The sequence below is a fragment of the Seriola dumerili genome, unplaced genomic scaffold, assembly GCF_002260705.1.
Source record: "Seriola dumerili isolate Sdu_G_001 unplaced genomic scaffold, Sdu_1.0 BDQW01000230.1, whole genome shotgun sequence".
In the NCBI taxonomy this organism is placed as follows: Eukaryota; Metazoa; Chordata; class Actinopteri; order Carangiformes; family Carangidae; genus Seriola; species Seriola dumerili.
This window is the reverse complement of record NW_019174485.1, coordinates 3,807,324-3,879,412: the sequence shown is the minus strand read 5'-3', so window position 1 is coordinate 3,879,412 and position 72,089 is coordinate 3,807,324. Positions and strand designations below refer to the sequence as shown.

Sequence of the window (72,089 nt, the reverse complement as noted above, 5' to 3'; positions counted from 1 at the left end):
TTACTCCCCAAGGTAGATTTTGATGCTGAAGTATTGTTAATTATATTTTGTATGAATGTCATCTTTAGCCCAAAATTAAAAAAATATGTTTTCTAATCAACAGTTGTTAAACACGGAGATGTCTAGTAGGTACGCTACTGTGACATAGAGGAACTCCTGAACACTCAATATGACAATATTAAATATGTATAGATTTACACATATACAAGAGGGAAACATCTTTTTAAACTGTCTTACATTATCAGTCAGTGAAATAGATGTACATCATTAGCCAAAGTGGAGCCAAGTGTATCAATTCACTATAAAACCTGGTAAATGCATTACACTTTGAACTCAGAAAATAACAAGAGATGAACGACATCACGTGGCTTCATAATAGATAGACTTTGTAAACACATTTGTCTTTTAGGTCATATATCTATACTGTAGATTATCCAATCTGTAGATGTTATTGTATCTATCAAAATAGAAATTGCTGTAAATTGCCTTAAAAGTGTAACTTAAAATAATGTTATTTCTTGTTTTGTAAGAGTAAATGTCACTCTGGATTATCTTATTCTGTAACATTTGTCTTACTTACTACTTCAGCAGTTACAGATTAATTAGATGTAGTTTTGAATCTGTTTCTGCCACCTGCTGGAATGACAAACAAAAGGTTTTGGAGGATGGTGAAAGGTGTTTCTCAGACTGTGGAAGGTAATGCATGAAAATCACCTAAACTGGGTTTTCACACAAAGGACAATTATTAAAAGCCGGTTTCAGTTCCAGCAGATTCTACATGTCTTTTGTCACCGAGCAGCTCTCAGGAGCCATGTGAGCATTAGACGACATGAGCTAATGCCAAGCTGGCCTCAGCTATTAGGGCAGAAGCTGCGCTGCTCAGCAATCACATGGTCAGTACAGACAGGTGTCCACTGCTCCTTTTTCCTCCTTTACATCTTTAACATATTATTTTTCTTCATAAAAATTATAACATATTGTGTATAAAACTGTACAACTCCGGAGAAAAGACATTTCTGAAATTATATCCGTTTGATGAGTCTAAGTAGAGTCTAATATAAACTTAGAGCTAAATCCACAAACATCACCTAGTCTGCAGCCAGAGGATCTTCATGCAGCTGAAGCTATAAACACCTCCTCAAACAAATCTGGACTGAACAAACATGAAACAAGTCAATAGGAATGCCAGCACGTTGAAAACAAAAAGAAACCCCTGGCTTTAGCCTTGCTTCAGCTGCCATAACAGCAGCAGGTGTCTTGTCAGTTGCACGCTAAAGGGATTATCTGCTCAAACTCTGAGGCCTCCATCATGAAAACGTGTCAACAACAAAACCCTCCACCTCTCTCCCTGGTGTTTGTGGCTGTCTGTGTTTGCTTTTCAAGTTTCCCCACTGAGTTTGTCGGATATATCTATAATATGAATTAGGAAGCGTACAAAAAGAGAAGGAAGAGTTAGCTCAGCTGCGTGCTACAATTCTTTGTGTAAGCTATCTCTGTATTACGTTTAGGCCTATTTAAGGAAAATGACAAGTCACGCAAGCGAACAGACAAAATAGTGCTAATGCAGCTCAGTACTAAGGTTTAAAATTATGTCACCTTTCATGTAAAGACCTTCAGTTTTAGATTATATACAGTATTGAAAGTTAGTTAAATATAAAAATACCTCAAGTTTGTTTATTAAAATACTGATCAGTCATTTTAAAATTAACATGAAGTTTCAAACTTTTCTAATTTCTAATTTGCATATACTATAATCTGCTACCTTTAACCAATTCTGTGGGTCTTTCTCTCTTGTTTGGAGCAAACTTCTCCATACACTCAACACACACACACACACACACACACACACACACACACACATATATATATATACATACATACATATATTATAATTTTTATATATATATATATATATATATATACATAAACATTTACATAACTAGAAGGGCACTCAGAGAGCACAGACCTCCACAAAGGCCAATGTCAAACAACATAAACCAGACTTCAGAGAAAGAAAATTCAAATTCATAGTAAATGATCCAGATCTGCTCCAGGCCCCATCCCTCCACCAAGTTTAGTGCGAATCAGTTCAGTACTTGTTGCATAATCCTGCTGATGAATAAACAAATGGGTGAAAACGTAACCTCCTTGGCGGAGGTAAAAAAAACTCCCATAACGTAACTGTGATCGTTTGTCCAAACCTCCTCAATCAATTCATGATAATTTTGGTCTTTGGTCTTTGGTTTTCTCTGTGCAAACAAGAATAAAATAACATTACTCCGTGTTACATTTAGGCCTGTTTAAGGAAAAAGACACAATATCTACCCAATATCTACCCATGAAACTTTATTCCCATCTGTTTTCTTGAACATCTCCAAATCCCTGACTCCCACACTAAACCACCCCCCCTGCTGACATCACCACTTCTGTATTTTTCACAAACCCACACCACAGTCTCTGTCTGTTTCAGGCGGTGGACTGTGCGTGTTTGTATGTGTTTCTCTATGTGGTGACACCACTGTGCTGTATATGTCCTCTGAAGAAATGGCTGGGGTTGAGATTAGTGTGAGTCCTCCTCTGTGTGTAGGATCCTAGTTTTCATGTTGGAACAGGACCCATAAACCTCTGGCTCTGGTTCGCTCCCTCCAACTGTGAGGTGGAGGAATGTGTGTGCTTTTCTTCTTCAGTGGATGCTTTGGCACTAAAATAAATTGGTCTTTTTTGTTAAAAAGACAAAAAATTGATAAAGATGTTTTCTACACTTTTTATTGTCATATTGTGGGTTGAACAAGGCTCATGTCATCTTTCATACCTGTCCTTACCAATTGTGCTGTCAACATACTGATATGTTAAAATATACTTGGTCTAAAAAAAAAAAAGATATGAAAACATAAAAAATGCCTGTAAACCTGTGTTGTATGTCATATCTAACTCAGACTCTACCTGTTCTCTCCTCCTGGTTTAAAGTTTTCACTAAGTGATTTTACATTTTCATTTCAGATCTGCTCTGAGGCCCTCTGGGTCTGTAGGAGTTTACTGAGCTGCATTGTAGCTGCATAACTTTATTAATTCACTTGTCCCATCCCACCCCTGCCAATGTAGTGATGCAATCCAATCCAACAGCAACACTCAAAAACTGGTGTCGAATAAACGTGTCAAATGACACAAAGAGAGAACATTATAAAAAACAGCTGCAGTTATTGCAGGCCCTAATGTGTTGGATTGCATATAGCACACACGTTTGTGTTACTGTATCCACGCCCTGCGTTTATACAGTAATGTAAGAAACCTATACTGTATATATATTATGTTTTCTTTCTCTGTGTTTTTCCTTGAAGGTAAATGCTCCAGGAGATGATGAGAACAAGCTGATGGTAAGTTTGTTTTGTGTGTGTGTGTGTGTGTGTGTGTGTGTGTGTGTGTGTGTGTGTGTGTGTGTGTGTGTGTGTATGTAGAGTTATTATGCAGTGTCTGGTACTGGTCATTATGTAAGAGAGCATTTTATGTGTCTGGCTATGTTTACATTATACCGAATGCATGAGATAGAAAAGGTGTTGTACTGCATGTACCACAGAGATTTAAACTGCGATTAAACAGAGATGTGACAGTTTGAATTTGAGCAGCTGCTCATTGGGGTGTTTTTTTTTTCTCCAACTTGTTTTTCTTGTCGGAGTTTCATAAATGAATAAAAATGATGAATAATGTGAAGATGTTGTGTTTGCATTTTTACAGGCAAAACCCAGGCTGCAGAGAGAAGGCAGCTGTGCTTCTCTACACAACTCACTCATGAGAAACAGCATCTTCCAGCTCATGATCCACACACTGGACCCCCTGAGTGATGAAGGTATCGGTATGAAAAACACACAGGAAACACACAAATGCACTCAAATGCAACAAGATCTCAGAAACAAGATATCATTTTTAAATCTTGCAGTAGTATGAATTATGTAATCATTATATTCCTCTACATATAATTAACCTTTATGACAGCATGGGAATTACATGTCTGTATGTGTCTGTTTTAGGACGTTTCAAAGAGAAGGCGTCAATCCTTCACAAAATGGCCAAGCAGAAGTGTAAAGAAGATGCTGCCAATGCTGCCAATGCTTCCAACGGTATAGGTGAGTAACAGTGATGAATTGTATTATATGGGAGCCCATTTGTGTCACTCAAAAATCTGATAAATCAAGTTTCAAATCAATTAGCAAATCGTTAATCACTTTAAGAACTGTGGCTATTGATAGGTGAATGGTTGAAACAGTGCACAGATGAATCAACAGTGTGTTTATCACAAATGAATGAATGGACAATAGACAAGTTAATTTAATGTAGAATTGTGAAACAAAGGTGGAGTTACACCTTTAATGTTACAGTTGTCCTGATTATTTTAAAATGTCTATACGGCGGTTGGTTATTCTCCAGATGTTATAGTGTGAAAAGTAGTGAATGTTGGCTGAAGTTATTACTTAAATCCTTCCACTTTTATCTCATTATATATGTCATGATCACATAAATACACATTTGTGATATCTTTAATGAAGTATGAGACCATTTGTTTAGTTTACAATCAGAAGTGAGCTGATTGCTAAAGGGGGTGTTTCTGTGAAGTCAGATACAAGATATTAATTTATCATCAAATTACACATTTTTATTTATTCATTTTATTAGTAAATGTATCTTCCCTTTTTTACATGCATCCAATTCTCTTGAATTTTCTGAGTTATATCTGACATTTGTCAATTGATTTATCAACTGACTGACTGATTTGGCAATTGAACTGTCATTTAATCAGTTTTCTTAAGAGGCATTAATATAATTCCATATAATATTACACAACCTTCAAGAAATGCAAATCTCACTGAGTTTCATTTTTACTTTCAGTGTTGTTAGACCACCAGTTTTATTTCAAATTTAACACTATTATAAAAGACTACCTTATACCCATTTTCCCTTTCTCTCCTCTTTTTCTTTCCTCAAGCTGATAAAAACATCCCCAACAGTACGAATGTTGCAGTGGAAGTCACGCCACCCATGAACGGTGTCATAGGAGGAGACGAGGTATGGCTTTTGTCTTTCTTTGTTCTTCCAAGTTCACATTCAAGGCTCTTTGAAACCATCTATTTTCATAGATCCTCAACAAAGAACACAAAAACACTATAAACAAACATACCACCTGACTTCATTGTACAATAAAAAAAAAAGGCTATATATTTATATGTATATGTTCAATATAATTTATCAACTCTTCCTCAGGGTGATGAAGAGGAGGATGAAGACCAGCCTCTGAGCTTGGCCTGGCCCGACACCACCAGGAAGAGGCTCACCTACCTCATCATCCTGCCCATAGTCTTTCCACTTTGGCTCACACTACCTGACGTCAGGAGAGAGGTGCCAACACACACGCACACGCGCGCACACAAAAAAACACATCGCCAGACAGTGAAAATTAAAAATGCTATGCGTTTACAAAGTGCTCATGGATCACTTCTTCACCATAAATTTACGATATTAGATATTCACATTAATAGAGAAGCTTGTGTTTCTCAACATGTTAAAAAAAGGTTTGTTTTACTGCTGTTTTCACAATCATTACTGATGCTAACAAATGAGAAAACTTAGATTCAACATTTCTCTTATTTAGTTTCTTTACTGCAAAACCTCCTTAATCAGTGTTTTGAATAACTGTATATGTAAAAAATATTTAGCATCCTATAGGTGATAAGTCAGATATATCAGGTTTTTAGCCAGGCCGAGGCCAGAGATTGTTTTATTGATTTATTGAGTGTGTGTGTGTGTTTTTTTTTTTTTTTTTATTCATTATAGACCGCAAAAAGGTTCTTCCCCATCACTTTCATTGGTGCCATTTGTTGGATTGCTTTCTTCTCTTACCTGATGGTGTGGTGGGCTCACCAGGTACAAAACACACACACACACACGCATGCACGCACACTCATGAAACACAATTCCAAAGATGCCTGTGAAATCTGTCCTTCAAAGTCATATTTCTTTACATCTCTGTCATTGTCATTTTCACACGCACATACTCTGCTCTCTATTCTGTTCTATTTTATTCTATTCTTATCAGAGTGCAGCAGTCAGGGTGTTGAATGTGTGACCATGGAAGCTAATCCCGACTAATCTGCCTTGATCCACCGCCAGATCAACCTGTAATGTTCTATTTTAACAGTGCAAACGCAAAGACAGGCCTGCAGCAGGAGGTCATACTGCATGTGCAAGGTCACAGAGTAATGCACCTGCTTTTTTTCTGGAAATATTTAAAGTCTTGTCACAAAATGATTCACAGGATGACTGTTATGTGCACTCAGCGACTCTATCAAATGTAAACTGCACCATTGAAGAGTAACTACTCTAAGTCTAATAATGCTGCTTGTGCCACCAACTAGTGGTGACTATGTGCCTTCCCCATAGAGTGTGCAGCTGTGATACAGAGAGGTACTATACTACTATGCTATGTCAGAGCACTCATCACAGTGGTCAAGTGTGGTCACAAGTAGAACACACCACACCTGACCACACTCAGCGGTGATGGTTGGTGTTTGTACCTTTCAACCCATGGCTGTAAAGTGGTGGATATATCAAAACAAATCTGAAGCAAAAGCAGCAACAAGACAACAAGATTGTTCTGAGCGCCGTGTAAGATGGTGGCTTTTCTGCCTTTATGAAGTTTGTGTGGCTGCAACATGAAGACACATATTCCTCCTTTCAGGTTGGAGAAACTTTCTGGATCACAGAGGAGATCATGGGTCTGACCATATTAGCAGCTGGCACTTCAATCCCTGACCTCATCACCAGTGTGATTGTAGCACGAAAAGGCCTTGGTGACATGGCCGTGTCCAGCTCTGTGGGATCCAACATCTTTGATATCACTGTGGGGTGAGTCCAGCAAACAACAAGGAAAATATCATTCGTAATAGCTGTGTGTTATCCCTCATAATCCAGCAAAGAGAAAACCCATATGACTCTTCTCTGCTGTGCTCTCTGCTCCCTCCAGTCTGCCATTCCCCTGGCTCCTCTTCAACATCATCAATGACTTCAAGCCGGTCGAGGTGAGCAGCAATGGCTTGTTCTGCGCCATCGTCCTCCTCTTCCTCATGCTCCTCTTCGTCATCATCTCCATTGCGGCTTGCAAGTGGAGAATGAGCAAGTTCCTGGGCCTTCTCATGTTCTTGCTCTACTTCGTGTTCCTCATTGTCAGTGTCATGCTGGAGGACAAAGTCATCAGCTGCCCTGTCACCGTCTGAGAGAGAGCGGCTCCTACTGATTCTCAGAAAGCTCAAATGAAACATGAATGTGCTCATACGCATAATGATTTACTATAGGATTGAAAAAACATGCACATACGGACACACACTCTTATCTGTCTCACACATGCACACAGTAGAAGACTGCAGACACACAGACACACAGACACATACATCCACACACTCAGTGTCAAGCTGCACACACAAATGAAGCAAACACACAAATATACACAGGTTGTTACAGGTGCAGACTGGTGCAACACAGCCTTCCAGCAGTGGCAGACAAGCCAGTCCGTCATTAATGGACTTATGCCACCCAATAGGAGAGACTCCTCTCACTTTGTACCATGTGGCTACGTTCAGTAGCAGCTATTGGTTAAAACCAGCTGAAAGCAACTGATGGTCAAGTGAATTGAACGCCACCCAGGATGGAAATGTTAATCGAAGAGCATCATTTATTTATTTTTTTCAACTTAAGGATTGTGCTGCAGTATAAGAAGTACCTCTACTACTCTTGCAAGCAGCCATGTTAAGCATATGAACTGAATTTGGGGGTTCAAAGAGACTTTTTTTTTTTTGTGGAGCTCTGGAGAGATGTGCATCCCGTATGTCACGGGGAGGGGAAACCTGGGAAACACATAAGTGTGAAAGCTGCTTAATAAACCTTTAACAATGTCCACTCCAACAACTGCATGGCTTTGCAATGACATCAAAAGAGAAATACTCAGTGTTGATGATTCAAGTGTGTTTTCAAATACAGTGCATTGCATTTCAGGACATATTTGGCAGAAATTGTTACTTTAATTCCAATTCATGAATATCTATAATAGAACACATTAAATGCTAAATAGTTACAATAGAGTGTAGACAGATAGCATGGACCAAGATTAAACTGGCTAAGGTTTTATCATGCTCAGTATTTCTGCTTATATCAGTGTATCCCAATTATATTTTCATATTATAAGCTTGTGAGTGTGACTTTTTCTGTTCTGTCTTTTTCTGTCTGCCTTTACATGCACCACTCTAGAGAGAGAGAGATTATAATATAAACTGGATGGTTTTGGTGCATGGAAGTGCACCTAGTGGTGAAGAGGTCAGTGTCACATTTGCATCCCAGCAGATGATGCAGTCGGGACAACAAGTGGTGAACTAAAGATTAGCGTTTGGTTTTTTTTTAAATTATGTATTACTAAAAAGGTGTGTTCAATATCAACAGGTATCACCAGGCTTCTGTAAGGTTTTGATGTAAAAGAACTCATGTACTGTCATGTACTAGCAATATTTTTGTCTTGGATTTTCCACTGCTGTAGGCATTTTGTACTTTGTATCAGATCAAAAAGGCCTAACGTGGGGCCATCATCGCCATGTTCACATACCACTTTCTTCTGTTCACTATGTGATATGCAGTGGGAAATCTTAGACTAAGATTGGTATGAGAAACATCAGGTAGGCCAATATTTTTATTCTAAAATAAAACACTGTTGAAGAGACTCATTTGAAGAGTTTCAGTTTGTGACATTTGAGTATTTTGGCACAAACTTTGTTGTCCTCTAATTCCTTTCTATTAGAGTTACAGCTGTGTCTGCTAGTGAAATAACACTGAGCATATTCATCACTAGGGTCCTGCTGTAGTAGAAAATGATCAATTAGTGTACAATATTTCAATTCAAATGTTCCAGAAAAAAGTGTATGTTTCCATCAACTAATCTAATGATATATATTGAAGAGGTTGCAAAAGATTAAACAATCAAAGAATACCACAATAAAGAAGTCTCTGTGACTCAAAAAATCTTGCATTTTCTCTCTTTCTGATTTGGGGGTATTTAAGTGATTGTTTTTCTTTACCTTTTATAAATGGGGTTTCCATTTAGTTTTTTTTTGTTGTTTATTTGTTTGCTTGTTTTATTCTTCTTCTTGCTTTGTCTTTTATGAGCAAAGTCTATAAACTGCCTATAAAAACAGGTGGAAGGAAACATACTTGTGATGTGAAGCAGATATAGTCGTGACCCAACAACAAATCAGTGCCAGCGTTGTCCATCCTTTATACATCAGTTGCACCACCTGTTGCATGCTGAACTGCCTGACTGCCCTCATACAAGCTACAACACACAACAGTCCAGAAACATTTATTTAACCATGCCTGGAATATCTCAAAAAGACTAAATAGTCTGATTCAGTCCTAAAATATTTGTTAGAAATGTTGAGAACAGCTTCCCTCTGTAGATAGAGGAAAAAATGCTATGCGATTATTGGCTGACATCACTGTTTTAAAGGAAGTGTTAGTAAATACTTATAATAATTTATAATTTTCCCTGTCGGCTGCTTTCTATGTCAAATACATGAAGTGAAACCAAATGAGGGGGATCACTTATTCTGCCAGCAGCATTTAATAACGTGCTCCATCAGTCTTGGAGAAAAGCTCAGTAAAGCTCCTGTCAACTCTCTGAATAATCTGCTGTTTCTCCCTATATTAGTGCAGGAGTTAGGAATTGTTAAAATGTTAAATGGTTCCAGTGCAACAACAACTTAAGAGATAAATGAATGTAAAAGCTGGTGTCCTGCTGGAAATCTTTTTTTGTATTCTGTAAGCTGGGAAAGGTTAGCACACAGAATAGGAGCACTCCATTTTACTCAGGTATACGTTTGCATTAAATTTGTGTTTTCTTTTCAGTATAGACATTTTTCCTTTTCAGATAACTGGATCCGATTAAGCTTCCTTCATAAAAAATATCAGTTCTACACCACCTTTAAAAATCACACTTTTGTGTCACTATGTTAACCCGACCACTTTTTTATCTTTTTGTTTTCATAAAATTTTTTTTTTTTGTCCAAATGATCCTGAAAAGAAATTGTCCCTAAAATTGATCCCAAATATTCCCAAGTATTAAAAATGTGTGTTTTATATGTGTATAAAACATTTGTAAACTGTAAAGCAAGACTGTACATAGTAATAGAAGTCAGCACATAGTTTACAAACCTCAACACAAGGTATAATCTTCGAGTCCTGCTTAATATTTAGCCCGTCTATGCAGTATCATTTATTGCTTTGATGGCTCATTCGAATGTGAGAAACGTGTGTATGAATGAATGCATTTAGAAATATCTATAACTATTAATCCTCAACCAGTTTCAATACCATGACAAATGGTAAAATGCTTTTGTATTTCCTGTGTACGTTATGCAAGTATGAAACCATATTCATGTACTACTTGAATCATGTATTATACTGTAAAAACATATATCATTCAACTGTGTATAAAGTGTTATATGATCAAATAAATGGAAACTCAAATTTTCACCACTGGTGTTTTAATGATGGTCAGAAACAGACTGATTTAATACTACAGAATATTTGCAAATGATCAGGGCTTGTATGAAAGCTTTTGAGATTCACATAGAGGCTGTATGTTGACAGTTACAATGGCTAAGGCAGTATTATTATATTACTAGAATATATTGCATTTGTAGACTAAGTCTAATTGCAAAGGTCATACAAGATTATAAATGTAATGAGCCACTTAAAAAGTCAGTTCGCCTTAACTCTCAGGCTTCCTCACAACAGCGATAAGATTTGCAGCGTCATCTATCAGGATGTGATCTGCTTTACTTTGACACAAGCCTCTTACAGCAGCATGCGTGGCTCTCTGCCATGATCAGTGTGATGCAACAGGGATTCACTGGACACCAGAGGACAACCACCAGGACATACTCACCTGTCTGCTTTCTGTCTGCATTTCTGCCCAGGATACCTACTCACGAAACTGTAAATGTCTGACAAGCATGAGGGTAGAGACAAATGTCACACAAACCATTCTGTCACTAGAAGTGTTTTATGGCAGCCATTTTCTTCATATGAAACTGTCACAGCTGTGGAGAAGTCCTCTACTATCTAGTAATTACAACAACCAATTACAGAATCTAAGAAACAGAGAATATATTCTGTCATTAATATTTATTATTTTGGGTAACTATTCTATTACTGTTACAGGGCACAGTTAATAGATTACAGTGTAACCACTGAGTAATTATGTTGCACATTTCAAACTGTAATCTAAGGCCCTAGTGAAAAATTAAATAATCTATCATTTATTTATTAGATCATTTATAGGCCAATAACACTGACACTTTTGTCTTTTTAGCTAAATGTTTAATTAATCGAGAAGACCAGTCCAGCTGACTGTCTATTTCTTTTGAGGCACAAAAAATGTCAAAAATGTGATAGTATAGTAAGGCATAGAAATGTCATACTATGACGAGACGTCAAAAGTCATAGTATAGTAAGGCATAAAAATGTTAAGAAACATCATAGTATAATAAGGCATAAAAATGTCACACTATGACAAGTATTCAAAATTCATAGTATAGTAAGGCAGAAAAATGTCAAAAAATGTCATAGTATAGTAAGGCATAAAAATGGTAAGAAACATCATAGTATAATAAGGCATAAAAATGTCAAAAAATGTCATAGTATAGTAAGGCATAAAAATGTTATACTATGACAAGTCGTCAAAAGTCATACTGTAGTAAGGCATAGAAATGTGAAAAAATGTCATAATATGGTAAGGCATAAAAGTGTCATACTATGACAAGACGTCAACAGTCATATTATAGTAAGGCATAAAAATGTCAAAACATGTCATAGTATAGTTAGGCATAAAAATGTAAAAAAATGTCATAGTATCGTAAGGCATGAAAATGAAAAAAAATGTCATAGTATAGTAAGGCATAAAAATGTCATACTATGACAAGACGTCAAAAGTCATAGTATAGTAAGGAATAAAAATGTCAAAAAATGTCATAGTATAGTAAGGCATAAAAATGTCAAAAAATGTCATAGTATAGTAAGGAATAAAAATGTCACACTATGACAAGACATCAAAAGTCATAGTATAGTAAGGCATAAAAATATCAAAAAATGTCATGGTACAGTAAAGCATAAAAATGTATAAAAATGTCATAGTATAGTCAGGCATAAAAATGTCAAAAAATGTCATAGTATAGTAAGGCATAAAAATGTCAAAAAATGTCATAGTATAGTAAGGCATAAAAATGTCATACTATGACAAGATGTCAAAAGTCATAGTATAGTAAGGAATAAAAATGGCGAAAAATGTCATAGTATAGTAAGGCATAAAAATGTCAATCAATGTCATAGTATAGTAAGGAATAAAAATGTCATACTATGACAAGACGTCAAAAGTCATAGTATAGTAAGGCATAAAAATGTTATACTATGACAAATCGTCAAAAGTCATAATATAGTAAGGCATAAAAATGTCAAAAAATGTCATAGTACAGTAAAGCATAAAAATGTAAAAAAATGTCATAGTATAGTAAGGCATAAAAATGTCAAAAAATGTAATAGTATAGTAAGGCATAAAAATGTTATACTATGACAAGTCGTCAAAAGTCATACTATAGTAAGGCATAAAAATGTTAAGAAACATCATAGTATAATAAGGCATAAAAATGTCACACTATGACAAGTATTCAAAATTCATAGTATAGTAAGGCAGAAAAATGTCAAAAAATGTCATAGTATATAGTAAGGCAGAAAAAATGTCAAAAAATTTGATATTACAGTAAGTCCTACAGATGTAATATTATGACAAGTCGTCAAAAGTCATAGTATAGTAAGGCATAAAAATGTCAAAAAATGCCATAGTATAGTAAGGCATAAAAATGTCAAAAAATATCATAGTACAATAAGGCATAAAAATGTTATAGTATAGTTAGGCATAAAAATGTTAAAACACATTATTGTATAGTAAGACATGAAAATGTCATACTATGACAAGTCTTCAAAATTCATAGTATATTAAGGCATAAAAATGTCAAAAAATGTCATCGTATAGTAAGGCATAAAAATGTGATACTATGACAAGTCATCAAAACTCATAGTATAATAAGACATAAAAATGTCAAAAAATGTCATAGCATAATAAGGGACAAAAAATGTAAAAAAAATGTCATAGTATAGTAAAGAATAAAAATGTCAAAAAATGCCATAGTATAGTAAGGCATAAAAATGTCATACTATAGTAAGGAAAAAAAATGTCAAAAAATGTCATAGTATAGTAAGGCATAAAAAATGTCAAAAAATTTCATAGTATAGTAAGTCATAAAAATGTCATATTATGACAAGTCGTCAAAAGTCATAGTATAGTAAGGAATAAAAATGTCAAAAAATGTCATAGTATAGTAAGGCATAAAAATGTCAAAAAATGTCATAGTATAGTAAGGCATAAAAATGTCATACTATGACAAGATGTCAAAAGTCATAGTATAGTAAGGAATAAAAATGGCGAAAAATGTCATAGTATAGTAAGGCATAAAAATGTCAATCAATGTCATAGTATAGTAAGGAATAAAAATGTCATACTATGACAAGACGTCAAAAGTCATAGTATAGTAAGGCATAAAAATGTTATACTATGACAAATCGTCAAAAGTCATAATATAGTAAGGCATAAAAATGTCAAAAAATTTCATAGTATAGTAAGTCATAAAAATGTCATATTACGACAAGTCTTCAAAAGTCGTAGTATATTAAGGCATAAAATGTTAAAAAACGTCATAGTAGAGGAAGGCATAAAAATGTCAAACTATGACAAGACGTCAAAAGTCATAGTATAGTAAGGCATAAAAATGTAAAAAAAATGTCATAGTATAGTAAGGCATAAAAAATGCCAAAAAATTTCATAGTATAGTAAGTCATAAAAATGTCATATTATGACAAGTCGTCAAAAGTCATAGTATAGTAAGGCATAAAAATGTCAAAAATGTCATAGTACAATGAGGCATAAAAATGTTATAGTATAGTTAGGCATAGAAATGTGATACTATGACAATCGTCAAAGTCATACTATAGTAAGGCATGAAAATTTAAAAAAATGTCATAGCATAGTAAGGCATAAAGATGTGGTACTATGACAAGTCGTCAAAATTCATAGTACAGTAAGGCATAAAAATGTGGTACTATCAGAAGTCGTCAAAATTCATATTATAGTAAGGCACAAAAAATGTCAAAAAATGTCAAAGTATAGTAAGGCATAAAAATGTCATAGTATAGTAAGGAATAAAAATGTCACACTATAGCAAGTCATTAAAGTCATAGTATAGTAGGGCATAAAAATGTCAAAAAATGTCATAGTATAGTAAGTCATAAAAATGTCATATTATAAAAAGTCGTCAAAATTCATAGTATAGTAAGGCACAAAAAATGTTAAAAAATGTCATAGTCCAGTAAGGAATAATAATGTCAAAAAATGTCATAGTATAGTAAGGCATAAAATGTCGTACTATGACAAGACATCAAAAGTCATAGGATAGTAAGGCAAAAAAATGACAAAAAATATCATAGTATAGTAAGGAATAAAAATGTCAAAAAATGTCATAGTATAGTAAGGAATAAAAATGGCGGAAAATGTCAAAGTATAGTAAGGCATAAAAATTTAAAAAAATGTCATAGTATAGTAAAGCATAAAAATGTCATATTATAACAAGTCGTCAAAAGTCATAGTATAGTAAGGCATAAAAATGTCAAAAAATGTCATAGTATAGTAAGGAATAAAAATGGCGGAAAATGTCAAAGTATAGTAAGGCATAAAAATTTAAAAAAATGTCATAGTATAGTAAAGCATAAAAATGTCCTATTATAACAAGTCGTCAAAAGTCATAGTATAGTAAGGCATAAAAATGTCAAAATATGTCATATTACAATAAGGTATAAAAATGTCAAAAAATGTCATAGTACAATAAGGTATAAAAATGTCATAGTATAGTAAGGAATAAAAATGTAAAAAAAAATGTCATAGTATAGTAAGGCATAAAAATGTCAAAAAATGTCATAGTATAGTAAGGAATAAAAATGGCGGAAAATGTCAAAGTATAGTAAGGCATAAAAATTTAAAAAAATGTCATAGTATAGTAAAGCATAAAAATGTCATATTATAACAAGTCGTCAAAAGTCATAGTATAGTAAGGCATAAAAATGTCAAAATATGTCATATTACAATAAGGTATAAAAATGTCAAAATATGTCATAGTACAATAAGGTATAAAAATGTCATAGTATAGTAAGGCATAAAAAATGTCAAAAAATTTCATAGTGTAATAAGGCATAAAAATGGTATACTATGACAAGTCGTCAAAATTTATACTATAGTAAGGCATAAAAAAGGTCAAAAACTGTCATAGTACAGTAAGGAATAATAATGTCAAAAAATGTCATAGTATAGTAAGGAATAAAAATGACAAAAAATGTCATAGTATAGTAAGGCATAATGTCAAAAAATGTCATAGAATAGTAAGGCATAAAAATGTGGTACTATGACAAGTCGTCAAAATTCATAGTATAGTAAGGCACAAAAAATGTTAAAAAATGTCATAGTACAGTAAGGAATAATAATGTCAAAAATGTCATAGTATAGTAAGGCATAAAAATGTCAAAAAATGTCATAGTATATTAAGGAATAAAAATGTCAAAAAATGTCATAGTATAGTAAGCATAAAAATGTCAAAAAATGTCATATTATAGTAGGGAATAAAAATGTCAGAAAATGTCATAGTATAGTAAGGAATAAAAATGTAAAAAAATGTTATAGTATAGTAAGGCATAAAATGGAAAAAAAAAATGTCATAGTATAGTAAAGCATAAAAATGTCATATTATACCAAGTCGTCAAAAGTCATAGTATAGTAAGGCATAAAAATGTCAAAAAATGTCATAGTATAGTAAGGCATAAAAATGTCAAAAAATGTCATAGTATAGTAAGGCATAAAAATGTCAAAAAATGTCATAGTATAGTAAGGCATAAAAATGTCAAAAAATGTCATAGTATAGTAAGGCATAAAAATGTCAAAAAATGTCATAGTATAGTAAGGCATAAAAATGTCAAAAAATGTCATAGTATAGTAAGGCATAAAAATGTCAAAAAATGTCATAGTATAGTAAGGCATAAAAATGTCAAAAAATGTCATAGTATAGTAAGGCATAAAAATGTCAAAAAATGTCATAGTATAGTAAGGCATAAAAATGTCAAAAAATGTCATAGTATAGTAAGGCATAAAAATGTCAAAAAATGTCATAGTATAGTAAGGCATAAAAATGTCAAAAAATGTCATAGTATAGTAAGGCATAAAAATGTCAAAAAATGTCATAGTATAGTAAGGCATAAAAATGTCAAAAAATGTCATAGTATAGTAAGGCATAAAAATGTCAAAAAATGTCATAGTATAGTAAGGCATAAAAATGTCAAAAAATGTCATAGTATAGTAAGGCATAAAAATGTCAAAAAATGTCATAGTATAGTAAGGCATAAAAATGTCAAAAAATGTCATAGTATAGTAAGGCATAAAAATGTCAAAAAATGTCATAGTATAGTAAGGCATAAAAATGTCAAAAAATGTCATAGTATAGTAAGGCATAAAAATGTCAAAAAATGTCATAGTATAGTAAGGCATAAAAATGTCAAAAAATGTCATAGTATAGTAAGGCATAAAAATGTCAAAAAATGTCATAGTATAGTAAGGCATAAAAATGTCAAAAAATGTCATAGTATAGTAAGGCATAAAAATGTCAAAAAATGTCATAGTATAGTAAGGCATAAAAATGTCAAAAAATGTCATAGTATAGTAAGGCATAAAAATGTCAAAAAATGTCATAGTATAGTAAGGCATAAAAATGTCAAAAAATGTCATAGTATAGTAAGGCATAAAAATGTCAAAAAATGTCATAGTATAGTAAGGCATAAAAATGTCAAAAAATGTCATAGTATAGTAAGGCATAAAAATGTCAAAAAATGTCATAGTATAGTAAGGCATAAAAATGTCAAAAAATGTCATAGTATAGTAAGGCATAAAAATGTCAAAAAATGTCATAGTATAGTAAGGCATAAAAATGTCAAAAAATGTCATAGTATAGTAAGGCATAAAAATGTCAAAAAATGTCATAGTATAGTAAGGCATAAAAATGTCAAAAAATGTCATAGTAAAGTAAGGCATAAAAATGTCACACTATGACAAGTAGTCAAAAGTCATACTATAGTCAGGCATAAAAATGTCAAAAAATGTCATAGTATAATAAGGCATAAAAATGTCAAAAAATTTCATAGTATAGTAAAGAACAAAAATGTCAAAAAATTTCATAGTTTAGTAAGGCATTAAAATGTCAAAAAATTTCATAGTATAGTAAGGCATAAAAATGTCAAAAAATGTCATAGTATGGTGAGGCATAAAAATGTTATACTATGACAAGTTGTCAAAAGTCATACTATAGTAAGGCATAAAACTGTTAAAAAACGTCATAGTATAGTAAGGCATAAAAATGTCACACTATGACAAGTCATCAAAAGTCATACTATATTAAGGAATAAAAATGTCGAAAAACGTCATAGTATAGTAAAGCATAAAAATGTCATATTATAACAAGTCGTCAAAGGTCATAGTATAGTAAGGCATAAAAATGTCAAAATATGTCATAGTACAATAAGGTATAAAAATGTCATAGTATAGTAAGGCAAAAAAATGTCAAAAAATTTCATAGTATAATAAGGCATAAAAATGTTATACTATGACAAGTCGCCAAAAGTTATACTATAGTAAGGCATAAAAAAGGTCAAAAATGTCATAGCACAGTAAGGAATAATAATGTCAAAAAATGGCATAGTATAGTAAGGCATAAAAATGTTAAAAAACGTCATAGTACAGTAAGGAATAATAATGTCAAAAAATGTCATAGTATAGTAAGACATAAAAAATGACAAAAAATTTCATAGTATAATAAGTCATTAAAATATCGTACTATGACAAGACATCAAAAGTCATAGTATAGTAAGGCATAAAAATGTCAAAAAATGGCATAGTATAGTAAGGAATAAAAATGTCAAAAAATGTCATAGTGTAGTAAGGNAAAATGTCATAGCACAGTAAGGAATAATAATGTCAAAAAATGGCATAGTATAGTAAGGAATAAAAATGACAAAAAATGTCATAGTATAGTAAGGCATAAAAATGTCAAAAAATGGCATAGTATAGTAAGGAATAAAAATGTCAAAAAATGTCATAGTATAGTAAGGCATAAAAATGTAAAAAAATGTCATAGTATAGTAAGGCATAAAGATGTCAAAAAATGTCATAGTATAGTAAGGAATAAAAATGTCAAAAAATGTCATAGTATAGTAAGGCATAAAAATGTCAAAAAAACGTCATAGTATAGTAAAGCCTAAAAATTTTATACTATCACAATTCGACAAAAGTCATACTATAGTTGAGCGTCGAGTGGCGCAGTGGGTTGAGCAGGCGCCCCACATGTAGAGACCACAGTCGGACCTGGTTCGAATCCCGTATCGGACAGCCCTTTGCTGCATTTTGTTCCCCTTCTGTCTGCATCCCCATTTCCTGTCTCTCTCTACTGTGCTATCTAATAAAGGCATAAAAATAAAAGAAAAATATACTTTAAAAAAAAAAAAATGTCATAGTATAGTTAGGTATAAAAATGTCAAAAAATGTCATAATATTGCAAGTCGTCAAACGTCATAGTATAGTAAGGCCTAGAGATGTCATACTATGACAAGTCGTTAAAAGTCATAGTATAATAGGGCATAAAAATGTCAAAAAATATCTTAGATTAGTATGACATAAAAATCTCATACTATGACAAGACATCAAAAGTCATACCATAGTAAGGCAAAAAAAAGTCAAAAAATATGATATTGCAAGTCGTCAAAAATCATTGTATAGTAAGGCATAAAAATGACAAAAAATGTCAAAGTATATAAAGGCATAAAAATGTCATACCATGACAAGACATCAAAAGTCATAGTATAGTAAGGCATAAAAATGTCAAAAAATGTCATAATATTGCAACTCGTCAAAAGTCATAGTATAGTAAGGCATAAAAATGTCAAAAAAATGTCATAGTATAGTAAGACATAAAAATGTCATACTATGACAAGACATCAAAAATCATTATATAGTAAGGCAAAAAAATGTCAAAAAATGTCATAATATTGCAAGTCGTCAAAAGTCATAGTATAGTAAGGCATAAAAATGACAAAAAATGTCATAGTATAGTAAGGTATAAAAATGTCAAAAAATGTCATAATATTGCAAGTCGTCAAACGTCATAGTATAGTAAGGCCTAGAGATGTCATACTATGACAAGTCGTTAAAAGTCATAGTATAATAGGGCATAAAAATGTCAACAAAACGTGATAGTTTAGTAAGGCACAACAATGTCATACTGTGATAAGTTGTCTAAAGTCATAGTACAGAAGGGTATAAAAATGTTAAAAAATGTCATAGTATAGTATGACATCAAAATGTCATACTATGACAAGACATCAAATGTCATACTATAGTAAGGCAAAAAAATGTCAAAAAATGTCATAATATTTGAAGTCGTCAAAAGTCAAAGTATAGTAAGGCATAGAAATGACAAAAAATGTCATAGTATAGTAAGGCATAAAAATTAAAAAAAAAAACGTCATAGTATAGTGAGGCATAAAACTGTCATACCATGACAAGACATCAAAAGTCATAGTATAGTAAGGCATAAAAATGTCAAAAAATGTCATAATATTGCAAGTCGTCAAAAATCATTGTATAGTAAGGCATAAAAATGACAAAAAATGTCATAGTATATTAAGGCATAAAAATGTCAAAAAAAGTCATAGTATAGTATGGCATAAAAATGTCATACTATGATAAGTCGTCAATAGGCATAAATTTGTCAAAAAATGTCATAGTATAGTAAGGCTAAAATGTAAAAAAAGGTCATAGTATAGTAAGTCATAAAAATGTAATACTGTGACAAAGTCGTCAAAAGTCATAGTATACTAAGGCATAGAGACGTCAAAAAAAATGTGATAGTATAATAAGGCATAACAATGTCATACTATGACAAGTCGTCAAAAGTCAAAGTATAGTAAGGCATATAAATGTTAAAAATTTCACAGTATAATAAGGCATAAAAATGTCAAAAAATGTCATAGTATAGTAAGGCATAAAGATGTCAAAAAACGTCATAGTATAGTAAGCCATAGAAATGTGATACTATGACAAAGTCGTCAACAATCATTGTATAGTAAGGCATAAAAATATCAAAAAAACGTGATAGTATAATAAGGCATAACAATGTCATACTATGTCATACTATGACAAGTCGACAAAAGTCATGTTATAGTTGGGTGTCGAGTGGCGCAGTGGGTTGAGCAGGCGCCCCACATGTAGAGACTACAGTCCTTGCCACATCGGACCCGGTTCGAATCCCGTATGTCATAGTATAGTATGACATCAAAATGTCATACTATGACAAGACATCAAAAGTCATACTATAGTAAGGCATAGAGATGTCAAAAAATGTCATAGTATAGTAAGGCATAAAAATGTAAAAAAATGTCATCGTATAGTATGGCATGAAAATGTCAAAAAATGTCANTGTCATAGTATAGTAAGGCTAAAATGTCAAAAAACGTCATAGTATAGTAAGTCATAAAAGTGTAATACTATGACAAAGTCGTCAAAAGTCATAGCATAGTAAGGCATAGAGATGTCATACTATGACAAGTTGTCAAAAATCATAGTATAATAGGGCATAAAAATGTCAAAAAAACGTCATAGTATAATAAGGCATAACAATGTCGTACTATGACAAGTCGTCAAAAGTCATAGTATAGTAAGGCATAAAAATTTCAAAAAATTGACATGGTATAAAAAAGGCATAAAAATGACAAAAAATGTCATAGTATAGTATGACATAAAAATGTCATACTATGACACGACATCAAAAATCATACTATAGTAAGGCATAAAAATTTAAAAAAAATGTCATAGTATAGTAAGGCATAAAAACATCACAGTATAGTAAGGCATAAAAACATCACAGTATAGTAAGGCATAAAAACATCACAGTATAGTAAGGCATAAAAACATCACAGTATAGTAAGGCATAAAAACATCACAGTATAGTAAGGCATAAAAACATCACAGTATAGTAAGGCATAAAAACATCACAGTATAGTAAGGCATAAAAACATCACAGTATAGTAAGGCATAAAAACATCACAGTATAGTAAGGCATAAAAACATCACAGTATAGTAAGGCATAAAAACATCACAGTATAGTAAGGCATAAAAACATCACAGTATAGTAAGGCATAAAAACATCACAGTATAGTAAGGCATAAAAACATCACAGTATAGTAAGGCATAAAAACATCACAGTATAGTAAGGCATAAAAACATCACAGTATAGTAAGGCATAAAAACATCACAGTATAGTAAGGCATAAAAACATCACAGTATAGTAAGGCATAAAAACATCACAGTATAGTAAGGCATAAAAACATCACAGTATAGTAAGGCATAAAAACATCACAGTATAGTAAGGCATAAAAACATCACAGTATAGTAAGGCATAAAAACATCACAGTATAGTAAGGCATAAAAACATCACAGTATAGTAAGGCATAAAAACATCACAGTATAGTAAGGCATAAAAACATCACAGTATAGTAAGGCATAAAAACATCACAGTATAGTAAGGCATAAAAACATCACAGTATAGTAAGGCATAAAAACATCACAGTATAGTAAGGCATAAAAACATCACAGTATAGTAAGGCATAAAAACATCACAGTATAGTAAGGCATAAAAACATCACAGTATAGTAAGGCATAAAAACATCACAGTATAGTAAGGCATAAAAACATCACAGTATAGTAAGGCATAAAAACATCACAGTATAGTAAGGCATAAAAACATCACAGTATAGTAAGGCATAAAAACATCACAGTATAGTAAGGCATAAAAACATCACAGTATAGTAAGGCATAAAAACATCACAGTATAGTAAGGCATAAAAACATCACAGTATAGTAAGGCATAAAAACATCACAGTATAGTAAGGCATAAAAACATCACAGTATAGTAAGGCATAAAAACATCACAGTATAGTAAGGCATAAAAACATCACAGTATAGTAAGGCATAAAAACATCACAGTATAGTAAGGCATAAAAACATCACAGTATAGTAAGGCATAAAAACATCACAGTATAGTAAGGCATAAAAACATCACAGTATAGTAAGGCATAAAAACATCACAGTATAGTAAGGCATAAAAACATCACAGTATAGTAAGGCATAAAAACATCACAGTATAGTAAGGCATAAAAACATCACAGTATAGTAAGGCATAAAAACATCACAGTATAGTAAGGCATAAAAACATCACAGTATAGTAAGGCATAAAAACATCACAGTATAGTAAGGCATAAAAACATCACAGTATAGTAAGGCATAAAAACATCACAGTATAGTAAGGCATAAAAACATCACAGTATAGTAAGGCATAAAAACATCACAGTATAGTAAGGCATAAAAACATCACAGTATAGTAAGGCATAAAAACATCACAGTATAGTAAGGCATAAAAACATCACAGTATAGTAAGGCATAAAAACATCACAGTATAGTAAGGCATAAAAACATCACAGTATAGTAAGGCATAAAAACATCACAGTATAGTAAGGCATAAAAACATCACAGTATAGTAAGGCATAAAAACATCACAGTATAGTAAGGCATAAAAACATCACAGTATAGTAAGGCATAAAAACATCACAGTATAGTAAGGCATAAAAACATCACAGTATAGTAAGGCATAAAAACATCACAGTATAGTAAGGCATAAAAACATCACAGTATAGTAAGGCATAAAAACATCACAGTATAGTAAGGCATAAAAACATCACAGTATAGTAAGGCATAAAAACATCACAGTATAGTAAGGCATAAAAACATCACAGTATAGTAAGGCATAAAAACATCACAGTATAGTAAGGCATAAAAACATCACAGTATAGTAAGGCATAAAAACATCACAGTATAGTAAGGCATAAAAACATCACAGTATAGTAAGGCATAAAAACATCACAGTATAGTAAGGCATAAAAACATCACAGTATAGTAAGGCATAAAAACATCACAGTATAGTAAGGCATAAAAACATCACAGTATAGTAAGGCATAAAAACATCACAGTATAGTAAGGCATAAAAACATCACAGTATAGTAAGGCATAAAAACATCACAGTATAGTAAGGCATAAAAACATCACAGTATAGTAAGGCATAAAAACATCACAGTATAGTAAGGCATAAAAACATCACAGTATAGTAAGGCATAAAAACATCACAGTATAGTAAGGCATAAAAATGTCAAAAAATGTCATAGTATAGTATGACATAAAAATGTCATACTATGACAAGTCTTCAAAAGTCATTGTATAGTAAGGCATAAAAATGTCAAATAATGTCATAGTATAATAAGGCATAAAAGTGTCAAAAAATGTCATAGTATAGTAAGTCATAAAGATGTCAAAAAACGTCATAGCATAGTAAGCCATAGAAATGTGATACTATGACAAAGTCATCAACAATCATTGTATAGTAAGGCATAAAAATATCAAAAAAACGTGATAGTATAATAAGGCATAACAATATCGTACTATGACAAGTCGTCAAAAGTCATAGTATAGTAAGGCATAAAACTGTAAAAAAATTTCATAGTATAGTAAGGCATAAAAATGTCATACTATGACAAGTCGTCAAAAGTCAAAGTATAGTAAGGTATATAAATGTTAAAAATGTCACAGTATAGTAAGTCCTAAAAATGTCAAAAATGTCAGAGTATAATAAGGAATAAAGATGTCAAAAAACGTGATACTATGACAAAGACGTCAAAAGTCATAGTATAGTAAGGCATAAAAATGTCAAAAAAACGTCATAGTATAGTAAGTCCTAAAAATGTCATATTATGACAAGTCGTCAAAAGTCATATTATAGTAAGGTAAAAAAACGTCAATAAATGTCATAATATTGCAAGTCGTCAAAAAATGTCATAGTATAGTATCACATAAAAATGTCAAAAAAACGTCATAGTATAGTAAAGCATAAAAATGTTACACTATAACAAGTCGACAAAAGTCATAGCAGAGTAAGGCATAAAAATGTCAAAAAAACGTTATAGTATAGTAAGGCATAAAAATGTTATACTATCACAATTCGACAAAAGTCATGTTATAGTTGGGCGTCGAGTGGCGCAGTGGGTTGAGCAGGCGCCCCACATGTAGAGACTACAGTCCTTGCCACAGTCGGACCCGGTTCGAATCCCGTATCGGACAGCCCTTTACTGCATTTTGTTGCCCTTCTGTCTGCATCCCCATTTCCTGTCTCTCTCTACTGTGCTATCTAATAAACGCATAAAAATCCCAAAAAAATATACTTTAAAAAAAGAAAAAGGCAAAAAAATCATATCATGACAAGTCGTCAATAGGCATATAATTGTCAAAAAATGTCATAGTATAGTAAGGCTAAAATGTCAAAAAACGTCATAGTATAGTAAGTCATAAAAATGTAATACTATGACAAGTCGTCAAAAGTCATACCATAGTAAGGCAAAAAAACGTCAAAAAATCTCATAATATTGGAAGTCATTAAAAGTCATAGTATAGTAAGGCATAAAAATGACAAAAAATATCATAGTATAGTAAGGCATAAAAATGTCAAAAAAACGTCATAGTATAGTAAGGCACAACAATGTCGTACTATGACAAGTCGTCAAAAGTCATAGTATAGTAAGGCATAAAAATGACAAAAAATGTCACAGTATAGTAAGCCAAAAAATGTCATACTATGACATGACTTCAAAAGTCATTCTATAGTAAGGCAAAAAAATGTAAAAAAATGTGATAATATTGCAAGTCGTCAAAAGTCATAGTCTAGTAAGGCACAAAAATGTCAAAAAAAACGACATAGTATAGTGAGGCATAAAAATGTCATACTATAACAATTCGACAAAAGTCATGTTATAGTTGGGTGTCGAGTGGCGCAGTGGGTTGAGCAGGCGCCCCACATGTAGAGACTACAGTCCTTGCCACATCGGACCCGGTTCGAATCCCGTATCGGACAGCCCTTTACTGCATTTTGTTCCCCTTCTGTCTGCATCCCCATTTCCTTTCTTTCTCTACTGTGCTATCTAATAAAGGCATAAAAATAAAGAAAATATATACTTTAAAAAAAAAAAAGGCAAAAAAATCATATCATGACAAGTCGTCAATAGGCATATAATTGTCAAAAAATGTCATAGTATAGTAAGGTTAAAATGTCAAAAAACGTCATAGAATAGTAAGTCATAAAAATGTAATACTATGACAAGTCGTCAAAAGTCATACCATAGTAAGGCAAAAAAACGTCAAAAAATGTCATAATATTGGAAGTCATTAAAAGTCATAGTATAGTAAGGCATAAAAATGTCAAAAAAACGTCATAGTATAGTAAAGCCTAAAAATTTTATACTATCACAATTCGACAAAAGTCATACTATAGTTGAGCGTCGAGTGGCGCAGTGGGTTGAGCAGGCGCCCCACATGTAGAGACCACAGTCGGACCCGGTTCGAATCCCGTATCGGACAGCCCTTTGCTGCATTTTGTTCCCCTTCTGTCTGCATCCCCATTTCCTGTCTCTCTCTACTGTGCTATCTAATAAAGGCATAAAAATAAAAGAAAAATATACTTTAAAAAAAAAAAAATGTCATAGTATAGTTAGGTATAAAAATGTCAAAAAATGTCATAATATTGCAAGTCGTCAAACGTCATAGTATAGTAAGGCCTAGAGATGTCATACTATGACAAGTCGTTAAAAGTCATAGTATAATAGGGCATAAAAATGTCAAAAAATATCTTAGATTAGTATGACATAAAAATCTCATACTATGACAAGACATCAAAAGTCATACCATAGTAAGGCAAAAAAAAGTCAAAAAATATGATATTGCAAGTTGTCAAAAATCATTGTATAGTAAGGCATAAAAATGACAAAAAATGTCATAGTATATTAAGGCATAAAAATGTCATACCATGACAAGACATCAAAAGTCATAGTATAGTAAGGCATAAAAATGTCAAAAAATGTCATAATATTGCAACTCGTCAAAAGTCATAGTATAGTAAGGCATAAAAATGTCAAAAAAATGTCATAGTATAGTAAGACATAAAAATGTCATACTATGACAAGACATCAAAAATCATTATATAGTAAGGCAAAAAAATGTCAAAAAATGTCATAATATTGCAAGTCGTCAAACGTCATAGTATAGTAAGGCCTAGAGATGTCATACTATGACAAGTCGTTAAAAGTCATAGTATAATAGGGCATAAAAATGTCAACAAAACGTGATAGTTTAGTAAGGCACAACAATGTCATACTGTTATAAGTTGTCTAAAGTCATAGTATCCTAAGGCATAGAGATGTAAAAAAAAACGTGATAGTATAATAAGGCATAACAATGTCGTACTATGACAAGTCTTCAAAAGTCATACTATAGTAAGGCAAAAAAACGTCAAAAAATGTCATAATATTGGAAGTCATCAAAAGTCATAGTATAGTAAGGCATAAAAATGACAAAAAATGTCATAGTATAGTAAGGTATAAAAATGTCAAAAAATGTCATAATATTGCAAGTCGTCAAACGTCATAGTATAGTAAGGCCTAGAGATGTCATACTATGACAAGTCGTTAAAAGTCATAGTATAATAGGGCATAAAAATGTCAACAAAACGTGATAGTTTAGTAAGGCACAACAATGTCATACTGTTATAAGTTGTCTAAAGTCATAGTACAGAAGGGTATAAAAATGTTAAAAAATGTCATAGTATAGTATGACATCAAAATGTCATACTATGACAAGACATCAAATGTCATACTATAGTAAGGCAAAAAAATGTCAAAAAATGTCATAATATTTGAAGTCGTCAAAAGTCAAAGTATAGTAAGGCATAGAAATGACAAAAAATGTCATAGTATAGTAAGGCATAAAAATTAAAAAAAAAAACGTCATAGTATAGTGAGGCATAAAACTGTCATACCATGACAAGACATCAAAAGTCATAGTATAGTAAGGCATAAAAATGTCAAAAAATGTCATAATATTGCAAGTCGTCAAAAATCATTGTGTAGTAAGGCATAAAAATGACAAAAAATGTCATAGTATATTAAGGCATAAAAATGTCAAAAAAAGTCATAGTATAGTATGGCATAAAAATGTCATACTATGATAAGTCGTCAATAGGCATAAATTTGTCAAAAAATGTCATAGTATAGTAAGGCTAAAATGTCAAAAAAGGTCATAGTATAGTAAGTCATAAAAATGTAATACTGTGACAAAGTCGTCAAAAGTCATAGTATACTAAGGCATAGAGACGTCAAAAAAAATGTGATAGTATAATAAGGCATAACAATGTCATACTATGACAAGTCGTCAAAAGTCAAAGTATAGTAAGGCATATAAATGTTAAAAATTTCACAGTATAATAAGGCATAAAAATGTCAAAAAATGTCATAGTATAGTAAGGCATGAAGATGTCAAAAAACGTCATAGTATAGTAAGCCATAGAAATGTGATACTATGACAAAGTCGTCAACAATCATTGTATAGTAAGGCATAAAAATATCAAAAAAACGTGATAGTATAATAAGGCATAACAATGTCATACTATGTCATACTATGACAAGTCGACAAAAGTCATGTTATAGTTGGGTGTCGAGTGGCGCAGTGGGTTGAGCAGGCGCCCCACATGTAGAGACTACAGTCCTTGCCACATCGGACCCGGTTCGAATCCCGTATGTCATAGTATAGTATGACATCAAAATGTCATACTATGACAAGACATCAAAAGTCATACTATAGTAAGGCATAGAGATGTCAAAAAATGTCATAGTATAGTAAGGCATAAAAATGTAAAAAAATGTCATCGTATAGTATGGCATGAAAATGTCAAAAAATGTCAGAGTATAGTGAGGCATAAAAATGTTTAAAAATGTCATAGTATAGTAAGGCATAAACATTCACAATATAGTTATGCATAAAATTGTCATAGCATAAAGACAACAACATCATAGTACACTGTTTCCCATAAAGTTGGAATAATTTTGTTTTTAGACAAAATCCTCTCTTTATTCCTATTTAAATGCATCAGTAATCACTTTTGACCAGGTGCAATGATTACATTATGTGTCCCAATTACCCAGGTGAAATGAAATAAATCACATTGTCACAATCGTTTCATGGAAAGAGGTAAAAAATATTTTATTCGAACTTTATGAGCAACAGTGTATAATAAAGCATAAAAACGTTATAGTGTAGTAAGGCATAAAACACATCATATTATAATAGCGCATAAAAAAAATGTCATAGTATATTAAGGTAAAAAAAATGTTTAAAAATGTCATAGTATAGTAAGGTATAAAAACATCACCTTATATTAAGGCAGAAAAAGTTATAGTATAGTTAGGCATAAAAACTGTTATGAAAACGTCATGGTATAGTAAGTCATAAAAAAGTCATAAAAACGGCATAGTATAGTAAGTCATAAGAACATCATAGTATGGTAAGGCATAAAAAATCTCATTAAAATGTCATAGTATCGTAAGATAAAAACGTCAGTATAATTAAAAAAAGTCACATTATAGTAAGACTTAAAAAGTTATAGTATAGTAATTCATAAAAACGTCATAGTACAGTAAGTCATAAGAACATCATAGTATGGTAAGGCATAAAAAACGTAATTAAAACATCTTAATGTAGTAAAGCATAAAAAACGTCATAAAAATGTCATAGTATAGTAAGGCATAACAATTCACAATATAGTAAGACATGAAATTGTCATAGTATAAAGACAAAAACATCATAATATAATAAAGCATAAAAACGCCATAGTGTAGTAAGGCATAAAACATGTCATACTTTAACAGCACATAAGAAAACGTCATAAAACCGTCATAGAATAGTAAAACAAATAAAACATAATAGTATGTTAAGGCATAAAATGTCATAATGTAATAAGACATAAAAAAGTCACAGTATAGTGAGGCATAAAATGTCATACTATAGTAAGGAATAAAAACATCACAGTATGGGTATAAAAAAGTCATAGTATAGTAAGGCATAAAAATGACAAAAGATGTCATAGTATAGTAAGGTATAATAATGTCATAAGTCCTCAAATGTCATAGTATAACAAGGCATAAAAATGTCAAAAAATGTCAAAAAATTAATAAAGACATCATAATATAGTAAGGCATAAAAACGTCATACTGTAGTAAGACATAAAAAGTCATATCATGTGCAAGTGAAGTTTTCAGTTTTGGCCTAGGCGGCTTCTCATACTGTAGGCTAGACATGGAAAAACATTGATTGACAATTGGATAGTTACCAATTCTTCTCTACTGTGATGTCTTCTTATTTACTTCTCTAGGCCTATCTGACAGTTTTAGCCTCCAAATAAACAAATTAATTAGCTAATATTAATACTACTGAACAGTATCTATTTTTTCCGCTGCTTGAGCAGAACCCCTTGAGAGCCCAAACAATGTAATTATGAAGGTCTGGCAGACTGTTGTGGTGTCTATGAGTGCTAGAATGCTAGCGGCCCTAGTGTTAAAATATATATATATAAGATCTCCTGGGGCATTCTGGGGCATTTCAAGCGCTCTTGGGGGCCCCCTGGTAGCCATGGGCCGGCCTTGAGAATATGATAAAAAAAACTAATTGAAATGACCCTGAAAGACAACTGAATCATCAAAAGGAGCCATTGTTGGAAAACACAGCAAATATTTAAAACAAAAAGAATCTTTCATTATTTCATTATTTCTTTTCAAAAATTGTTATACCAGCCACTGCCAAGTTCAAACTGAGCTGCTCAAAAATGCAAATGCAGCAAAACAACATGATTGACAGTGTTATGAACACAGTGTATGGTCTATCAAATTTTCAAAATAAAATAAAATTCATTCCACAGATGAAAAGCTGCTTCAAATTAAGAGTACTTCATAAAAATGTAGAGGAGTCAAAAAGTATAATATTTGTCTTCAAGTGGGGTGGAGTAAAAGTAATCCCCCCCCCCAAAAAAAAAATTCAAGTAAAATACAGTTACTTGAAAAATATAGGCTACTTAAGTATAGTACTTAATTAAATGTACTTATATGTCCTAGATTAGTTAAAGAATAACTACAGTATGAGATCTTTGTAAGATCGCGAATTGATACCCCCTTATTCCATAGCTTTACACCTTGTTTCCCAATACCTATATATGAATAAGTATGTATTGGTACACCGCCTTATACTGACATTAGTTTGGTGTTATTAACCAGAACATAAATGTAGCACTAGCGAGTAGCCTCATAAGGCCGCAAGGGGGCGGCAATACACCTACAAGTTTAAGATAAAAGGAAGAAGAAGTCGCAGCCGGAAGCGTGCAGCTGTCACTTTTGTAACAACAATCTGGCGCTGCGCTTTGTATGGACCATAACAACGATCGGTTTGTAGAGTGGCGTCATTCATTTCCATGCGGTGACAACATGAATCGCTCAGAGTCAGAAGGGGTGGACGCTGCTGGTCCCGACCCAGAGCAGAGTCCTAAACCCGAGCTTTCTGCAGCGATGCGGGCTAAAATCGAGAGGAACCGGCAGCGCGCGTTGATGCTCCGGCAAGCTCGACTCGCGAGCCGCCCTTTGTCTGCTGTGGAGGGCGCAACCTCGGCCAAAGTCTCCAAGACCATCGACTCCGGAGCCGGGTTTTTCATCGACGAGGAGGAGGACGGAGAGGAAGAGCAGAAAGCCAGGAAGGTGGTGCATCAGCCAGGTGTGTGTGTGTGCATGCATATAATATTTACTTGTGTGTTGAGTAACACCTCTCTCTCTCTCTCTCTCTCTCACACACACATTCTCATACTCTCTCTCACACTCTCTCATTCATTCATTCCAGCTCCGGTGATTGAGCCAGACTACTTGGTGTGTGATGAATGTGAAAAACCCTTTATGGACTCCTACCTCAGCAACAGCTTTGACCTGTCTGTGTGTGACAAGTGCAGGTACACACACAATGAGCATGTTAGTTTTTCTCTAATGTTTTTCATGATCGCATTATTTCATTTGTACAGTCATTGTTACATACTTTTTTTTTTTTTTTTAACTTTCTCTGTGTTTTTAACCTCCCCACCACAGCAGTTTGTCTCTGCAGTAATGGATTATGTTTTATTCTTATATTTGTGCAAAGTAAAGACTAACGGATCACTTTAAGTCTTTGCCATTTTAAAGCAACTACAATTTGAATATTTGGTTTACATCATAGATGGGCTACATGTCATGTAATCTTCTGCTTATTTAGGCTTAAATTTAAAAATTTAAAATTCTGAAAGTTGCACATATCCAGGCACACAGTGGCATTTTCTGTTTTCCTGTCCTTTCTCCTTGAATCTCTTGATCGGATAGACTAACAGTTTAAGCATCTTTCTCTTCAGAGACAATGAGGAGAAGCACAAGCTGATCTCCAGAACTGAGGCCATGCAGCACTACCTGCTGAAGAACTGTGACCTGGATAAGCGAGAGCCTCCGCTCAGGTTTATACTGAAGAAAAACCCTCACAACCCACGCTGGGGAGATATGAAGCTCTACCTCAAACTACAGGTGGCGTGCGTGCGTGTGTGTGTGTGGGGTATTGGGGTTCCTATGACTGACGCCTGAAGAATGCAGGTGTTCATTATGATCTCAAAAATAATGTAGCATATTACAACTGCACTAAATAGGTGCACACTAACTTATACCACACTGTGCTAAATTACAAACAGTAACTGTTGCACATTTTGCAAATTAACACTAAAATGCAAACATTGCATTTCAAAACTTCTGACTGACTTTCGTCCCAAGAGTTTGTAGGTCGAGGTTACTGTCCTTTCATTGTCCTTTTTTGTCCTTCATATCACCGCAACATATCTTCAGATTTTGAGTTGTTGCTTGGACAAAACAAGATATTGAAGATGTAATCTTGGGCTCTAGGAAATTTTCCAACATTTTATCAAGACTAAATAATCAATAAGTTAACCAAAAATCGTTGTATTCCTAAACTAAAGCCAGAACCTTTTTGGTCAAAGGCCAAATAACCCTGATTGTTCTATAAGGTTTTTCTTGCCCCAGCTATGCATTCATGAGTCTGCTTCACGTGTTTGTGTGTGTGTGCACTCCAGGTGGAGAAGAGATGTATGGAGGTGTGGGGTTCGGAGGAGGCTCTCGAGGAGGCCAGGGAGACGAGGGAAGAGAATAGAGAGGTGCAGAAACAAAAACGCTTCAACAAGAAGGTCAAAGGTTGGTTTCCTTTTTAGACAAAACTCCCAAATGCCAAGTCAGTTACAGTAACACTGTGTGGAGTTTAAACATCAACATTTGTGTGTGTCTGTGTCAGAGCTGCGCAGGGCGGTGAGGAGTAGCATGTGGACCAAAGACACCAGCGTTCACCAACATCAGTATGGACCGGAGGAGGTGGTAGATCCAGAGGAGGACCTCTACAAGAAAACCTGCACCACCTGCGGACATGAACTCAACTATGAGAAAATGTAGACACACACACACAATGTTACAGTTGACAAGGAGAAGATGTTTGGTGCTTCTGTGGAGACCCTTGCCTCTCACAAACTCTCCACTACTATTTTTTTGTTATTATATAAATATATATAAAACACTCCATCTTGATCATTTACTGGGGGCCAAAATCACTCTGTGTGACACAGAGACTTTTTAGGTCAGTAGTAATAGTATTTTAAATGGCTGTCCCTCACCTCAGCGTAAACGTTGATTCTGTATTGCGGTAGATTATATGCCTGTTGCCTCTTTTCCTGTTAGGAATTCCCTTCTATGTTGGGCAAATGAAGGGAGGCATGATATTGAAATCTGAACGAAACAGTGAATTGTGGGGCAATTTTCTCTTTATTATTGAAACAGATATTAGCATTAAGATTAAAACTCTTCACTCACTTCTCATCACTGTTTGTGGCCTTATTCACTCTGACTGTATTAGGTTATAAAGGATATGGTGGTTTAATTGGCCGTTATTAGGGACCATCTCACCATGCATTCTATAACATCAACTTCTAAATTATAATATAAGACATTCAGCTATCATCTGTCATTGGACAAAGATCTAGTGGTGCATAGATCTCAGTCTGGGCTGAAGCGTGTGATTTCAGACTAATAAATATTGGTTTCTGTGAATAAATGTTTGATACCATTTGTTATCAAGTAAAGACACAGGATGTCATTGTCCAGATATTCACTTGGTGATGATAAAGGAACAGTGTTGTGGGTTTTCTCAGGGGTTATTTAGATCATCTATTCAAGACTGAGATTGAAAATAAACATGTTTATATCTTTGTAAAAAAAAAAAAAAAATTTCATGGAAAAAGTTCACACAGCTGTGATGTAGGTTTGTCACTTTTCATTTGTTAGAAATGCTCATTAATAAATTATGAAAAATATATTAAGGAAAATAAACTTTTTTTGTCTGTGGAAAGTCTTCAAATGTTTTATGGCAAATAAAGCTCACATTAAAAAACAATATTTGCACATGCTTTGCACTCTTATGCTTAGTTTATTGTAAATAAAAATATTCTTAAATTCTTAATTCTTAAATTGTCTTGGCCAGATTTGCAGTTGTACAAGTTGCACATTTAAGTCACTTCAACTACCATTCAGTGACAGATGTGATGATATCAAAAGTTCAAGACAATGGCGTCCGACAGCAGGAAGTGGAGGGCGTGGAACTGAAACGAGAGTCGTACATTTCCATGTTCTGCATGGCTTTATGGGCACAAAGTTTTGTGTATGTGGTGTCCAGACCTTCCCTGGTGCTCCCTGGCAGGTGGTGGGGTGGTCTTGTGATATTCTGAACCTTTTCAAGATCATCAGAGGTTAAAGATGGCTCCATTGTAGCCTCCAGTGGAGATGTCTCAACATCCAACTGTAGAAAAACAACATGTACTTTATACAGTTGGGAAACAGAACTTAAGTGAAATCTAATTTTCTTAGACAATCCACAATAAAGCTGGCCACATTGTTTCAAGTGGTTTTTAATGAAAGGGCAAATTCATGTTGAATCTACACAGTATAGTAAACGTTGATATAAAAATGCAGCTATGTTATCTATTCAAACCGGGATGTAGGGAGGCATCAGCATAAGTCATTTTCAAATACCATTCAAGCTACAGAAGTTTTTACAAGCTAGGGGAATATATCAACATCAGTGGATAGTATTGCATATGTTTCTGTAAGCTTAATGTTTTTGCATCTAGAGGCCTTATACAGAGGCAGCAGACAGTAAATAGACATGTTATCCTTCAACATGATTGGCAGGGTCTGAAAGAAAAAAAAAAAAAAAAAAGTCAATTCTGGCTTCTGCTTATTTACGGTAGACAAATCACATTAGTCAGGCCATAAATCCATTAGCAGAAATTTTCTACAATAGAATCTGAATTAAAAAAAAAAAAAAAAAAAAAAAAAAAAAAAATTCACTCAGATTTGATACAGTAGCTGTAAAAAAAATTGCTTATGGCCTAATCATCCACTCAATATATTTATAATGCACAAACAAAAAATGTTACCAACTAAAGGTGAGATGAAATAACTGATCTTACCAGATAGTGGTGCAGCAGGTGCTATAACTGTCAGAGTCAGTGAAGTGTTCAGTCTGGACAACAGATGTCTTAAAGCGAGGGTGAGCGAGAGCAAAGGGTGGCATGGAGGGTGTGTTTTTATTTTATATATTTAAAAAAAAAAAAAAAAAAAAAAAAAGCATGCATCAAGAATGTCCCCAGATTTTCTTTTTGTAGCCTGCTAATTTTTGCTATTTTATCAGTTCTGAAAGAAAGAAGTTGCAAGGTTAAAAGGGCCAGTTACCACAAATGAATAAAACACTGAACATGGGATCTATCCATGTTTTGGTCTAACTTGTTGAAAGCCTGGGGCAAGAAAAACTTAACACAGAAAGTCAACATGGAAACTGCTGACAGTGTTGTGGTGCCAGTGTCTAAAAAGGGTTTCCAGAAATCCCTGATCACATTTCTTATAACTGTACAAATAAAAACAATCCACTTTTTTAAAAAATAAATAAATAAATAAATGACAAACCACATCCTCCAAACAGTCAGTGACTCAGTGTCACTTGACAAAGACAACCTTCATGAGGTAGAACAACTATTAGACTACATTTTAGCTTGGTGTACCTAATTAGCAATTTTGTTAGTTTTAGCAGCTACAGATGCCACCATTATCTACAAGCCGCAGACCTTATGGTTTAAATATTTCCAGACTGACAAAAGACCAGATGAATTTTCAATGCTGGCAAAAAAAGGTTCAAAGACTAACAAATGCTGACGACGATATCAATTTCTGAATATGGCTGTCAACTCAGGAACATGTTTTACCATTTCCAACTCCCCTTCCCTTAGAAACTGAACTGCAGCTAGTCAGGACTTTGCTATAGTTTAATTTACATACAGTTCCACCTCAACATACAGTCTTACATTTTAGTCTTGTAGCCAGGAGGCCTATTGTTGGTTTATTTACCAGCTTGAGACAGATACACCTCTAATATGGAATGTAATGTCTTAGATTTATTTATTTTCCCCACATGAATTAAAAAACACAATACACAAGTTGAGTTTAAAATTCAAAGGTTCTCTGAACATCAGAGCACTGAAATTCAAATGCATCGTCAGTAGTGGCAACCTTGACTCCCTCAATGTCATCCTAGAAGGACAAGAAAAAAGAAAAAAAAAAAAAAAAAAGGGAAATTTCAAAAATTACAAATAGACATTACTTCTAAAACCCTTCTGCCAAGAGTGCCACAAGGATTACTTCACCTTCAGACACAAATTATCTTAATGCAGCAAAGAACTTAGATATGCGATTTGCCATGTATCAGCCACTTACATCACCAAAGTATTTCTCTATGAGGTTATGTGCAGCCTGGTACACCATTTCATTGTCATGGTTCTGCAGCATCTCAATGCGGTCCAGCCCTCCCAGCTCTTCAACCAACAGGCTAAGTTTCTCCGTCTCACCGAGCTTGTCTGCTGCCTGAGGAGTCACACAGCAACTGAAACCATCTGATATCTGGTCATTTCAGAGTTCTAGTTGAGGTTTTAGACTATTCGGATGCAAGTGTTAACTCTGAGGCCCACCCCCTCCTCACCATGAACATGTTGTTGATGCCATCCAGGATGACCAGAATGACTTTAGCATCTTTGACCTGCAGAAGGTTGATTAGTGCCTCCAGGGCTCCACTCTGCACGATATGGACCACCTGCTCCACAGTGGCCCCACTGGTGAAGTTAGTCACTGCCCATACTGCTTCCCTTTGAGTCTTAAAGTCTCCCTGATGGGGGAAGAAAAATGTATATATAGAATTGTTCACCTGCTTGCTTAACATTTGAAACCGACCAGTGAAAACTATGATGTTTTTCCTTTCAGAAAAGGATTAAGTGTTCCTTATCCCTAAATATCTAAAAATTTAAAGACCCACTGTTTTTCTTGGCTGTTGCAAGTTTGTTTAAGATGATTGTCACAGGAGTGCAACAATGTGTAAGATGTCACCATGTAGACAAGCAGAAAAACCCCACATGGTCTTTATGTTCTAGTGCACTCTTTGTATAGACACTGGCCTCCAGACAGCCATTTCCAGTCACTTAACTTTCTACAATTTAATCAATTAGGAATTTGAATCAATTTTGTCAGTTCAGTCAGTCATTTGAGGCAGCTGAGGGGCATTGCATCTCTGTAGTGCTGTCACAAACAAGTACAATGATTTTAAAAATTTCTTGCTTAGAAAGATTAAGTAGCTGGTTAAATTTCAAGTCATAAAGCCCCTGAATAAAGTTTCAACTTAGTTGAAGAAATTGGATTCATGATAGAAGTACAGACACCATTAACATTAAGGGGCTCTGTTCCATTTTGTTCTAGTAAGTAAAACAAAGAGCCAACATGTACAATACCAGGACCCTGAAACTGAAACAGCTAAATGAGCTCAGCCATCATCAAGTTTGATTTACACCTGTGACATGCGTCTGTGGAAAGCCCTTTACATATTTGTTATACAAGTAGTTTCACATGCCAACTAATCCCAGTTCATGATGTACTCACATTTCTAAGCTGTTCTACCAGAGGAGGGACCAGTCCGCAGGTGATGAGCTGTTGGATTTGCTTACATGGTCCTGCAGCAATATTGGACAATGCCCAAGCTGCCTCCTTCTGCACACTTGCCTTTGGGTGCCTCATAAGTTGAGGTAGGACATTCAGAATTCCAGCATCAATTGCCATCTGGGTCTGCAGGTCAGAGCCACTCACTATGTTCCCGATGGAGCGGAGGGCTGGGGTCTGGAGGTAAAGTTGAAAGAAAGAGAAAAAAAAAAAAAAAAAAAAAAAAAAAAAAAAAAAAAAAAAAAAAAAGTCAGAAGTGATTTAGATTCATACCTGCCAACACATTTCAAGGTGGGGGGGGATTTTTCTGTGAGATTGTTTTCTCATGAAGTTTCTGCAAATTATGGGAGTTTCCCCCCAGAAAAACCTTGAAATACAGGAGAGTCCCAGGAAAAATGAGCATTGGCAGGTACACTTGGATTACCTCACTGGTACAGGTTGCTACAGGACAGTTGATCGTTACTGTTTGAGAACACACTACCATGACAATGAGCTCCTCATGGCTCATGAGCTCCACCAGCCGGGGGACAACACCAGTTTTTACTACAACATCAATACGATCATTGTCGCCATCCGAGAGGTAGGAAATGGCCCAGCATGCATCAGACAAGATGTCCTTATCACTGAGATGGAGCAACTGGATCAGAGAGGGAAGCACCTGAAGGACAAGTGCAGCACATTAGTCATCTCACTGGTATTGTGGGCACTTTTCTGGACTGGAGAACAGCAAGAACCAAGCTGGGATGGGTAGGGGGTCACTTACCTGTAGGACTGCAGACAAGGGTGGAAACGGGTTCTTATTTCGGCACAAGTTGGACAGAGTCCATGTTAGGTTACGCAGGTAGCCAACCTGGGGAGATAAATCATGAGTAACAGGACTATAGAGTAGCATAAGTTAAACTACTACCACATAGCTGATAAAATGTTTCACTTCACTAAGGGATACATCACTGATCACACAAAGTCAGTTTACAGGCGTTGAGGACTCATGCACATGTGAAAGTTAAACCTTTGGTGGCTTCAGAGGAAGCCATATGAAATCTGATGAATTGCCTCATGTTGTCATTTCAGTCAAGAGCAGTTTGGACTGAGGACTCATGTTGGAAAATAAAATCTGGAGGTGTGGACCTTAGAAACCTGTAGCCCACTCATCTTGACTTGAGGCCAACAACAACAACAACTACTACATTTGCCAGTCAAGTTGACATGGAAGAAGAATGTGGGATTAACTTTGTTCTCCTTCAATTTAGACATTTAAACTGTCCATCATGAGTTTGACAATGTTAAGAGTTCTATGCTAAATTGGTGGTGTACGCCAAGCTGCATCAGTTGGCCTTTTGAGAAGTCAGTGTAAATGTAGGTAAATCTGCACATGGCAAAAAATGTTTTGTAAGCCAGTTTTCTTAAAACAATTTATGATAAATTCATCACTCAAGTGAAACAGGCAAATTATAGACTTTGAGTGCACAGTTGGAGCTGGTCTTGTAAAGTTTTGACTTACTGGTGTGTCTGGGCATATACGGGCCAGCAAGGCTGGGACGACATTGCACTCAATCAGGACATCTCGATAAGCCGAACCGTCGCCTTCGAGTTGCATTTGGTGACATTAGTACAGCAAGTCAGTAAAATGCACAAATTCTGGCTACACCATCAATGCCTTTATTTTTCTGCACTGAGCCCTTTACAGTGAAACAAACCACATTAACATCTGAACTATATGAATCCAAGTAACGTCATACCTCAGTTACATTCCTAGTTAATGCGCTATAAGGTTGACAACCACTTAAATTTTGTACTTTTGGAAACATTAGGACTTTTTCTGTTGAACACTCAGTTGTATTAATTTCAAGTCTTATTTGAATATGATGGCAACATAAGACATTAACTTAACATTTTACCTGCAATATTTCCCAGAGCCCAGACAGCCTGTTCACTGATATGCAACATTGGTGAGGCCAGCAAGGCGATGAAAGCAGGTACAGCACCATGTTCCACCACCTGATGACAGAAGTATAGATTTATTTTCAGTTTATTCTGAAAGAGATTCAAGATGTTGAAGACATACGTTCATCATGGACCATGAGAACCCAAGTTACTGTGAAGCTGGATGGTTACAGTCATATTAAACATTACGTTGACTATAGTTGTGCGTCAGGTTTAAACACAGTGTCGACACCTGTTGTGTATGCCAAGATGTTCCAGAGGCAACGTTTGTCAGAGCCCAAGCTGCTTCAAATTGCAGAGTCGGCTCATCGTCCATCGACAGGAAGGACACAAAACGGGTCAGCAGACCAGCATCAACGATCTCCTTCAGAGGAGGGTTACGTTCCTGAGAAAGCAGCTTCCTGGGGAACGGGTGGAGGAAACTTTACTTCAAGAGAAACATTTTCCCAACTAACAGTCTAAAACTCAAATGTAGTCACTTATGACATAAGAGGGGTTAAAGGAATTCACATCTAATGAAGTACAGACATTAGATAATCATTACTGAGGGCTCACCTGGCTGCCTGACAGCCTCGGGTTTGGGACTCAATCCGGCCGCTGTTCACGTCTTTAACTATCTCCTCAATGGAATAAGAGGGGATCTATAAATGTTAAGCAATATGTTAAAACTAAAACTAGTTTGAATTCAATTGTTAGAGGTCTCTGTGAACTAACCATCTCGTTAGTGATGTAGTCGGGAGAGAGGGCCTCCTCATCCGGAAGAGACGACAGCGTAATGTTTCTTCTCTTGAGGAAACTTTCATTCTTGTGAGCTTTGCGCAGCTCCACGCACTCCGCGATCCTTTTATCACGAAGTTTCTGCAAGTGGACAATATGCAGTGTCGGTAAAAAAAAAAAAAAATCGCATTAAAAGCCTACATAATTTGATAATTTAACATCAACTTACTGCTGGATCTTTCCCCTTGTTTTTGAATTTGGCGATCCGCTCGTCCATAACGTTTTTGGTGGGCATGGTGGACTGCTTTTTTTCTTTTTCCTAAGCACGTCGAACACGTCGGAACTGCTTCACTCACACTGATGAAAACTTAATGAAACCTTGCGCAGGGAGCATATAAGTAGCAGAGCCGCCCCAGGTGAATCTAATTAGCTCTGATTGATGTAACACCCCTATTGGTTCATGCACCTGCAGCTGTGCGACCTTCAATCAAGTAACCAAAGATTACAGATCCCCTCTGGCGCCAGCTAAAAGTTTGTTAAACGTCTGTGTGTTAATGAGCAAATGTTCCAGTCTTTGCAGTAAGAACAATGGTATGAAACTACAGGCATTAAGGAATGAATTCAATGTCATTAATTACTGATTACCCCTAAATTACTAACAAGAAGGTTTGAAATTCCACAGTCTGAAAAGTTACGTGCTTTTACTGCAAATGCTGCTGTTGTAACCTATCATTGCGTGTCTTAGGCAATAGATGGCAGCATAACATAACTGACATCTATATAAAGCATTTCTGTGTAAGTGTGTGTTAAGGTAACTGTGATGAAATCTGACATATGCAAAATCAGAGGACATTTTTTATTTTTCTTGTGAATTCATGTTGTATCTCTATCTTCATATCTACCAAAAGCAGAGTGACTACTTCCTAATAGTGCAGGGATATTTTAGTTACATTATTGCAGATGGAGGAGGTCAAGAATGAGTTAAAAAAAAAAGGGAGAAGATAAAAATAAGTGGCTCAAACAAGTGGAAAAGAAGAAAGAGGGTGAGGGAGAAAGCAAGGCAGAGAAAGAGTGTGACAGTGATGGAGTCTGCTCTTCCTCTGTAACAGCCAGGAAGGGCTGAACAATTGCAGCTAAAGTGGAGGTTTCCCCCTGACCAAGTTACAATGGCTTCCTCTTGATAGCATGCACACACACACACACACACACACACACACACACACACACACACACACACACACACACACACACATAGCACGCACATACATATGCTGCACAAAACAGGGTCATGTGATTATGAGTGCTTAGACTCATGTACAGTATAAACACACTCAGTCCCTCTGCAGCCTTATACCACCACCTACCTAAGTGTAGGTCACAGCCCTCGTCATGGTTGTTTCCTTAACACAGAACCGTAAACAAAATAAAAAGACATTTTCACCTCTGCATTTCTGTCCTTCTATCTACTCATGTCCACCTCTAAAAATTAGCTTAGCTTTTTGAAACACTCTCCACAGGTGATCAATCTTGAAATCTCACATAGTGGCGTGGATGGGGAAAACAAGTCTTTTAAAACACTGATATATTTTTGTCAACCTTCACAGACATGGCTTGGGACTTCCTCAGCAACATTACCAGTGTACCTACATACACAGAGTAATGGTGACGTTGTCTGTGTATCTGTCAAGAGTGGTGCAGTGGTTGTCGCTCATATCGCCTGTCGCCTCACATCAAGAAAGGCTCTGGACTCAAACCAAAGGGATGGATGTATCTCTCAGCCTGTTTTAGGAGTTTTCTGCCCCCTAGTGGCCAAAAATACATTAATGCAGCTTTAAGAAGCTGAAGTCATGCTGCGTTTTTGAAAACTTAGTTCGTGGTTTTCATAGAAAACTGTGAATGTTTCTGACAAGATATTGGATTTGTTGACTTAATTTTGTATTTTCCTGTACAACCACAGCTTTATAGCTTTGACCAGTTTGGTGACTTGTTAAAGGGAAAGATAGCGTTAGTGAGGACTTTGGCAGCAGGTCAGTACCATATTAAAGTAAGGAGCATCAGTCATCTCACAGGGCGAAATTGAAATCATTAAATAAAATGGATGGAAAAGGAAATTTCACTTGTCTCAACACCGCCCCTGACATTTTCTCTACCTCTGCTCTGTTTTCTTACCCCTGCTTTACTATTAGTGATTTCCTTCTGTCAGGCGTGAGAAACCAAAGAGGATAAACACAGATGCTCTCTAGCTACTTTTATCTTTTATTATCATTGCTGTAAAGGTCAGAATGTCCTTCAGAGGACGACTGGGCTACTGTGAGCTTTTACCAGAGGTGTTGATATATGGCAGCGATGATGAAATTTAAGAAATATGCAATTTCAAGACATAATTTCTGGCATAATGACCTGTTGAAGGGGAGTTTTGTACAGTATGTGTGTCTGCTCCTCTCATTGCCCGTGAGATCATCCTGCTGGCCTTTTGACCTGGAAGTGCTTATGGTTCCTCAGAGACACCCTGAAGGGTGTGGAGTGTTTCTGTCCTGCTCTGTCGTCTTTGACTCCTTGTTAGTCTGAACAATGTGAGGTGATTGGAGGAAATTCCTCTGTGCAGGTTCCAGGCTTCACAAACACTCACACGGACTCAAGCACACATATGCACACTCACACACACACACACACACTCACGCACACACATACACACACACACACACACACACACACTAGCAGAAACACAGACTATTAAGGTTATATATATATATATATATATATATATATATACATATATATCCATGTTAATATCTCTGAATTAATTCATCAAATTCATTCATTTGTCATCAGTATTACATTTAAAATGACGAAGAATGTTGAAACATACCTCAGCTATTAGATGCAGAGAGGGAATAATGCACAAGTTTGTTTGTGTGTGTGTGTGTGTGTGAGGACAAATTGTTGGCAAGAGATTGGTGTGTTTTTGAAAATTCAATACAGATCAGTCAAAAAATAAAAAGTTTACAGGGCAATAGAAGCAGGAAACTAAGTTTAATAAATGAATCACTTACAGACCGCTAATACATTTACAAATATTAGTTCACACAACACTTGTGAACCAGGGGGAAAAACTTGCCAATATTGTTTGCAAAAACTGAATTTGAGGAATTAATTCAGAGATATTAACATGGATGACAGGACAATTAAATAATAGTTTACTGTCATATTTAATCTTAATTGTCTTCATTGCTATGTAAAATGTATAAAATAATTTCCAGTGGTCAGGTTGGGGTTCGGAGAGAGGCCTAGTTGTCTGGACCTGGGCACAGAGGACTAAGAACATGAGCAGTGAAACCGAGTATCCTCAGTGGACGAAGATTTGGTCACTGGATGAAATTACTTTGTTTTCTAACACACATACTGTATATATATGTAAATTATAATAATAGGTGCCACTTTCTCAGCAAAAAGTAGAAAATCTTAGCCCACATTGTTTCAACTGTTAATTGTGGATTCGCATTACTGGTACTTATACCCTCCTTACTTTTCTCTATGCTGCCTCCTTCTTCCTTTAGTATTTCTGTCCTTCAATCTCTTCATTCGTCTCTTTTGACTTCTCTCCCTCCCTTCCCAGATCAACTTGAGGTGTCTATGGGAAATCATTAGTATAGATTGTGCTGCAGTGCTGCGTCAATACACACACACACACACACACACAAACTTGTGTATTAATATGCCCTCTCTGCATCTAATAGCTGAGGTATGTTTCATCCTTCTTCGTCAGTTTAGATGTAATACTGAGGACAAATTGTTGGTAAGAGATTGGTGTGTGTGTGTGTGTGTCTGTGTGTGTGTGCGTGTGTATGTGTGTGTGTGTGTGTGTGTGTGTGTGTGTGTGTGTATGCATGTGTGTGTGTTTGTGTCTTGCTGGCATTATGGTAGGAAGAACCTGGACACAGTCAAACACACATGCAAAACATAGATTGCACAAAATGATGACAAACACTCTTGCAGTGTGGCAAAGACAAAGGTGCGCTTTGTCTGTCCACGTAAGTCAGCGGCTCTCAGATATCAAAGCAGAGGAGAGAACAAGAACCACAACAGGATGTGGGTTAGAGTGACAGAAACAGAGAGAGAGAAAGATTTGAGTGTGTGTGTTTGTGAAATGTATCAAGGATGGAGGGAATTTCCATTGAGAAAAGAAAAATTTGATACTGATATCAGACATATTTTGAATTCTCAGACACATGTATGTGAGTGCTTTGCCTTTCTAATGGTACTCATCACTTCTTCATGTTGTAATCCCTCAGGAACAGCTCTTGTCATTGCATTTTTGCATTTCATACATCTCTCTCTTTGCCCTTCTCGTTCTCCTTCTCATTCTTTGTCAGATCGGCGTTTAGCTCCACTCTATTAATATTTCATGCTGCCACTCCAATACCTGTCTATCAATAACCCAGACAAGACACACCTCAGGTCCAATCCATCATACTCAACACTGACCAAGCTGTGTGTGTGTGTGTGTGTGTGTGTGTGTGTGTGTGTGTGTGTGTTTTGATAGATCATTTGTTTCTGCTGACAAAGCCCTTGTCGTTGGCTTGTATAAACGGGCTGAAGGCTCAACAGCTGAGAGATCGAAATAAGCCATTTATCATTTCCTGTAGACACACACACACACACACACACACACACACACACACACACACACACACACACACACACACATACACACACACACACACACTCACACACGTTTACTGGCCTGCAGTTTTGAAAATTCAATACAGATCAGTCAAAAAATAAAAAGTTTACAGGGCAATAGAAGCAGGAAACTAAGTTTAATAAATGAATCACTTACAGACCGCTAATACATTTACAAATATTAGTTCACACAACACTTGTGAACCAGGGGGAAAAACTTGCCAATATTGTTTGCAAAAACTGAATTTGAGGAATTAATTCAGAGATATTAACATGGATGACAGGACAATTAAATAATAGTTTACTGTCATATTTAATCTTAATTGTCTTCATTGCTATGTAAAATGTATAAAATAATTTCCAGTGGTCAGGTTGGGGTTCGGAGAGAGGCCTAGTTGTCTGGACCTGGGCACAGAGGACTAAGAACATGAGCAGTGAAACCAAGTATCCTCAGTGGACGAAGATTTGGCCACTGGGTGCAATTACTTGAAATTACTGTTTTCTATCGTCAGTTGTTATTAAAGTTATTAAAGTGCTTTTAGTTTGAAAGTGGAAAGTGATGCTAACGCTACTTATCTGAGCTGAACAGCGGGGCAGAGAAGACCACATCTTCATAAAGCATCACCTGTGTGCGGTTTCTAGATCACAGTGTCACAGTAACACCAAGTTTATATGACCTCCTGTTATTTGAAACTGTCCCTCTTATACGTGAGATGTGTGGATTTGTGTTTTCTTTTTTGTTTTTTGTGCATGCTAGTTGTGGTGGCTTTAATCAAAGAATCCCATAGTTCTGTATGGGTGCATTCTGCAGTCCTTTAATAAAATGATTTCAATTTTCATTAAATAACCTTGCAAGTACACAGCAGGTCAAACCAGAAGTAAAACTGTTCCTGGAGAGGTTGGAGATACTAGCATGAGACGGACGCTTAGTAGGAAACTTCTGTGAAGCTTACTACTGTTTGTGAGGGCAGTAAAAAGCAATGAAAAGGTTTCACTGTATTGTCCTTAAGCCAGCCCAGATAAACTATCATCAGCATGCAAATGTGAGGCTTGTTTTAATCCACCTGTGTGCCTTCAAAGCAACTGTGCTATTTCAGCACATTGGTGACATGCAGTAAAAAGTGAAAGCAATAGACAGTTTGTGGAGAAAGCACGCCAATGAACCAGCGCAAACAAAGTATGCATTTTCTGTGCACTTTCCCACACATTAGCCTCTATTTGATATTACTACAGCCCATATTCACACATCTAAATGTACAAATAAACACATGCAACAAGGAACAGATCAGACAAGATTAAGTACTTCTCTATATGCTCTGCACCTGAGCCGTGTGTGCTTATTTTTTTCAATATGCAGACGAGAAGAGACTGAGTGGCATTATCTGTGGATCAGCCAACTCCCCGTAACAAGAAAGGGAATCAAAGCAGTGGAGGAGAGACGGGGAGGGGCAGAGGGGGCGCAGGGATGCATGGTAGAGAACTTCAAAGGTGAACACAGAGTTCACACAGATATGAGGCTCAGACAACAGGGCAGAGCCCTCATAGACTACAAAAAAAAGAGAGAGGGCAGAACTGAGAACGTACACATAACATACACACAGTGGGTGGTGGTGGGGGGGCAAAGCTGCCAATACTGTCAACAATAACATCCTTCACTCTTGTTGTGTGTCTGTGAGTAAAAAAGCCAGCTGGCAGGCAGACAAGAGGAGGAGGAGTTGGGGGCTTTGGGGGTCCAGCGGGGACTTTGGAGGGAGAGATGGTGGGCGGGTGTTTCTGTGGGGGTATGAGCCAGGTATCAGGTGTATCTGGGCTGAAAGGCCCCTTGCATGGGCATCCTATTCACCTGCTGCCCGGACCTGGACAAAGGCTGGGGCTCTGAGGATCTGCAGCTCCACTGGGCCACAGACAGGCCAGGTAACACTAGAAGGTCTTAATGGCCCCAAGATGAAGGGAAGATGGTTAGAAGAAGATTACAACATGGGAAAATGTTGGGTTAAAAACAGAGCTTTTTGATGATCTGAGACTCTACCGTCAACACATTCACCTTTTTCCCATGCAGCCCTTTTGAATAACAGAACATGGCAATGCTACACAGAATCTACATGTTTATTTTTGTTTATTTATGTGATTCAGATATTTATTTATTTCACATACAAACACAGTGAAAATCATACGGAATAAATCAATATGCTAACTATAATACCGGTATTGTGTTAGTCAGACACTGATCACTGTGACACAAAAATCTAGATGGAAATCTCATTACTAAAGCATTTGTTGCACGAACATTGCACAGTTTCACCATTACTGTCTCATTTGCAGCGTGATCAGAGGATTCCTCCCCCGTAATTTTCCTTTCCAGCAGCATATTCTGAGCTGCCCTCGCCATATAAGCGTTCTGTTTACAATACATGTCCTTTTTCCAGCAGGATACACAACAAGCTTTTATTTAAAAGACAAAACAAAAAAACAAAAAAAACATAAAATCCACGAGAAAACCAATTTAAATGAAAAGTTGGTCATTTTGGGAAATCTGCTTATTTTCTTTATTGCCAAGAGTGAGATGAGAATATTGATATAAGCACAAAAGAAATCCACCACCAACTCCCTATAAAACCACAACTTGTTTTTACTCTTTGGTTTTTGTACAGATTCAACAAAATATAGGCAAAGTGTTAATACGTGAGCTTTAGAGGAGCTGGTAGTCTCCTGACTTTGTGCTTAGCTAAACTAATTTATCTTCTCATCTAACTTTCAGCAGGAAGGCAAAGTGTTACAAAATTGCTACATGTTGCTATTTGGTTGAATGTAGATTGTGACGTCGGGTGACTAAAATTCAGTATCAGGACATCGTCTAATGTCAGTGTCAATTTGACGTAGATTACTGACAATAGCTGACATTGATATTTTGTTGGCTTTAAGTTGTGGTGTTCAATTACCAAAATCCAGCATCTTCCAAATATCTCATTCCAACGCCACATTGACTTAGAATACTGACTTTCTAGTCGTGAAGTATGGTGACAGCCAACATCAGCTAAATGTCACAATGTCAATTAGCCAACACTGGACTTTTGACAATCCAATTTTCATTTCCAACTAAGATTTAACATCTGTCCAGCATTCAAGTCATTAGGGTCTAACATCTTTCTGACGTTACATTGATGTCTGGTGCCAGCAGAGTGTAAACCAATCTGTTATTTCTTTGCTTTCTATATACTTGTTAGACAATATATGTGGACAAGTGAACAAGTTGCTAGTTCATGGGAGCACTTTGTATAACTGATCTCAGGTTTTTGTTGACAGCTGCTGATGTTTAATAATTTTCGTTCGTCATGAAGCATTTATGTAATTAAGTATTAATCAGCAAGCTGTGTGTAGTTTACTATGGTCATGGCGATTTATGTGATTTAGCCTTCTCAGGCTGTTTTGGGGCCTTACATAAAAAATTTGAGCCAACATAAAAGCTCTGGGTGATTATGAAACGGATCCTCATGTTAGTGCCAGGACATCCCGTGCAACAACAGCAGTGATACTTATGAATTAAAAGGCATGTTGATCTCTGCATTGTTCTGAACATTTTACTGCCGACACATACATACTGCAGAGGGCTGAATCTAAACAATAATTACCATACCTGACTGACATACAGACAGACAGATGTGTGTGTGTCTGAGTGTCTATGTGTGTGTGCACAAAAGCTTCTTGTTGTTTGCTTTAACTCATAAAGATTATTGTATAGATTATTAAAATTATTAAGATTATTGTATTGCCACAACAACAATACACTGTTAGTATACTCACCACAAAAACATCTGTCATTTTTAATTTTCAACAATTCTATATTTATTATTCAGCAAAGAAAAATGCTGCCTTTGTGCTAACGTAATTCTGTTTCCACGGTTTTCAGTGATGTTTCCCTTGTTGATTGACTTTCATAGACCTTTAGAAAGCGTATAATGTCTCAGCACGAGATAGAGTAAGGTCCAAAACACACAAGCAGCAATGATAGTTTGGTGTCATTAAAACACTATTTTGAAAATTCTTTAACATAAGTAGGTTTGTGAATAGAGGATGTTCTTCAGTCACTCTTAGGCAAAGCAATAAAAACTGTTATGTTAAAAGCATTTACTTTGTCGGTAGTCAGACATATTGGATTAAAATGCCACTGCTCTCAGTTAATGGTAAAGAAAATAAAAAAAATGAAATAAAAAAAATCAATAAATAAATATTTGTGTGTGTGTGTGTGTGTGTGTGTGTGTGTGTGTGCATGAGAGACAGAGATGCAACTACAGTGGGTAGGATGGAAAAAGTAGAGACATCAAAGGGCAGTGGAAGAGAGAAACAGCTGGTGTGTGTGTTTCTGTGTGTGTGTGTGTGTGTGTGTGTGTGTGTGTGTGTGTGTGTGTGTGTGTACATGAACACACCTTCAAAGGGGACCCTAGATGTGCCAGCCCACCTGACTTCAGGGACACATAGACTCTCTCTCTCTCTCTCTGTCTCTCTCTCTCTCTCTCTCACACACACACACACACACACACACACACACTCTTACAAACTCACAAACATGCATGAACACTGAAATAAACACATGCTGACCCACACTACATGGAAGGACTCTTTCACATACACATGTATTTGCAAACCCCACTTGTCACTGTGTCTGCGCCTGCATGTGTGTATGAGTGTGTGTTTGTCAGTGATTAAAGCACACTGTGCTTCATGTCCAGACATGCCCAGACTCAATGCACCACAGCTGGGCAGGATGGGCCTGGATTCAGCCTCTCTGGAGAAGGTGGGAAAAGGAGCAAAGTGATGAGGAGTATTTTTATGTGCATAGTTGTAGCTGGAGTGTTCTCCACTTTATCTGTAATGGTGCAGAGAAATTTTATGGGAAGGTTTAGGGGGTTAAAGTTCATCTAAGTGAAGTCTTAAGACTGTAGACTTGGGACTTGAGTCTCAAGTCAGTGACTGACTGACTGAGTGATAGAGTTGAGTGATCATAGTTCCACCATTGGTCAGCCGAATGCCACATGACTGAGTTGGAGATTTCCCATTGGCTGATGCTCTTGTTGGCAGCTGCTTTCCTTTAACATGTACGACGGGTGTAACAGTATAAGGATAACAACACACCGGTCAGATAAGAAGGTTTCTGCATCATACTCGGGGTCAGAGGTATAGAGAGTACTGTGATCAATCTAGGTTGTGTTTAGCCTGACTTTGGGGTAAACTGCTAGCTTAGGGTTTGATGTTAGCCCTCATAAATCTAAGTTCTACTGTTGACTTGGATGATTTACAGTGTCATTTACAGCTTTGCATTCTGATATGGCAAGTGATGGAATTACTGAGTGACGCTCTTAATGAGAGCAGACTGCTTTCTTTCACTTCTAAGGTTTGTCAATGAAGAGCAAAAATATGATACACTTCTACTCTGGAGAAAAAGAGAGAGTGTGTGTGTGTGTGTGTGTGTGTGTGTGTGTGTGTGTGTGTCTGTGTGTGTGTGTCTGTTTGTGTGAATGGCAGGTCAAAGCTGCTTGGAAGTGGTAAGGAATACACACACACATGCGCACACACACACACACACACACACACACACACACGCTAATTTAATAGCGCCGCAGCCAGGAAAGGAAACTCCCTGGCTTAGAAAGGCAGTGATCACTCATATCCCGATCTTCTGATAACAACATGTTTGTGTGTATGTGTGTGTGTGTGTGTGTGTGTGTGTGTGTGTGTGTGTGTGTGTGTGTGTGTGTGTAGTTCTTACAGTGTTTCAGCTGCTCTCTATTGCCATAGTTACGGTCTGTATTCGTTCATGAGTTAAGCGGCTACAGTATGTATAAGAGAAGCATTCCATAGCTCTGGAGCCATTTGTTCTGCACACACACACACACACACACACACACACACACACACACACACACACACACAGTTGCTTTTCCAACTATTGTCTGTCACCTCCACATGTCGTAACTCCTCAGGTATGGATACTGTCATCACAGGCAAACACCTCTCTCTATCTCTCTCTTTGTTTAGAGAAATCAGAAATCATCGGTGAGACACACGGTGACACAACCACAAAAGAAGACATGACCAAATACCTTGTATCTGTGAGTATGTGTGGTAGTTCGTACAGCAGCTCTGACTGACAACAACAAGCCCAGTGAATGATATCATAATCATTATAGTTAGCGTGTGCATTCAGTGATTTTCAGTTACTGCCGTTTTTTTATGGAATTTTTTTGTATTTCAAAATAGTAGCCACACTCATTAAATACATGACATTGACTGTGTAAAACAGCACCACTCTTTTCCCTTGGAAAATAAAGTTTTATTTGATAAAAGTTTTCTTTTAATGATGTTAGGGCATGTGCTCCACCTCAGTTTTTTCTTTTCATATATTAGACCAGTACATGCAGTTTACACAAATGTCTTGGGATAATGTTAATATTTATATCTACTTAAAGATTTCCGCCCTGCTAAAGAATAAAATCTTGGAATTAATGCTAAATTGTTTGACTTCTTTATTTTCTTTTTGTAATAGAGAAAACATTCAAAACTCTAGGCCAAACCCTGTCTAGGTCTGCATATGTGGGTGTTTGTGTGTAAGGAGTAATCCTTCGTGTTTGCACTGACAGCAACATGTTTCATAAAAGAGCAACAGATAAAAGCACAGAGGAAGGTTGTGTTGCTATGAAGTCATGTTTTGTTCTGAAAATCTGGCAACTCTTCAGCCTGACCGCTGTCTACACCTCTCCCAGCTGAGAACACAGTAACACACACACCACACACACACACACACATACACACACACACACACACACACACACACACACACACACACACACACACACACACACACACACACTTGGTTTGAGAAAAGGTATAATAAAACTTCCCTGTCAGTCTTTCATGTGTGAGGCTTAAGAGCTGTCACACTAACAGGAGGAAACCACCATGCTTTGATAGGCTGAACAGAAATCTGCACACAGCATGCATGGACGTGTGTCAGTGCATGTGCATCTGTTTGTGTGTCTGTGTGCTACATATTCTCAGGTTCCATTGCTCAATAAGCCTAGTTGATATCTAAACGTATATTAGATAGTGGTGATGCTGAACTGCACTGCCTGACTCTTTGATGTCCGCAGGATGCTGTGCATCAACATATCATATTATACATCAGTTTAAGTTGAGAAATTTACACCTAGATATGGATAAAAGTGATTTGGTGAGAAACACTGAATGCAAACCAACCCTCTTGCCATCAGGAATGTTGATATTGGACGATTCTGCAAAATCCTGGGTTATGTTCATGCTAATGGGTTCAGTATAACTTCTATCAACAAAATCTGCACATGGCAGTTATAAAGGATGGTAAAAGTTATGGTATGATTAGGGTTAGGTAGTAAATGTAACTTTGCCAGAGATGGACTCTAATGTGCCCCAAAATTCAGTCCAAGAAACATTTTGACAAATGTGCCCCGTGAGAAATTTTCATTGGAAGGCTGTCATCTTGTAACATGGTCAAAAGTTCTCCTGTCCATGAGAAAACTCTGCGAGGGATCTTTAAATAGTTGGTTTGCCCAAATCACGAAAAATAAAGCCATTAAAATGAAAAACAAAAATAGAATTTGTACAGTATATGGTTTTTTTCAAATTAGGCTGAACCAACAATTTTCCCCATTGACCCCTGTTTGTTTTGTGGTCATTGTGTTTTGAGTGATGCTTCACTCACTGTAACTGACTTAGGTTTATTTAGCCCTCCATCTTGGTTTGCTTCAGTGGAGCTTAGGGGCTTAGTTTAGTTGCTGATCAATCTTATGCATGACATCAAACAACACAGAGAGAGAGGGATGGGTGGAGAAAGTGAGCAAACAGAATCGGTGGAGGAGAAAAAGAACTGAGAGGCTCAGTCACACATTGGAAGGACTCAGCCAGTGGATGCAAACCCACTTAGGATTGATCACAAATAGGGGATAATCAATTCAACTCCAGTTGAATTCACATCAAGCAGTGGGGGAAAGGCATTTCAACAGAGCAGCTGAGGCATTCTTCTCCTCTACCATTGATGGTGTGTTTGACACACATTTGTCATGTCAAGACCTTGTGGAGAATTCCTACCGATTATTCAATAAAAATCCATGGCTTCCTTCTCCCCTGCCGTTTCTGGAAAATCTCCGCTGTCATTTTTTTTCTTGTGGTTTCTCATCAGCAGGGCTTTGTCCTCGGTGCAGTGCGGAGTCACCTGGGGTGCTGGGTATTTATGATGACTATACCGTCTGTGTGGACTGGGCAAACACACACACACACAATCACACATAGACCCCCCCCCCTCCGATCAGCACACAAACGCTGTTCCATTGATCCACTAATCTAGTGGGGTGGGGAAGTGCAAGACTCTCATTTAGTTAAAATCATTACCCCTCCTGATAGATAGATAGAGATAAAGGGATTTAGAGAGAAAGGAGAAAACAGGAGGTTGGATGGAGAAAGGAAGGCAGACGAGGTGAGAGAAGAAGAGGAGAAAGAGAGGGAGAGAGGGGGAATGAGGGATGAAGAGGCAGGGACAGGGGGAGAAGAAGAATAGCATGAAGGGCAATTCTAAAATTAGTTTTTGCAAATTCTGCTGCACAGAGCAACTCTTTCTGTCTCTGTCCGAATTCTCCTGTCTCTCAATGTGCCTGTCCCTTTCTCCTGTTCACCAGCTCACATCACACACACACACACACACACACACACACACACACACACACACACACACACACACACACACATACACACTGCAGAGAGGAGTGTTTTGCAGAGGGAAGTCTTTGCAGCGGTCGATAGCGCTTGGCGAGTGATCTATCGACAGAGTGGGAGCGTGTGAGAGATGAGTTCAATATACTTCAATTTAGCTCCACTTGCTTTAATTACTTCCACCCTGTATGTGTGTGTGTGTGTGTGTGTGTGTGTGTGTGTGTGTGTGTGTGTGTGTGTGTGTGTGTGTGTGTGTGTGTGTGTGTGTGTGTGTGTACCCCCAGAGGCTGAGTGGTGTTAGACTACTCATGAAGGCTGATAATAAAAATACAGCTCTGGCCATTATTGAATTCAGGGTCTGCTGAGTATTTAGGAGAGTCCTGGGGGCTTTGACCCCTCAAGGTGTGAATTTAGGAGGGAAAGTCATTTATTTGAAGAGCATGGAATATTTTTAATCATTATGTCCATTTCATATCATATATTATTTGCAATCCTATTAGTAAAATAATAAATTTTCCGGTGATTAAGAGCATGTAGCTACCTAAAAGTTTGCTCTGTTAATGAGCCTTGAAGGACAAATATTAATGAAACAATCCAATATCACAGGCTTTATCGTGATCTCTCAACTGCTGTGTTATGACCAGGATGACAGAGTGGTTGAGGAGATGCAATGTACACATGTCCTTGCTAACAGTGAGATGATTTTATGTTGACTGGAATAATCAGTCAGGTCCAGGTTGGTAAATAATATTTGCTCTTTGTTGCTGAAGAGCCTGGTTGGCTGACTCTGGTGAATCTATCAAGTTCTCAAAGGCAAAATATAATGACTTTTTAGTATGACATTCATCTTGTACAATGGTCTCTATATTAATCATTTGCAACGTTAAAAAGTTATGTAGGCCTGGAGCAGTAAAGACGATTCATTTACGACAGAAACAAATCAAGTTATGCTCCAAGTGTAAGCGTTTATTAAGAAGGTTGTGTTTCACTTTAAACTTAACAACCAGATCTCAAAGCATTTAATCCAGATACGAATGAAATGTGATGTAACGCAGACATCTCTTTAGAGGCAAAACATTCCCAGCCAGATGTTTCCCTGCATATCACCCATCTCATCATCTTTTGCGGTTTTTGTCTTGAATTTTAACCACCAATTTTCCCAGTTGGTCTCTGTGTTGGGTTGAGCCTCCTGAATTTGCATATTACAAAATGCTGACCTCACTGGTACAAACCCTACCCCAGGTACTGCTCCTATTAATGTGTCGTGCAATGTTTCTGATCAAGCATCTGAATGTTCTTTCTTTCTTCTGATTGGTCATACTGTGATACTCTTTTCTTTACCTTCTTTCACAGTATTATTCTCTCTCTCCCCTCGTCATCCTCTCCCTCCCTGTAATCCCCCCCCCCCCCCCCCCCCCCCCCCGTAACCCCCCCCCCCCCCCTCGTCTGGCATGTTAATGGATGTTTCCACTCCTATTAAGAATTTAGGAGTGAATTTGTCTGTGAATCCATAGCATTGAACGAACATGTCCGCCGTAAGCCACATAAATGATTTTAGACCACAAGGGTGGAGAACCACAGGGGAATAGGTGTCTGCTGTCTCATCTCTAATCCCTTCTTTTCCCTCCTATCAGTTCAGTTCCCAATACCTCTTTCTTTGCACTTACAACTCTTGCACTACTTGTCACTTCACTTCACAGTTAGTAAATTGTCAAATAAATGATGCAGATAGCACCAGACATCAGTTTTTCTGGTTTAGTATCAAACAGATTTTTTTTTTTACTTTTTTGACTGACTATTTTCACGCCCACAATGTTTCCTGAACAACTTTCAAAATAAATCCACTGCTGTTGTATGTATGATCACACCTGCAGGTTCAATGAGTTGTTTTATACATCTGTGTCTACTGGCAAAAATGCATTATGGGGCACCAACCAGCATCATTCAGTCAGCTAAATCAATCAAAGTTAGAAGGTACAAGCAGTTAACAGTCATAGACCAACCTATTTCATGTACAACCTTTGCACCACCATTATTTTTTATGTGCTGGCACTGTTTTGTGACCTCAATCAAAATCTTAATGGCAACACCTACTGTAAACTAATAAACATGCATTGTAATTGTCATGATCATGTATGGAACAAACGTAAATAGTTAGATCTGACAGCACTAGCTTTCGTTCTCTGCCCAATTTCATGCCGTACCCATGTTGTGTGTAATTTGTGGTTTTCAGGTTTGTGAATATGAGCTGAAGACAGTGGTTGGATGGGTATTTGACATGGAATCTGCCTTCTGCTCAACAACATGTTCAGCGACTGCTTTAGAACTATCTATGATAACAGGGTTGAAAATATGTGCACTGGTGTGAATCTTTCATCTGCAATATGTCAGGTAACGCTCTTTCATTGAAACAGACCGAGAGAAAATAGCAGGGGGGTGTGGAGGTACACATCAGGGACACTTGCTTTACTTCAGCTTATGATGTGGTTTAACTGTGTATTGTTTTTCCTTCTGAGATAATTTACCACTTACACTCCTTACACTCTTTCTACAGTACTCTCTATTCTTTTTAAATGTAATCACTTTGCATATAATTATGCTTTTGCAACTCGTAGTACTAGTAATTTAACAATGGCAACATTTTTATTTAGTGTATAGTAAATACAATACATGTAACTAGCAGTCTTTGAATACTTTCCCTTCATTGACTGATTTTTTTTTCCCACATGGGGGCAGTGGAGCAACCTGTAAATAGACTTTTATATTATCACCCTATGAGGTTAATATGTAGAAGTTGTTAGTAGACATGGAGTATTAGCATTGATCTGTAGTTGTGTCTTTGGCAACCTGGCGAATGTGAGTCCAATATTCACTGATATGACAGCTTAATACTTTTAGCGTTGCTTTGGCCTTCATTAATTCCAAAGGGAAATATCTGGTTCTTTAGCTGCTGCATGCTCCACCGCCAGCCAGTCGCTAACTTTATCTATGATCCATTTGGTGATGGGCCAGGAGCGTACAGAAGGATTTTAGAGCTTTTAAGATGAAAGCAGATGCCTGGTGTGGCAGAAAATTAGGTGGATGACATCTGTGAGAGTGAACCAAAACAGTAAAGTGGCATGCTGTAAAATCAAAACAATGAGCCGAAAGATGCTAAAATGCTCTGTGGAGCTGACAGGAAATGTGGAATTGTAGATCATTTTCACTGTTTTGTTCACCATTTTTTTTTTCCAGTAGCAAAGAGTGCAAAAAGTGTGAAAAACAGTCATGAACTTCAGTCATGAACACACATGGATTAAGGTGTTTGCATGTTCACACAGAGATGCTTCAGAAAGGACAAACACATTTGAAAATCTTGTATTTCAACTCAGCAATGCAAATTCACTGAATTTGTTATCTTTAAAATTTTAGGATATTCAATAGGACTTAAGTTTAAATTGTGTGGGTTTGAACAGTGGTTAGTTGTACAATTTGGGTCAGTAGAAATGTAGCCACTGATAACGTGGCATCATAGTTGAAGTCATTTGTTAGTCATTTGCCATTTGGCTGAGTTCATAGCTTTGTAGTAGGTCTAAGAATTTGGGAAGGACACATAGTTTTTTTTTTTGTTTTTTTTTGTCTGAATTCACCACAGCTGAGTCACTCCTGCTGCACCATTAATCTCACGCACAGAAAAGTGATGACAGACGGTGTACGCATGTCATAAGTGTGTGCGCGTGTGTTGAGGACTGCAGGAAGAACACCTGTGTGGACTCCGCGAATCGTAGATACGTACCAGCAGAGATCACTGACTTCTACACCTGCCTGTTGAGAAAAACAGAAAGACCACACACACACACACACACACACACAGACACACACACGCACACACACACACACACACAGACACACACACGCACACACACACACACACACACACACACACTAACTTCAAACTGTCAGATTTGCTGTCATAAAATCAATATTTTTTAACAGGAAAAGAAATTATACATTTGAAACTGGGCTTTAAAGGTTTTGGTGTTTTGGGGTACAAGCAGCTGATTGCAACATACAGTCAATACAACAAAATGAGTGACAATGTGATGTAATTTTAATGGAGCTTTTTGGTAGCATGCTGAGGAGAGTAACAGGAAAGATACAAGAAAGAAGAGAAGTGTTTTAAAGAGAATTTCAGCATCAGTTTTCCTTTTTCGACTTGTTTTGCACCGGTTATCTCTGCATGGACCATTACCTGCTGGATCCAGCAGTGGAGATCTAACCAGTCAATGGAAAACCCCACAGAGGACAGACAGAGTGAAGAGAAGGGGGTGGAGGCACGGCACTACACACACATAAACACACACACACGCATGGGCCTTCACACATCAGTCAGACAGCCCTCAAGTCAGGAGAACCCCTGGCTCACCTTCACACAGATTCACAGATCACACACACACACACACACACACACACACACACACACACACACACACACACACACACAGACGTTGTGCTGACATGAATCTATGCAGTCACTTTGACTCACATAAACATGCCTCCCCCCTCCCAGCAAACACACACACACTTCAAAGGAAGATTGCAGCCTGACAGGCCGGCAACACTAAGAACCCACATACAGCTTTTTTTCTATTTCTTCTTCACGGAAACCCACCTGTTTCTTACAAACTTTCAAGTCATACCCCTCTCTCTCTTGGCTGGTTTTCTCTCTCTCTCTCTCTCCCTGTCTGACACTCTCGTTCAGTGTATGTATGCTGGTACTCAAGCACTGTCTTTCTGATGTTCTCTTCCTCTCATCCTACACTGTACACCCCTATCAGAGGATTATATACACATTGAACCATGTCTTAACTAGACACAATGTAACCATGCTCTGGCCTGTACCACTGGGCAGATGTGAACCGCAGTGTTCCGTAATCTTATCTGAAACATGTTGCAGAGCCAATGAGCCTGTATGCTGGCACCAACCTTTATATAGCAATATCTGCTTGATGTGAAACGCAGCTGGAGAAATAAAACAATTTCAAGACGAATATGACAGAACTGGTGCTTCTTCGGTGTCAGTCCAACATAGGCCAGATGCTGAAGGGGAAAAATTGACAGGCAGCACTGAGTTCTGCTTCAGTTCTGCGCAAGGTGAGCCAGGCTTTATTGAGCCTTTTCATTCCCGTCCCCAGTACACAGGGGCCATTGGGGGCCACAGATGGGGGTCCAAGCATTGTACTTCACTCACACAACTCTATGCAGCCTGTTAGCGCACTTAGCCTGTATGAAGTAGAGCAAAGGTTACTACACATTACATGGGGGATAAATCCCTAAATCACACGTGATCCCCAAGTAATTCTAGTCCCGTGCGAAGAGGGCTTAAGGTGTGCCAAAGTAATTAAAAGATTGACAAGTAACTGAATTATGCTTACTCCAGTTTCACTCCATTTCTCTACAATCTTCAACTAATCATAACCCACTTGAATTATAATGTGAATCCGATACTCATTATTATTTCTTTTTTTCCACATCATATCATAATTGTGGAACAACAAAGTGCTTTTTGTGCCTAACCCTAACCAATCCATGCACAATCTTAACTGCGTATTTATTATTGTTACCATGGCAACACACGTCTGGTACACCTGCCGCTGGTAGGCTCACATACGTTGTATCCAAGGATAGGGACAAGCAACCTATATGATCTTTCAGGTTGGTGGACTTGTAGCTAATTATTGTTCCATGCTCCATGACCTTGCTTAAAAAAAAGGAACTTGGCTACATGCTTAATATAATGCTAAGAGAAACAAAGCTATCAGTTGCCAGCATCCTCACCAATTAATGATTTATGCAGAATGGAACATGGAAATAAAGGGACAACTTTGCTTTGTACTTCATAGAGCTAGTCAGCCATTACATACAGCAAAGTATGATAAGGGAACATTTCACTTATTTTGCGCTATTTAGATACTTTATATTTTTTAAAGAGAGCTAACCGATGTGTTTGGCAAACATTTCTGCATAACAGCTGGACTCAGGTTGTCAACCTACCCAAATTAGGGCAAATTAGAGCCGCTAACATTGCACTGAACTCTGAAAGCTTTCATAACCAGCTGCTACACAGTGATTAAATACTACACTGTGATGTCCCAGTCCTGAACAGGGTTTTTCTAACATAACTTGTAACCCCACAAAATAATGTAGTTAGCTAATAATATGTGTTACTACTGTAAGTAATAAGCCACTTAGCTGGACAAACTAACATTTGCAGCTTATGTTTCAGCAGACAAACATTCAATTTGATCCATTTCTTGAATATTCTCTTTCGTGTTAATTGGTTTTGGAAAGGAGTCACCCTCTGAACTCTGAACCTTTGGTTAAAGTTAAGAAAATATTGTGGTTTTGGTTCAATGAGCTATTTGTAAGTTTTGCTTTTGCTACATAGCCGACTTTAGCATTAACAGCTGTTTACTTAAGAATAATCTATATAAAGAAGGACGCCAAAATGGATGAGAGGACCTTAAAGTGCTCAGAAAAATAGAAAATTTAACATTTATAATTCCACAACTGGAAAAACCCCATCGCCTGAGGTAGATTGTGTGATCAAAAGCTGCAGAACAACTGCTAAGTGGACCTTTGGGTGAAATTGTTTCCAAGATAAAGAATGGACTCAACATACCCCAATGCTTGAACCTTAAAAAATATCCCGTTAACAATACCTTCAGTTGTACTTTCTGTCTGCAAAACAACTATCCCACGCCTTTGTCTTTCTCATAGTCCTCCTTCGCTGTCTTGCTAGATCATTTTCTAACTCTAGCACTACTTTTTCTGTTTCCTATGCTTTATTTCGCTCTCTCTCACTCACCTATACCACAGTGACATCTGCCCAATTCAGTCTCAGGTGTCATAAGAACAAGGGATGACTCACCTAAGCCAGGCAGACGAAGGGCGAGATAAAGGGATGATGAACGGGAGGATGAAAGAGTGCAGCAGATCACTCGTCCTGCCAGTCACTTGTCTAATTGCAGTGTCTGTCAGAGGAAGCGCGTGCTGTCTCTTCACATAGATGACTTCATGTTATTTTTCTCCTCCTTCCCCATTACTCTGTCTATATCTGTTAGTTCAGCCATACTATTAACCATTTCCATATTAACAATGGAAACGGCTCACAAGCACAATTTGGAAATACAAAAATGCATGAAACTGGAAAAAATTTAGGAAAAACAAGGCTTTTATTGTTAGCTAAGAGAGTAACACAGTCACATGTGTCTTTCACTAAAAGACTGTAAATAATGTAGAGGAATGGTTTGACTTTTAAGTTTGAAAAGATTTGATGGAAATCAAAGTAAATTTTAATGTCATATATGTAAAACATGGAGGAGTCTGTAGTATCCATAAGGTAGTCCAGCTTCAGAGGTGTGTAACTGGAACTGAGCCTGGACTCAGAAATTGAAAATAAACTTTACCATAAGGATCAGTTCATGGTATCACAAAGAAAGGTCCTTTAAGGTGTCAGTGCTGGTGTAACGGGAGACAAAGCAAAGCATGCAACCTGGGTCTCTATTTTTATTGGATATAATTTGAACTTTAACAAGGTAGTCATACTGGTGGCCCACAGTCCTTTTCACCAACAGCTACTTGCATAAGTAAATTTAGGACTGAGGCATGTGTTAACAGATTTGGATAGACATGGACCCATTCTTTATTATTTGTTTGATTAGACAAGGATGTTCTCTTTTTAACATTTACACACAGTTGCTCTCAGACATCACTGTTCTTGCAGTATAGAGAAACCCAACAGCTTGTTTGTGTTAGTTGTCTAATATTTCATGGTGTTGCTGCATGTTGCCCTCTGCAGCTGCAAGAGCAAAAGAAGAGTAGTAGGATGCATATGGTTGTATAAGGGTGTGTTGCTCTTGTGGAGGTCATGCATGCTGCTTTATGTGAATTGGCAACTGCAAATCTTAGATGTGGAAAGTCTGCAATGCACATCATGGGAATTATGCCATTTTTTTTGGTAAATAGTGTTTTTGACACTTGAATAATAGTCATCATATCACTGTCTCTGCTGCAATGACTTGAAGCGTTCTTTTTTTAATCAGCCTCTTACAAATTCCCCAACTTTACTGAAGTGCAATACAAAATCTCCAAAGTGTAAATTGAAGACATTAACTCTTTTGGACACTGGCATTAAGGTTAGGGACTTAAGCTCCACATAAATGATGAAGTAATGAACAATTTGATCTGTGTTTGTTAACAAGCAGATCTCATCAGTCAAATCAGTACAGATACAGATAACAGGTCTCGTGGCAGTAAAATGAAACTTTGCTGTTTTTAACTGTGAAGAGAGTTTTTTCATCAATGATCTATGTGACTCATTTTCAGCTAAACTTATCATTTTACAGTTTCCAGTTGTAAACACAGTTGGTCAGATGGGCAGAATTCAAAATAATAGTATATGCTGTGATGATGCAAAAAACAAAAAAAAAAAGAAAAGAAAACAAGAATAACCTCTCATGGCTTGTTCTGGATATTTTTATTTTATTTTATCTCATACCTGCAAAAATATATTCTCAAAATAAATAAATATATGAAATAAATATACTGTATGTCCTAGGTAACAAAACCTCATAAATAAGAATAAAATCTGTCAACATGTTTGTAAAGGTGTCTTTGTCGGTTCCGTGCAGTCAGTGGGAGAACAACAGAATTCCTTCACTGGGTTCTAGACTGAGTCTCTAGAGTTCCACCAGAACGCACAGTGTTCCGCCACGGGACACCACAGAGGAAGTCCATATAAAACGCCTCTGGGCCTGTTCTTCTCTTATTCCTCATACACATTTTCTGAGCAGCTTCAGTCTTTGGGACAGTTTCAAAGAGAATTCATCCATGTCATCACAACAGTCAGCCCGATACACACCCATTTCCCAGAACAAACACGGCTGCTTTCCAGTGCATGAAACTACCTTTTAGTGTAAACCAGCCACTCTGTATACTGGATTATGCATTTCAATAAATCGTTTACATAGCAGCCACAGTAGTGTTTAGAATGAAATAAAAAGCCCTACTGAAAACAGTGAAAATGACAAGACTCAACAGCCACAGCAGTAAAAAGCTATAAAGCAGCCAGGTGTTAATTTCAACTATGAGTTTCACACTTTTGTCCTCTTGAACATGCAGATTGGACAAGCAGGTAGTTGGATTCCATTAGTGGAAACTCAAAAGAAATCCATAGAACATCTGCTTGGCCACCAGGGCCTCTGCATAGGCCAATAGAAAGGTCAAAGTAGCCTCTGTGTCTGTCAAGGGGCCTTCACATCTTCCACAGAAGATCCTTGATGCTCTGTCAAACTCCACGGGCAGTCTGGTTTAAAGAAGGTCTGGTCCCTTCCTCCATTCCAGCGATGGGGAGTGTTGATTTGGTGCACTTTTTATGATCCTGTTTTGTCTAGATCAACAAGATCTCCCATCTTCCTCAAGAAGAAGATTAGGTGCACTGGGTTTGCTTTTCAGCTCAGACCAGCTCTGACAGGGTCAAAGTAACACCCCATCAGTCTCAGCTCTGGCCCAGTATGTCCCTGTACAGCTCCGGTACTCTATCCGGGTCTACAGGCCTCGGTAAAAAGTGAGTGAACCTCTGATGCCGCCTTGACCTCGTTCCATCCCGGGACGTCCCATCTTTGTTCAGAGCAACAAAGTAAAATGTACCTTTTTCTCCGTGCCGGTAGATGTTGGAGGAGTAGGTGTTGTACCAGTTTTCTTCAAATTGCTCCCTGAAAACACATTCTGCTGACAGTTTCTCCTGCAGAAAGAAAGAAGAGCAGAGAAAGAGAAAATATGAATTTTATGGTGCAAAATGTGCCACCTGCTGGCAATGGATTACACATCAGATATGTGAAGAGCTGGTACATACTATATTTTGAAATACACATCACTGTGCAAGTGTATATGAATTTAGGGTGCGTTCAATAGCGTGTGTACTCACCGATCCGTACAGTTCTCCCTTGCTGTTCATGGCGAGGTAGAGGCCACTGTCCACCCCTCTGATACTGACCAGTCCCACAGCTAGACTGATGAACTCCAGAATACCTGCACACACATTACATTACATTACATTACATTACATTCATTTGGCAGATGCTTTTGTCCAAAGTAATTTTTGGTAAGTAATTTCAACGTCATTAACACAAACAGCACCTTCTAAGCACTGGACACAGTATAGCACAGGTTTGTTTCACAGCTACTTGCACAATGTCCTACAATATTGTGTATTTGTAAAATAAGAAGGTTGATGGTGAGACTAAAATGTACCAGCACTCAGTGCAAAAACACACACCAATACACGCAAGCTGACTCTGACAAGCTAGGCTGGGTGTCTGGAATGGCCTCTGGCAAGTTACATCCAAGTCTCAGATGGAATAAATCAAGTGCCAGAAGTGCTTAAGCCTTGCAGCAACTAAAAGAGCTCTCTGAGAGGTATACTCTTGATCTGCAGGTGTTTATGCTGATACCTGAAGATAAGCTGGTGAAAGTAAAGAAAAGCTTCAAATCTAATCTCAAAGAGGAAATGTGGTATGAATGTGCAAACATAAAATATTCCAACTATTATCCCATCTGGAAAGCTTATTTATTTGGAAAGAAATTATGTTTCACTGGGTGCATTATAACATTTACTAGTAGCACCACTGACTACAGCTTAGCACCAGCTGCCATCACAGTATATCGAAATGATTGTAGTGACTTGTGTGGCTGTAGTAGCATAGATATATTTCATGGTTATATAAAGTGGGTGCTCCAGTAGGTGGTACAGCTGTGTCCCCCTATACAGTGAGTTGGTTAGTTATTTGCCATTTAAATCTAATTTTAGTCCAGGTTTTGATGTGTAAAGAGTAAAGAGCATTGAGAATAAAAGCATTACAGTACATTTAGTCTGTGTGTGTGTGTGTGTGTGTGTGTGTGTGTGTGAAAGTGTTAATGCCTCACCATAAGGATACCTGTCAACAGCCTATCTTACATATCTTACAAAAGAGCCAATATCCTATATTTCACAACAACAATAATAATATTAATAATGACAATAATAGCTTCAGTTGTTAAAGGGTCTGTACCGAATCTGCTGTGGTCCTTCCTCGTGCCCTGCACCGTGCCATCGGGACGGATCTCCAGGTGGAAGCCGGTCCTGCAGTAGAGCTGCCGCCGCCTCAGAATCCCCTTCAGATGGCTGAGGTCCGCCAGGCTCCGGGACAGTCTTTCCGCGGACACTATGTGTTCCTGCTGCTGCCCCTGTCCCCCCATCATCAGTCCGGTTACCGAGTTGTAGTCCACCGCCCCGGCTGGGGTGAGAACGAAATGAGAGCCAACGGGAGCCGGAGCGGCACCCGCGGGACCAAAGCTGTCCAGAAATCCGTTGCCGAAGCTCCCAACCTCGGCTGCTGCCCCCATCACAGATAAGGACACCCGATCCGGTTTGCAGTAATACAGGAGATCCGAGTCGAGATCCGAGTGATGTGCAGAGAGCCTCGGTACGACCCAGTGAGCCGGGGTCAGCGGAGAAAAAGAAAAGTTGGACGTGCAGGCGGAGAAAATCCCCAATGAGTGCGCGTTTTGGCGCAGTCACCAGCACCGCTGATTAGACTGTCATCTAATTGAGATTAAACTCCCGCGTTATCGTGATGTATGCAGGTGTCCCCGGTTGCAGCTGCCCGTGTCCCGTCTCCTCCTCTCCTCTGCTATTTATCTCTCTCTCCTGTCCTCTGTACGCTCCCTCTCTCTCCTCATCACCTCGGGATACTCCCCTTTACTCTGGTGCACATCAGGGTTTTCTCTCTCTCTCTCTCTCTCTCTCTCTCTCTCTCTCTCTCTCGCTCTCCCTCTCCCTCTCTCTCCTCGTAACCTCCTTAATTCACTTTAGCCTTGTATTTCTGCGGTACCCTCTGCTGCCTCAGCTCCTCCAACAGCAGGATGTAAGAGAGACCAGGACACTGCGCTCCGCATCCAGCCTATATAAAGCACAACTCCGTAAAGAAAATCACCCTAAGTTGCCTCTTTATGCAAATGCACCCCGATCTCCTCCCTTTATGGCTCATTTCGGTTTCCCGTTTGAAACAGAGCCCCTTCATCCCTGAGCTCGTCGTTCCCCTGCCTCACCTTTGATGTTCAGTTTCAGTGCCGAGAGCGCAGGGACTCTGAGAGGAAATTAAAAACTACTAATAAAAATTGGCCTGACAGGCTTATTTTCCCTGCTGCCCTCCAGCTACACGACTGCTTCCCTGAAGCTCATAGAGACTCTATGTCACATTGCTCATAGGCACTTCAGCAGTGCGTATATACCTGCCAGTTTAAACTGTGTGAGTGTGTGTGAGAGTCGCAGTGGAGTGCGCAACTCCGCAACAACTTGTGTGTGACACATAGACAAGGAGAGTGTGTGTGTGTGTGTGTGTGTGTGTGTGTGTGTGTGTGTGTGTGTGTGTGTGTGTGTGTGTGTGTGTGTGTGTCAAACACCATGAAAGTGATATTGCTATTAGCCTAAACGCTTTACAGCCCCACGCCCCCCTTGTCGAAATGACTCAGGTGCGGCGGGAGAGAGAGGAAAGCCCCCATTTGCGTAATTTTCGCACTCCAATGTTGATTTATTGCCCCTGTTTTATATAACCCAGCCGCACGTTCACAGCACCCGCACAGATATAAACACACACACACACACACACACACACACACAGTCGCACCGCACGCCCCCACACACACCTGTGCAAACGACATCACTTGACTGTCAATCCCTTCATTGATCTTTCCACGATGCTTTGAACAGCACGGGAGCCCGTATATCCTTAATTGTGGTCTTAAAAGACGAATCAAAGACCTACAGAGGCTTCAAAGTGCGGGGATCTTGTAAGGGGATCAGGCAATAATAACCAGAAGAAGGGAATATACCTGTTTGAACTGCGATCTTAGAAAATACCCCGACACTTGACACTTGAAGGACTTCAGAAAAAAGAACAGTGGCTGTTCATTCGTTGTGTAAATAAACGGGGGTCGTTAAGCATTTACATCTTTTCATTGATCATAACTTTGAACATATTCCACTGACCATTGTCCGATTTCAAACGCTGAGCAACATCTGTCCACGATGTATATGGTCACTAACTGCAGTCTGTAATCTAGGCAAGAAAACGCATTTGATCTCATTGCAGAGATAAAGATTTTAAATGAAAATTTTGGCAGGGAAGGAGATTAGCTACATTTGTGAATCTTTACATCAAGTATTTCGTATAAACTGTTGTAAAATATGAAGATAAGACATTAAATTGACGATACTGATGGTCATTGGGCCTATGGTCACCCACTCAAAAGCTTGTCCAGCTTTTTAGTCAACCGTGGATTGCCAGCTAGTAATGAACCCAGAAGACGCCCCTCCAAATATGAGGGGTTGACTTAATGAGATATTTAACTTACCACTTTTTTATACATTCGGGTCTGAGTTGCATGGCCATGGGGTCAAACCGCAGCTTACATGGCTGATTTGGACTGGTTTGGTCCAGGGGCGAAGGGGCTCATGATTCCAGCCTATATGGCATTGATTTTGGCAGCTATAGGCTACAGGCTCGCGCGCACAAACGCACGCGCACACACAGCTGCCCCCTCCCTTGGGAGTCGCGTTGATAAATGAGTTGAAGGTGCAGAGGTGTTTGTGTGGTCGCTATACGAACGCCTAATGTTGATTTCTGCAGCATGACAGAAAGACAGCGTTCTTGTCTGTTTCATTTTCTGTTGAAGCCTATAAAAGAGACTTGTTATGTCGTGGGTGTTCACCGGTTGTGTGTCTGTGTGTGTGAGACAGACAGACTGAGAGGTACGTGAGTGGCGTGCGTCCTTCTCCCTCTTTCCCTCGGTTCATTAGTATTCATGGCCAGCAAAAAAGAGGAAGTTTTTTTTTTTTTTTTTTTTTTTTTTTTTTTAAAGGAGACAGGATCGATCGTAATGACCTGCGGGCTGATCAGATCCTGATGTATTGGATATCGACCTGGCCACAATGAAGACGTCAACGACAACGCCACATTTCCACTCTATAAGGAGCAAGTGAACATTTCCCAGGGTCACATGGTTTGCTTTAAAATACATTTTCTATGGGTTTACTGCCCTGATTGTGGCATGGGGCAGTAGAGTGAAGCCAAGCATGTAGCCACCACAGAAGCCATAGAGGAGGGAAATGAGGAGGAGGAGGAGGCCCCCAGGGTTACACCCCCACCCCACCCCACCCTGCACCCACCCACACACACACATATAACACACACAAAGAAATTACAACCTAATCGAATGCCTGGATAATGGAATAACTGAATAAGTAGCCTAGAGGTTATTAATGCAAGTGGTTTCCAAACCAAGGTCTGGGGAACTCCTGGGGTCTTTGAAAGCAGGGTTCAGAAGGGCCATATCAAAATATAGGCATGTTTAATTTAATCATAATTTAAACTGCCAGTTAGAAAATGAATAAGTGCCCACTTTTAGCTGCTTAGCCTTTTGTCCCTTACTGGACAAACTGTGTTTAGATGACGGGATGTCTTTCAGCTTGGAGCTCTGTTATATGTAAATATTTCAAATGGTTGGATTTTATGAAGCGGCCAATACTGAATCTTTGTCAAAGATGTTAATATTAGGGTACATTTAACAATTAATGATCTTTTCTTACAGATCAGTTGTATTTTGAATTAATAATCTCCATCAATCAACCAGTTAGGGAACCATATTGCCAGGATTAGTCACTGTAATGGGCTAATCAAACTTGGGTTATGAACAAAATAGAAATCAAAGGAACTAATTAAGGGCTTAATTGCTGTACTTGACCCTTTAAAGAGTTTATTTCTACCAAGAGGTTTTGATAGTCATTGTTTGATCTATTTTCAACTTTTGGTTAAATGGAGCTTATAGGTTAGAGTGATCCACAGTGCTTCATGTGTGAACAGGTGACAGGCCCATCTATTAGACTTCGCTACTTTATTCTCTCAGCATCAAAGTCATGAGAAAAGCCCCATCAGGTTAACATTAGTCCTACATGTAAAGACTTAAATGAAGAGTTCATCTTTGATATTCGTTTGATATCTGCTCTCTACTAGTTGCTTTGATGCTGCACTTCCCACTGAAAATCTGATACAACACTGACCCTCAATAAAAAGTGAAGATTGACAAATGTTGATATTGTTGGTCACTTACAATTTCCCACATGTAAACTGAGATGACTGTCATGTTGATTACAGTGTGAAGACTAAGATTCTCTTGTTGTGAGTATATTCTGGGTAAAAGCCTATTAACAAATGTCACTTTGCTGAGTGGTTTTGAATGTGATTTGCTAAATTTTGCAAATTTTGCATGTGTGCGACATCAGCATGAAGTCAGTTTGCCAGTTTATCTTTGCAGTAAATGCAGTGCTGGAAGGTAAGTACAGCTTTTAGGTAGCGTACATCAAAGGGGTATTGTAGTTCTTTTGTTGTATTCCCATTTCATGTTACTTTATACCTTTACCACATTTCAGAAGGTAATACTGTTCTATTTACTCATTACATCTACAGCCATGACACTAGTTATTCTTGTGATTAAGATTTTACATAGCAAACATGTGATCAGTTTGTAAAATATTGTGCGTATTTATAGATTAAACCACCCAACAGTGGTCAATAAAAATTTGTTTCATGTCCAACATGGTTCTTCTCAAAGTTTCTCCCATCTCCTGACAGGATCTCTGAAGCTCAGCCGTAGTGGTAAATGGACTACACTTAAAGTACCAGTCAAAAGTTTGGACACACTTTGTCCAAGTCAGTTTGCCACTTTGTCCAAACTTTTGACTGGTACTGTATATAGCGCTTTTCTAGTCTTATCAAGCACTCAAAGCTCTTCCCAATACTTGCCATATTCACCCATTCACACACACACTCAAACATCACGCCCATACACTCATGGAACGGCCATCAGGGGCACTTTGGGGTTCAGTACCTTGCCCAAGGATCCTTGGTCATGGAGGAGCCGAGGAACCACTGACATTCTGATAAGTGGACGACCTGCTCTACCTCCTGAGCCACAGACGCCCCCGACTGACCATTGGGACTCTCGTACCTAGGCCCCTCTTCCCCGATTGCTCAGTTTGGCTGTGTGGCCAGCTCTAGGATGATTCATTTTTGTTCCAAACTTCTTCCATCAAAGAATTATCCTTTTTTTAAATTCTTTTTTAATCGCTATGCTGATTTTTGAATCAATATTCATTTTATTATTTACACTGAGCTAGTGTAATAACAGCTAGTGCAAGAACGAGAGAGCTGTTTGTTTGAACAGTGGCCAGAGGTTGTCAATTTCCCGCACATTGAATAATGTGAATTAATGACCAGTAACAGTTTGACTTTCTGCTAACTGCAAACAGCTAACTGTCATTGTCCAACCATGTGTTGGCTGAAAGCTTCAAGTTCACAACAACTTCGTCAACACTGCTTGCCCAAGATGAGCATGATCCTTCAGAATAAAAGCATCAGTGGCTTTTATTAACAGTACTTTCTTTAACTTTATTACTTCATTACTTTATTTAACTGTATTTACCTTAACTATAAACATACTTTAACTTTATGAAAGTATTTTATTTAACTTTATTGTAACAGTAGTTTATTCAACTCAATTACAACAGCACTTCATTTAGCTAACAGTTTTTGACAGAGTTACAAGAGTAACAGAGTTTTTGTTAGCATGGCTTAAAGACAGCCAATGAGTTTATAGCAATGATTCAGCCGAAATAAAATTCAGAAAGACTGATATGTTATGTGCCATGTCTTTGGAAATGATGCATGATGCATAGTCTCTAGAAGTGAATGATTCAAGTTTTTCCCATGGTCTACCTATAAAAAAGTAAACGAAAATCGTAGTAAATTGAATTATATCAATACTTAACAATCACAAGATGTATCAACTTGGCACCCAAGTATTGTGACAGTGCCAAAGCAGCATAAGCATGTTGTCCCAGCCCTAGAAACCAGGCTAGGTTTGGGTCCACCCAAGAAAAATTGGGAAAAGGGGCCTCCAATAAAGGGCACCACTGCTGCCCCAGAAAGCCCCTATGCAGCCCCTTATGATGCGTGTGTCTTCCCAAGAGAGATGTTGCCAACTCTCTTAGTTACATATTTGTTGCATGTATACATGTATGTTGCTCCTGTTTGATGTTTGTTATAAATCCTGTTCATGTAAAGTGGATGAAGTGAGTTCACACAGGTTTATCTTTCACTTCATTCCTCCCTCAGTGAGACATCAAATCCTTTCCACCCTGCGCGGGACTTTGCTCTCAGCATCAGCATCAGCAGAGAGGCCACACATCTCGCGATGAAAGCAGGGAAACGCGAGTTTTGTGCTGCCTGCAAAGTTACAAGCATAGCAGCACAGCGGCAGCAGCAGCAACGGCAGCGATGGCCGCTTTCCGCAGAGTGGCAGCGCTGGCTGGGAAGGTAAACCTGTGGTCGACGGCGAGAAACGAGCTCGTCGTTAGTCAGACCAGTGGAGGAAGGGCGCGGAGGTGTCTGGCAGTCGGGATGTGTCTCGCAACGGGAGGCGCCGTGGCACTTTACTTCTACAGCGACATGACGAGCGGCAGAGGAAGGAAGAGGATGGAGAGACACAGCATCAACGATTTACTACCATCCATCCCCACCGTGGAAGCCAAGGAAAAGGTAGGAGGCTGACTGATACTGGGGCTGAGACTGCTAACGAGAACACAAAAGCTACAGGGCTTTAGTGACACGTAGCGACTCGTTAGGTCGTTGTCAGGAAAAGGAAAAGGAAAAGTGTTGTGTTGACATGGGGGCCTCGGTGTAGAGGTGACAACAAGAGACCACCGAGAGAAAAGGCAGAGAGCGCTGGGTATTTTCACATTTTCTTCCACTAAAATTAGACTCACGGGCCCAGTCAGACGGGGCTTCTTCTGTTTTGTGGCCATGGTGTGGTTGGCAGTTTATATGTTTTCCTCTCGGGCGGATAGACTGTGTCATTCATTCCCAGCACGCCCAGTGGAAACAGTTTGCTCACTGTTTGGCTGCAGGACGATGTGCGCGCGCAGATGAAGGAATGGCGCTCTCCGCTCGAGCTGGTGCTGAAATGACAATGAGTCGAGGATGTTACTGTCCGTCAGGTAGCTGTGTACAGCTGTTTACAGCTGTGCATCGCTTTGTGAAGGGACTGCTCAAAACTGAGCACAGTAAATGCCAGTGGTGGAAAAGGTACTCAGATCTTTTACTTACATCAGTGAAAGTTACAATACCAAGGTGTAGAAATACTCAGTAAAAGTCATGGAGTCAACATTTTACACAAGTAAAAGTATTAGCAGCAAAATATACTTGAAGCACCAAAAGTAGTAGTGTGCAAGTTTAAGCCACTAGAAGTAAACTGAGGATACCTTCAAAAATTATGTCACAAGTAGTTTTATTCATCAATTAATTTAATGCAAAGTGTAGTAAACAGTAAAAACCTGAATTAAATCAATATTTCGTGTGACCATGCTGTGTCTTTAACACAGCATTAATTCTCCTTACACCTTCACACCTTTTTCAAGGTATTCAGCAGGTAGTTTGTTCCAAGCATCTTGGAGAAGTTGTCACAGTTCCTCTGTGGATTTAGACCGTCTCAGTGACTTCTGTCTCTTCAAATAATCCCAGTCTGAC

The 72,089-nt window shown here is 37.4% G+C and overlaps 5 protein-coding genes across 12 annotated transcripts in view; 3 read left to right on the top strand and 2 right to left on the bottom strand.

Annotated features, from left to right (window-relative positions):
- LOC111229278 (sodium/potassium/calcium exchanger 2-like) overlaps positions 1 to 7,262 on the top strand; it is a 12,842-nt gene extending 5,580 nt beyond the window's left edge. Inside the window, exons 2-9 of one of the 2 annotated variants that reach the window (XM_022755544.1) lie at positions 3,339 to 3,374; positions 3,733 to 3,844; positions 4,026 to 4,121; positions 4,979 to 5,058; positions 5,254 to 5,388; positions 5,824 to 5,913; positions 6,728 to 6,894; positions 7,013 to 7,262. In XM_022755544.1, coding sequence (XP_022611265.1) covers positions 3,339 to 3,374; positions 3,733 to 3,844; positions 4,026 to 4,121; positions 4,979 to 5,058; positions 5,254 to 5,388; positions 5,824 to 5,913; positions 6,728 to 6,894; positions 7,013 to 7,262 — 966 coding nt within the window. Of the gene's footprint in view, positions 1 to 3,338; positions 3,375 to 3,732; positions 3,851 to 4,025; positions 4,122 to 4,978; positions 5,059 to 5,253; positions 5,389 to 5,823; positions 5,914 to 6,727; positions 6,895 to 7,012 lie in introns of both variants that reach the window. The other variant, XM_022755543.1, reaches the window with a different exon arrangement.
- A 23,320-nt stretch (positions 7,263 to 30,582) lies between these two features.
- xpa (XPA, DNA damage recognition and repair factor) lies at positions 30,583 to 33,511 on the top strand. The gene is made up of 5 exons (XM_022755646.1): positions 30,583 to 30,964; positions 31,088 to 31,193; positions 31,623 to 31,788; positions 32,346 to 32,463; positions 32,561 to 33,511. The coding sequence occupies exons 1-5, from the start codon at positions 30,622 to 30,624 to the stop codon at positions 32,713 to 32,715; spliced, it is 888 nt and encodes a 295-aa protein (XP_022611367.1). The 5' UTR covers positions 30,583 to 30,621; the 3' UTR covers positions 32,716 to 33,511.
- Positions 33,512 to 35,811: 2,300 nt separating this feature from the next.
- On the bottom strand, positions 35,812 to 40,303 carry LOC111229324 (importin subunit alpha-5-like). The gene is made up of 12 exons (XM_022755612.1): positions 40,238 to 40,303; positions 40,006 to 40,149; positions 39,847 to 39,932; positions 39,524 to 39,692; positions 39,246 to 39,345; positions 38,849 to 38,931; positions 38,111 to 38,197; positions 37,829 to 38,005; positions 37,291 to 37,524; positions 36,344 to 36,526; positions 36,082 to 36,228; positions 35,812 to 35,898 (listed from the first exon to the last, which is right to left on the bottom strand). The coding sequence occupies exons 1-12, from the start codon at positions 40,301 to 40,303 to the stop codon at positions 35,812 to 35,814; spliced, it is 1,563 nt and encodes a 520-aa protein (XP_022611333.1).
- A 22,662-nt stretch (positions 40,304 to 62,965) lies between these two features.
- Positions 62,966 to 64,851, bottom strand: LOC111229366 (fibroblast growth factor 20-like). Its single transcript, XM_022755670.1, has 3 exons — positions 64,518 to 64,851; positions 63,395 to 63,498; positions 62,966 to 63,211 (listed from the first exon to the last, which is right to left on the bottom strand). Exons 1-3 carry the CDS (start codon positions 64,849 to 64,851, stop codon positions 62,966 to 62,968), a joined length of 684 nt encoding a protein of 227 aa, XP_022611391.1.
- A 5,975-nt stretch (positions 64,852 to 70,826) lies between these two features.
- Positions 70,827 to 72,089, top strand: part of micu3 (mitochondrial calcium uptake family member 3) — a 30,922-nt gene continuing 29,659 nt past the window's right edge. For all 7 annotated transcript variants that reach the window (XM_022755494.1, XM_022755496.1, XM_022755495.1 and 4 more), the window contains exon 1: positions 70,827 to 71,102. In XM_022755494.1, coding sequence (XP_022611215.1) covers positions 70,842 to 71,102 — 261 coding nt within the window. In that variant the 5' untranslated portion in view covers positions 70,827 to 70,841. The remainder of the gene's footprint in view (positions 71,103 to 72,089) is intronic.

Coding starts and splice junctions, on each gene's coding strand:
- xpa (XM_022755646.1), top strand. CDS start 30,622: ATGGACCATAACAACGATCGGTTTGTAGAGTGGCGTCATTCATTTCCA. Junction 30,965..31,087: donor GAAGGTGGTGCATCAGCCAG/GTGTGTGTGTGT, acceptor CATTCATTCCAG/CTCCGGTGATTGAGCCAGAC. Junction 31,789..32,345: donor AGCTCTACCTCAAACTACAG/GTGGCGTGCGTG, acceptor TGTGCACTCCAG/GTGGAGAAGAGATGTATGGA.
- LOC111229366 (XM_022755670.1), bottom strand. CDS start 64,851: ATGGGGGCAGCAGCCGAGGTTGGGAGCTTCGGCAACGGATTTCTGGAC. Junction 63,499..64,517: donor GAAGGACCACAGCAGATTCG/GTACAGACCCTT, acceptor ATGTGTGTGCAG/GTATTCTGGAGTTCATCAGT. Junction 63,212..63,394: donor AGGGAGAACTGTACGGATCG/GTGAGTACACAC, acceptor TTCTTTCTGCAG/GAGAAACTGTCAGCAGAATG.
- LOC111229324 (XM_022755612.1), bottom strand. CDS start 40,303: ATGCCCACCAAAAACGTTATGGACGAGCGGATCGCCAAATTCAAAAAC. Junction 40,150..40,237: donor ACAAGGGGAAAGATCCAGCA/GTAAGTTGATGT, acceptor GTCCACTTGCAG/AAACTTCGTGATAAAAGGAT. Junction 35,899..36,081: donor TAGAGAAATACTTTGGTGAT/GTAAGTGGCTGA, acceptor TTGTCCTTCTAG/GATGACATTGAGGGAGTCAA.